Raw genomic sequence first — 61,863 nt, forward strand, 5'->3', positions numbered from 1 at the left:
CTGGGGTAAGATGGAAGAACAATCTAATATACTTGGTACCCAGGGGAACTTGGCAGTGGGAAAAGGAGTCTATCACATGTGGCACATATGAGAACCAGCACAGGCAGCATCTGGACAACACAGCTGAAAGCCTTGCCATAGGAAGCCAGCCATTCTGTCATCTCAAAGTACACACCATAGGACCCAAAGGCAGTCAGGCTGATGCCAAGCACTAGAGTAGACCACAATACAAGCTTGGTACAATATTCCCTCCACCCTACAAATAGAGCACAGCTTCAATGTATAGGCAAGTTCACAAAAAAAGACTAGAAAAATGAGCAAAAGAAAAAGAAAAGGGGCAGCTGGGTAGCTCAGTGGATTGAGAGCCAGGCCTAGAGACAGGAGGTCCTAGGTTCAAATCCGGCCTCAGACACTTCCCAGCTGTGTGACCCTGGGCAAGTCACTTGACCCCCATTGCCCACCCTTACCAATCTTCCACCTATAAGTCAATACACAGAAGTTAAGGGTTTAAAATTAAAAAAAAAGAAAAAGAAAAAAAATCTTACCTTAGAAAGTTACTTCAGTGATAGGGAAGATCAAAATACAAGCTCAGAAAAGGACAACAGTGCCAAAATGGGAACATGTGAAACCCGAAAGGGAAATGTGAAAAGGTGTCAAGTCCGAAAAGAACTCCTAGAAGAGCTTAAAAAGGAGTTTAAAATAAAATAATAAGAGAGGAAGAAAAAATTGGGAAACAAAATGAGAGTCAAAAGCTCAGTAAAAGACACATAAAAATCCACTGAAGAAAACAACTTTGTAAAAAGTAAAATTGGTCAAATGGGAAAGAAGAATCATGCTAGAGACTTAAAAGAGCTGTTTAATAATATTTTATGAACTGAATATTTAATAATATTTTATGAACTGAAATGAATGAATAAATTTAAATGTACACCATCATGCAAGTTTATTGGACTGTATAATAATTTTTTTAAATAAAACACAATTTAAAATTTAAATACATGCAACTATGGAAAGTAATATTTAAAATATTCCTATTGTATACTGTTGAGCAGCTAGGGAGTGCAGTGGAAAGAGTGCTAGAGGCTGGATTTAGAAAGACATGAATGCATTCTCCCAAGCACACCCTATACCTGGGTATACAGGTATTGCACTCAGACATTTACTAGCTTCATGACCTTGAGCATATCACTTAACCCTCTTTGCCTCAGTTTCCTCATCTATAAATGAGCTGGAGAAGGAAATGGCAAACCACTCCAGTATATTTGCCCAACCCCCCCCAAAAAAAACAAATGAGGTCATGAAGAATCAGACATAGCTGAAATAACTGAACAATAACATATATATTGTGCCCTTGGCTACTCGCTACCTTTCCCAACCCTATGTCCAGGTCCAGCAGGAAGTCTTCCTAAAAGAAAGGGCATTTTCAATCCTTTTTAAATGATGGAAGGAATATAATTCCATGGGCTCAATTGGAAAGGGCATTCCAGGTAGAGGGTGTGCCTGGGAGAATGCTTGAGGGCAAGAGGGGACAATTTTACAAAGAGGATATGGAACAATTTACCTTGAGGCAAGAAGAAGACTTGGAGGAGACAATTAGAGTGAGGCTGGAAAGGCCAGAAAGAGCATTTTATGGAGTGGCAAGAAGGGAGTTTTAAAAGTTATATGTTGACACAGGGATAGGTTGAAAGATAAATCATGATGGGTCATCTAATGAGCCCAGGAAGTCTTCCTGAAGTAGCCTCGTAGGGTCCTCTTCATTGATGGGAGAGACAGTCATTGTTGTTTTATTGTTGTTCAGTCATTTTTCAGTTGTGTCCGATTCTTCATGACCACATTTTGTGCTTTCTTGGCAAAAATACTGGAATGGTTTGTTATTTCCTTGTCCAGCTCATTATACAGATGAAGAAACTGAGGCAAATTGGATTAAATGACTTAGGCAAGGTCACACAGCTAGTAAGGTTTGAGGTCAGATTTGTATTCAGGTCTTCCTGACTCCAAACTTGGCAATCTATCCACTGTGCCACCTAGTTGCCCCTGAGACAGTCACTAAAGGAGGGTATTCCAGGCACAGTAGATAATCTGGAAGAAAACTTAAGGAAAGAAAGGGGCTAAAAACTTATATGATGGGAGTCACATGTGGAATGGGGTTGGGGGAAGGGACAAGGTGTGAAAGCTAAGATCCAAGAAATGTAAGGTCACCTGGTGTGCCCTTTGGAAGGTAGAAAACATAACACAATGAAAGGAAAAGATCTGACTTCATCCAACCCAGCTCTCATTTTACACATTATAAAACTGTGTCCAGAAGAGTAACCTGACAAGATTATATAGCTGAAAAAAAAAACCCAACAGGGTAGGAGGAAGGTTTGCCTTCTTTGAGGGTGAGGTGCCTGAAACCCAGAGCCCCTTGTGAGGCTGGATGAGTCTGTAATGAGACTCTAGCTTCACTACCAGAGCAATTGAATCCAGGCAGGCATCCCAGTGATTTTTCTCATGTTCAAGAAGGTTCAGGGGATGAGTGTCCTAGAATCTGCTTAAACTGGCTTTTGGGAACTGATTGTTAAATTTTCGGTGTATTATTTGTGCCTTGGAAATCAGCACACCACTAATCATGGCTTAATTTATTGTTTTGTTGATTAAATAGACTTAAGAAAAGTGCTGGAAAAAATAGTGATAATGCAGACTTAAACAAGTATATGTTAAGGGTATTTTTTTTAGAGAGCTGGTTGTTAAACATTTTGCAAAAGTTCTTGGCTCGGGGTCAATAATCTGTCCCTGAATAGCCCAGTCTCTCCCCTCCTTCAAAGACTCTCATATGGGAAGCTTTCCCTGATTAACAATAGTTCCTTCCAGGTGTCCCTCGATTGGGAAATGACAGAGCAATGGTGATGGAATACTATTGTGCTGTAAGGAATGAAGAACTGGATGATTTCCGGAAGAATTGGAAAGACCTACATGAGCTGATGCTTATTTCACTCTGCCATGTCACCTGTAATGATCAAGTGTGATAGACTGAGCTACTCTCAGCAAAACAAAGATCCAGGACAGTTCTAAGGGAATTAGGACAAAGAATGCTATCTACCTCCAGATAAAGAATTATAGGAGTCAGAATGCAGATGTATCTATATGTCTTATATGATTTTTCAATTGTTTATCTGGGTTTGTGTTTGAGGGTTTTGGTTTTATGAGATTAATCACTCACAAAAATGAACAATATGGAAGTGTTTTGCATGATAATACATATATAATCCAAATTGAATTGCTTTCCAGCTCTGGGATGAGGGAGGGAGAGAGGGAGACAATTTGGATCAAATAATCAGAAAACATATGTGGACATTTATTATTATATGTAATTGGTAAAAAATAAATAAAAATAAAAACAACAGTCCCTTCCTCCCCTACTTCCTCCATTCCATCCACAATGATCACCCTCAGCACAAAAGGCACTCCTTTCCTGGTATCTCTCTGGATCTAAGATCCTAGCTCTTTCATTACTTTAAGAATTTTCCAGGATAGGGACCATTTCTGTTCCTTCTTTTGGCTTCTCTAGTATACTTCCATCAAACACTCAGCACCCGGGACAGGGCTTTTCACACAGGAAGGGCAATCCAAAGAGGCAGGGCATAAGCCACCATCTTGGATTTCTCTTAGGCTGGTCTCTTTTTCAGGATTCTATTCTTAAACCCCTCTATCACCAAGGAGAGGCAGGTGTTAGGGACCAAGACTTTAAGAAAAGATAGTCACTCTTCTAAGAATAGATATCATTCACTCTTCTAAGATAAGATATTGATCATAGGCCCAGCCATGCTTGGAGACAGTAAGACGCCACCAGAGATTTTCTATGCTCCCTTTCCGCGTTCCTTTCCCCCTTAGTATCGGCCGACCCCCTTCTGCCCTCAGCGTATATATTCTTGTCATAGATCTACAATAAACGAGCCTTGCTTCCACCAACACAACTCTGTCTGTCTTGCGCGCAAGGTCTCCCCTCTTCTTCCCCTATGGGTAATTAGGTTGCCGTTTCCCCGGACCCCTCGGTTGTGTCCGGCTGGACCCGGACAGGCAGGGCTAGATTTTAGCTTTTTTTTTTTTTTAAGTTGCCCAAATGTCAAAGAAGGTGCAGAAGAGGATTGTAAGAGAAGTGTCTAAAAGGGTGTGGTTTTTATGAACTTGGGCAGCAGGAGTGAAACCTCAGGTGTCTACCATTCCCACCCCTTCTTCTCTCCCCTTCTGGGGCCACTCCTTATTTCCTGACTTCAAAGGTGCCTTAAATCCCACACCCCCAACATTGACTCTTGCTTCCTGTCCCACAGCAGTCAGTGGATAGTTTGTGCTGAGTACCAAAACATGGACCTAAGGCATAGAGAAACAATAAACTTCCTTGCCTTTTCTTTGACTGTGTCCTCCCAACACTACAATGGCATCTCTCCTCACCTCTTCCTCCTGGATTACCTAAGTTTCTTCAAGACATTTCAAATCTTAATTTCTGCAAGTGTCCTTTCTCACCTGTTCCTCCCCACTATTAGTGCCTCTCCCCCCACAAGATTACTTTACATTTACACCCCCTTGAATGTATCTAATAGTTTGTATGTTAGATTCCCCATTCGATTATAAGTTCCCTGAGGACAAGGGTTATTTTTTTCTTTTCTAAATTTATATACCCAGGATTTAGCACATAGTAAGAGTCTAATAAATGCTTATTGGTGATAATGATGATGATGGAGCAGTAACGATTATAGTGTATACTCCTTGTCATAATTGCATCCACGTAGAGTTGACATTTATATAACACTAAGATTCAAAAAACACTTTACATACATACACATGACTCTCATGTATATTATCCTCACCCCAGAGAGCACCCCCTTCCCACTTCAGTTTATCATATGCCCTGGTATCTATGTGGTACGACAAGAATAATAGACATCATGGAAAGAGTGTTATGCCGAGAGCCTTAAAGTTTGGCTTCTAATCCCAGTTCACCAACTACTTATGTGATTTTGGGTGAGTTGTTTGTCTTCTCTGGGCTTCAGTCTATCTATAAAATGTAGAAATTGGAATTGATCATCCAGATCTAAAAATGTATCTTGTCTCTACCATTTACTAGATCATGTTCTGTTTTGACATGTGTTCTTGGGCCCCATTTTCCTCTCTTATTTATGAAACATGAGGATCGAGTGTTCTTAGCTTTATTTGAGTCAAGGATCCCCTTGGCATTCTGGTGAAGCCAGTAGATCCCTTCTCACAATCATGGTTTAAAATACACAAAATAAAATAGGACTAGAAAGGAAACAAATTATTTTGAATTAATAATGTAATTTGTCCTACCCATATTCCTAGAGCCCCTAAAATCTACCCACTAGATTAGTGATGGGCAAACTTTTTAAATAGGGGGCCCAAGGAAAGGAAATGCTCATCTGTCAGTCTGTTTCTAAAGCAACTCTTTCGAAGTTTCATTGTATTGTATCCTACTCATTGTATTCGTCAGATTAGGAATAATGTCCCAGCTAGATAGAACATTACAGGGGCAGCATTTGGCCTGCAGGCTGTAGTTTGCCTATCACTGCCCATCACCCATTTTGGAGGTCCATGGATCTTAGGATAAGAACTCCTAGACTAAATGGTCTCTAATGTCTCTTTTAGCTCCAATTCCTGATTTTTTTTATTATCCCCATTTTACAGTTGCAAATGATGTAAATTATGTGTTAGATAGATGTATTATCCTCATTTTACAGATTTTACTCAGACAGGTAAAGTCACTTACCTGAAGACACACAGCAAGTACTGAGCATTAAGGGTGACCTTGAAGGGAAAAAGAGACATATTTGTTGAGGACAACATGAAGAAAGGAATGGAAGGTCAGGAAGAGGTAGTTCCATCCCTTTTGATTCTTCTAAAAGAAGGGAGATTTATGGTAAAGTCTTTCTTCCTCTTCTTCCACTAATAACTGGTATGAATTTAGCCCAGCCAACCAAAGCCCACTCCTTCTGAGAGAGAGAGAGAGAGAGAGAGAGAGAGAGAGAGAGAGAAGCCCTCAGTATAGATAAACAGAGTTCAAGAGATCCTGCTGAGGCTAGAGGAAAGGTGAATACAAATGATTAGCCAAGATAGGGATAAAGAATGAAGGAAGTTTAATTATTACTCTATTCTTAAGGTTTCTAGGGCTTTAGAAATCTTTATTGTTTCTCACTGCCTTAGGAGGAAGAGAACATATCCTCTAAGTTTCATGGAATCCTCAGTACATAGCCACAACTCAGTAAACATTAGGGCAATAACAATAATTATACTAACTGACCCAAGGACACATAAGGAGGTAGGAGGCAGTAGCAGGAGCTTTCAGAGCTTCTCCGAATAAGAAATCTAGAGTCCTTGAGGTTGGAGGGACCAAAAGAATGCCCATCTTCCCATCTTGGATGCATGAGGAATTCCTGTGTGGAGAAGAAAATGAATTTTCCATCTATCTGGCACCTTTTAGAAGAGGGGAGAACCTATAAGGGCTCTTTCTCTTTCTCAACTGGAGAAAGAAGCCCAGAACATGTCCTAACAGAGCCCAATCAACTCTTTGGTGTCCAGGGACTGGTTCTCCAACTTTTGGCTTTTCTAGACTCTTCTTTCTCCTTTTGACCTTTTCCCTGTTTCCAAGTGTCCTTATTAAGGGCAATCAAGTCTTTTGAACAGTCCAGGGAAATGGTTTGTAGGGGAAGAAATAGAAATGATTTTTTAAAATTATCTGATGATTCCCATTCTTGTGACCACAAATAATCTAGCGGAGATGGTTCGCGGTTTTACTAGGAAAGAAAGAAAAGCTAGAACCAGACCTTCTGGGCTTTAGTTTAGAGGGGACAAAAAGATTATTTACTTTGTCTTCTATTCTCTACAGGCATTGTGGGAAGCTGGGGGAATTATCAAAATGAACTCTCCAGGTCACTCTTTCAAGCACCAAAGTATAGGTCTGGTACCCTCCAGATTTTGTGCCAATTGGAACTGTGTCGAATTCAAGGATAAGGTGGAATTAATAAGAAGTTGATGGATACTGAAGGGAGGCAAGAGATAGATGTAATGACTTTTTCAGGCTTCTGGTCAGCCCTGGAAATCCAACTGCTAGAAACAACCAACATCCTCTAAGTCCCCTACAACTCATCTTCCTAGTCTGTTTAGGAGTTCAGCTCAGTCTCTGGGTGTGGGTTGGGGATACCTCACAGGGAGACTGTGTGAAAATTAATTACTTAATATATGTAAACTAGCTTTGAAGATGAAAAGTGCAAACGCACAGTGTTCCTAATAACATCTTCAATACTCTTGCATCGCCCCAGAGTCGCCTCTGAGCTCACCATTAAGATGAGTCCTTGGGGAGTTGCTGGCAACCTCCCCAAGCTAATAAACAAGATAAAATGCATTTTCACTCCTTTTATGCAGCCAACCCCACCTCTGCCCACTAATAAAAGGCCCCAGGTAGATCAGAGAGGAGAGAAGGAATCTGAGCCCCACACTCTCGCTACTGGTACCTGTCCATTCTTCCTACTCCATCACTCAGACCCTATCAGCAACATGTCTTGTCGTTCATATCGTATCAGTTCAGGATGTGGCGTAACAAGGAACTTCAGCTCCTGCTCAGCTGTAGCCCCCAAGACTGGCAACCGCTGTTGCATCAGTGCTGCCCCATATCGTGGGGTGTCCTGCTACAGGGGTCTCACTGGCTTTGGCAGCCGCAGCCTATGTAATGTGGGGTCCTGTGGCCCCCGAATCTCCGTGGGAGGATACCGTTCCTTGGGCTGTGGTCGGAGCTTTGGCTATCGGTCTGGGGGTGTTTGTGGGCCCAGCCCCCCCTGCATCACCACTGTGTCTGTCAACGAGAGCCTCCTGACTCCCCTCAACCTGGAGATCGACCCCAATGCCCAGTGTGTGAAGCATGAGGAGAAGGAGCAGATCAAGTGTCTCAACAGCAAATTTGCTGCCTTCATTGACAAGGTTAGTAATACCTCCTAGCCTCTTTGGAAGCACAGGATCCCAGAATCATAGGCTTAGAGGAGTAGAAGGGACAAAGACATCTAATCCAACCTCTTCATTTTACAGGTGCAAATATGGCAGCTCAGAAAAATTGCAAAGTAGGATTTGAACCTAGATGCTCTGGCTCCAATTCCCTGCCACATTCTGTAATTTGCTGCACCACATTGCCTCCTATCTTTCAGGCAGAGCTGAACACTAGGCAGGAATATAGAGGGAGAGAATGCAGGATTTGTGAGATCCCAGCCTGATGAGGAGAATCAGATATACCTAGGAAGAACAGGAACAGGGGCAGCTGGGTGGCTTAGTGGATAGAGTACCAGGCTTGGAAACATGAGGACCTGGGTTCAAACCTGGCCTCAGACACTTCCTTAGCTATGTGACCTTAGGCAAGTCACTTAACCCCCATTTCCTGGCCCTTACTGCTCTTCTGCCTTGGAACCAGTACACAGTATTGACTCTAAGATGGAAGGTAAAGGTTAAAAACAAAAGTATCTGCCTTGTTCAATGATGCTCTCTAAGAAAACTTTAAGGCAATAGATGGTGTTAGTCCATTGGTTTCTTTCCAAATGTGTATTCTTCACTTGGTTCCAATGTCCCAGGCAAGCAGGGAGGGTCTTCCCTAAGAAAGGGAAAATCCACCTGGAATAGAAACTGCTATTTTGAAGGTTCCTTCCCAAGGAGATGGAGGACAGCTAGGGAACAACCCTACCCTATGGCATGCCTGGCTTCCCAGGGATGAGCATGGTCTGCTCTCATGCATAGCCCTATGGACAGTGGCTGGCTATAGGCTCTCCCATGATATCTTTCTCCATGGTTCTGCAGGTCCGGTTCCTGGAGCAGCAAAACAAGCTCCTGGAGACCAAATGGAACTTCTATCAGAATCAGAGATGCTGCCAGAGCAACATGGAGCCCCTGTTCAATGGTTACATTGAGACCCTGAAGCGGGAGCTGGAGTGTGTAGAGGCTGACAGTGGGCGTCTATCCTCTGAGCTCAATCACATTCAGGAGGTGTTGGAAGGCTACAAGAAGAAGTGAGTACTTGGGGGAGAGCAAGCCAAGAAATCCTCTTAGGATGTGACCCTGAAGCTTAGCATTGTGAATAACTGGACTTAGAGGGATTGGCAAGGGACTTGGTGAAAGCTGGGAGGTTTATTATGTGGGTGATCTTGAACCATGTAGCCCTTGTGTCACAATTTCCCCACAATTGCATCAGAAAACATGGGCATTTGGTTTGTTTCCTGACAATATTGTAGTGTATGGAACCAACTTTAGCAAAGATAAGGACAGGAAGTTGAGTGAGATCTGTCTAATTTCCTAAAGGTCTAATGAGCTCTAAGGCTGTGACTTCCCCAAGACAATTTTATGAAAAAGATCTCCTGAAAAGAGGTTCCCTATGATATGGTTTGTTCCAAGCATTGAGTGACACAAAACCTTCTTCTAAATGATTCTTAAGTGTCATGGATGGCATCTTCTTTGAGAGAAGCATGAACTTCCCAATGCAACGGCACCCTCATCACTAGGTGTGTATTCATTAAACCAAGCCAGCTTTGGCTAAGAGAAATGGAGACCTCAGGACTGGCAGCGAATCCAGCCTGAAGCAGGGCAGAGAATTCTAGATTCAGAACTGGAAGGGTCCTTAGAGACCATGGAGTCCAACCTGCTCGTTTTCTACATGAGGAAACGAAGACCTTAAGAGATTAAGCAACCTTCCCAGCTAGTCATTTAACCTCTTGCTTACGCTGCTCATTAAGTGAATAACACTGATTGTGTAAATGACTTCTACAGTTAGGAAACCTCAGAGGTGGGATTTGAACCCCTGTCAACCTGAGTCTAAGTCCATTACACCACATTGTCTTTCCATATCCCTCTATCCATGCAGATTAGTATCTGTTCAACTTAGAGGAAAAGGAAGGGAAGGGAATAACATTTATTAGGTAGCTCCACTGTACCAAACACTATGCTAAGTGCTTTACAAATATCATCTCATTCAATCCTCACAACTCTTTTTGTCCTCATTTTACAGTTGAGGAAACTGAGGCAGATAGCAATTAAGAGACTTGCCTAGGGTCACACAGCTAGTGAGTGTCCGAGTTTGGATTTGAACTCTAATTTTAGGGAGTTGCTTAAGGCTCTGAAATAGTAAATAACTTGCAGAGGATCACAGGGATAGTAAGTGTTCCAGGTACAATTTGGACCCATGTTTTCCTGGTCCTCAGTGAGGAGACATGATCTCCTTCTATCATTCCAAGTTGCTTGGCCCATGAATACTGAACAGAGCAGATTTGGGGCAATGCATTAATGAGAACCAGAAGTGAGTTTTTGAATTGTGGATTCTTGGCCCTGGGTCACGGTACCCAGCTTCTCAGCTCCTGATCTCTTCTCTCTGTGTGCTCAGGTACGAAGAGGAAGTGGCCCTCCGGGCCACAGCCGAGAATGAATTTGTGGTGCTAAAGAAGGTAAGTGGGCCAGAGAAATGGCAGCTGTGTGTCCCTTCTAGCAGCTTCTGTGGAACGAATCTCTCTCACCTCTGAGCCCAAGAGGACTGGGGAGCTGGGAGGTTTCCATGGGAGGTCTGCCAACATCTGCTTACCTTCCCTCTTTCTTCCCCACTTTCAGGATGTGGACTGCGCCTACTTGAGGAAGTCTGACCTGGAAGCCAATGCAGAAGCCCTCACAGAGGAGATAAACTTTTTGAGAGCCCTGTATGAGGAGGTGAGAAAAGGAGAAGGGAACTGGGCACCCAGTCCTGGGGCAGCAAGTCAGGAGGAAGAGGAGGAGCAGGAGGAGAGAGAGAGAGAGAGAGAGAGAGAGAGAGAGAGAGAGAGAGAGAGAGAGAGAAAGTGTGTGTGTGTGTGGATGTGGATGGGAGAATGTAAGCCATAACTGACCTATGCCTGCAAGTCCATCTCTCTGGATGTTCCATGCCTGTCCATGTGTGTGAATGAGAGAAGAATGGACCAGGGATTTCAGCTGGAATCAGGGCCCATCCAAAGAGGAAATCCACTCTAGCAATGCGAGTAGTTGGCACCTTGTCTGAAACTTGGAGTCTTAGAGAGTGAGTGTCCTGCTCAGGGCTCCATGAATCCCTTTTTTGTTCATATAAACACAGGACTTAAAGCTGGGGGAGAATGTCCATGTTGTGTAGTTGTCAATGTATACATGTTTACGTGCATGATAGCATGTGTGTGAGCCACCTGCTCCTTTATCTGTTCGTGTCTATGTGAACACACGGATCTCTGGTTATGTAGCTCTGTGTGTGTGTCTGGCTGAGTGTGTACAAGTCTCTGGCTATATGTAAAGTAAGATAGGTGGGTCTGTATGCATGTGGGCACAGCTATGGCTTAAGTCCCTGCCTGGCCCCTGGGGAGGGCTTTCCTCTGCCCTCTAGAGGTGGCAGGGACTGGCCTGAATGCCAGGGACGGGATGTTGGCCCCCACAGGAGATCCGGCTCCTTCAGTCACAAATCTCCGACACTTCAGTCATTGTCAAGATGGACAATAGCCGCGACCTGAACATGGACTGCATAGTGGCTGAGATCAAGGCTCAATATGACGACATCGCTAGTCGCAGCCGGGCTGAGGCTGAATCCTGGTACCGTACCAAGGTATGTCGGGAGATTTGGTGCCTGGATCAGGGGTGCCCACAGAGGGACGGTGCTATGATAGCTCCCATTTCTACAGTGCTTTAAGGGCTAAAGAGTCTTTTTATCACAACAACCTCAGGAGTAAGGCATTATACGTGCTGGTATACCCATTTCATGGATGAAGAAACAAGAGTTCCTAAGGGCTGTTGTGACTTGCTCAGTCACACAGCTAATAAGCATGGAAGATGGGATTTGAATACACTGACCTCCTGATGGGAAATCCAATAATCTTCCCACCACACCACGTGGACCTTGTACAGAAGAGGGCATTCTGTCTTTCAGGTCCTGCTTCAAAGCTTCCTCTTCCAAGGAGGAATCTCTCCCTATGTCTCTTTCTCTACTGTTCTATAGTTTCCCTTTTCCTCTCTTATTCTTTCTCCTCTTTCTATTCTTGTCCATTCCTTGGCTTTGCCTCCAACTTTCTTCTCCTATTCATTCATGTCCTTCCATTGCAATATCATGCAATGTATTTACACACACACACACACACACACACACACACACACACACACACACACACACACAAAGTATGGCCACAGCCTTGTGCAATTGCCCAAGACAGCCAAACTACAAGGCCTGAAAGGATTTCCTCAGAAAGAGGAGAAGAACAGATAGGTAGGTGGCCCAGTAGATAGAGAGTCAGGCCTGGAGTTGGGAAGATCTGGTTTCAGATCTGGCTTCAGACATTGCCTAGCTGTGTGACCCTGAGTAAGTCACTTAACCCCATTTGCCCAGCCCGTAAACCTCTTCTGCTCTCGAACTCAGTAACAGTTCTAAGACAGAAGGTAAGGGTTTAAAAAAAAAAACAAACAGATTCTTAGAACCTTCTACAGATCTGTGAGAAGCATTTCCAAACAGAATCTCCAATTCTACCCATGGAAATGGAAGAAACTAAGTCAGGAGTGAAAGAAGCAAAGGGAAAGTTTGTAGAACTATAGTCAGGGCAGAGACAGAGATCTGTGAGGTGCCCCATCATGAAGCATTAGGTTCCTAAGTCTATGCCAGGACATATTTTTTGACTCACAAAATGGTATTCAAATGAATGTACATTAGCCAGGGAATGAAGATCATAAAACTGTCTTTTGGTAAGTACAAAACAAAGAAAACCTATTGGGAAAATTTCCATGTTTGATTCTAATCCAGGAAATGAGAAGGTTTTTTTTCCTAGACTCAGTTTTCTAATCTTAACAGATGTAGGACCCAACTTCTCAGAGCCTCAGAAAGTCTTGTCTATTATGCCATTAATGATTTTTTAAAAAACTCTTATCTTCTGTCATAGAATCACTAATAACTATGGGTTCCAAGACAGAAGGGCTAGGCATTTGGGGGTAAATGACTTGCCTAGGGTCATACAAGTTACAAGTCATACAAATCTAAGGTCAGATTTGAACCCAGGACCTCCGAACAATAGGTCTGCTTCTATTCCATAGTTTTTGATGAAGTGAAGGTCCCAAATGTAATCCATCATTGGAAAGCTCTTCTCATCTGTAAAATAAGAAAGCTAGACTAAATGACCTCTAAAGTTTCTTCTAGCTCAGACATCTCATGATTCTCCAATTCTAAATATTCATGGAAATTCATGCATTTCTGAATATCCATTCATCCACTTGCATTCCTGGCTAATTGAACCTCAGAAAGTCACTCTTCCTGTGTGCATTGGCACTCTCTGCTTCATTGGCACCTGTTTAACCCATAAAAAATAATAATAATGCTGTACGTTGAGGGAATGCCAAAAGGAAGAGGCAACCAAGTTCAAACCAGTCCAATCCAACAAGCATTTATTAGGCAACTACTATGTGCAAGGTACCGACAATTCAAAGATAAATTAAAAGGCAGTCCCTGCCCTCAAGAAACTGGTATGCTACTGGAAGGTGGCCTGCTCTGGGGATGTGCTCATTCTAATGGAAGAGAGGAAAATGGATATCTGGGACGTGTGGTATAGAGCTCCATGAAAGAGATATAGATGAAGAGACAATGATGGACCCAGGAGTAGCCAGACAGATGGCTGTACATCTACGGCCTTGATTTCCTCACCTATAAAATTAAGTAGATGAATTAGATGACTCCAATCTTATGTTTATGTTCCCATGCTTGAGCAGGGAGTAGTAGCTAAAGGATTCAAAATATGGCGGATGTATTCACTGAGAATGACTTACTAGAAAAGGAAAGTTTAGACGGAGGAAATTAGATGGAAAGGTTGAGAGAAGAAAAAGTGTGAGAAGTGAGTTGGAGGATATGGGGATGTGGGAAATAAAGGTTAAGTTTGCCTGGTTGGGTAAAAAGTGGAAGTGATGGAGAGGAGACGGCAGATGATGACAGCGGCTGGAAAGGTTCTTGAAACCCAGAATGAAGAGCGTGACCAGAAGTGGTAAGATTCATTTAGGGTTCCGAGGAGGAAGAGCCACAAGTGTCTCTGTCTCTGATAGTGTGACTGACTTCTTTAATCACTTTTATTTGTTATACCCTTGCAGTGTGAAGAAATGAAAGCCACAGTGATCCGCCATGGAGAAAGCCTTAGAAGGACCAAGGAAGAGATGAATGAACTGAATCGTATTATTCAGAGACTGACGGCTGAGATTGAGAATGCCAAGTGCCAGGTAAGAGTGATTAGGTGGAAAGATCTAGTGCAAATGCCTCTGCCACCCTTCTCCTTTCCCTCCCAAAGCCAATGACATATAGACTTTTCTAAACCCAACCTTACATCTCTGTGGGAAGCCTCAAGGATGAATTTCCTAAGGGCTCATTTTCCAAATGGGGAAACCCAGAAGGTTTGTAAGGAACTTTTATGATATCACACACTGTGAGACTCTGGATAAAAATGCGATTGTTGTCTTTTGGCTCCAATCGACCTTGGAGTCAGGAGAACAAACTTAGCTCTGATGAGACTCTGGGGGATATAGATGTTAGAGTTCTCCATCCAGTCAGATATGAAAATCCCAGGGACCTTTCTCTAATCACTCCAGAAGGAGAGATTACAGTTAATTGTGAAGAACTTTCTAATGTGAAATTATTGTCAAGAGGGATTCTGGAATATGACCCCAAAGAGCAAAAAAATGAGGTCAGTCAGCTATATAGCCTTGATCACATAAGCTCTATGAGATTTGATTTCCTTATCTTTAAGATAAAGTATTGGACTAGATAATCTCTGAAGATAGTTAAGAAGAAAAGACAACTATTCAGTAAATGACTACTATGTGCCAGGCACTGTGCTAAGCACTTTACAACTAGCATTTTATTTGATTGGCACAATAACCTTGAGAGGTAGATGCAATTGTTATCCCCATTTTACAGTTGAGGAAAGTAAGACAGAGGTTAAGTGTCTTGCCCAAGATCACAGAACTAATAAGTATCTGAGACCACATTTGAACTCAGCACTCTATCCAAGGTGTTATCTGGCAATTTTTATCTTTAAATTTATTGCCATGGGGTAGTTTTGAGAGAGATCCTTGGAAGAAAAAAAATTAGATGAAGGATAAAATTAAGTCAAGGACCGCTTTTCTCTTACTTATCATTCCCATTTCCCCCAGCCATACCCCCAGTGACCCAAATCCATCTCCTTCTCTCTCCAGAACCCCTTCCTCATCATTTGGTGCAAACAAAAAAAATGTTTTCTCATTCCTTCATTCCTTTGTATCTCTCCTCTGTAGCGTCGTAAACTGGAGGCTGCAGTGGCAGAGGCTGAACAGCAGGGTGAGGCTGCCCTCAATGATGCCAAGTGCAAGTTGGCTGAGCTGGAGGGTGCCCTACAGAAGGCAAAGCAGGACATGGCTTGTCTACTGAAGGAATACCAGGAGGTCATGAACTCCAAACTGGGGCTGGACATTGAGATCGCCACCTACAAGAGGCTGCTGGAAGGAGAGGAGCACAGGTGAGACCAGCCAGAGACATTAGGCAATGTAGACAGGCTGAAAATCCCACCGAGCCGTATCTCTCACCACTGAAGCAGGATAGTTCCAGGTTAGAGATGAAGAGTTTTCTAATGGGAGATTTTGGCATTGCCTCCCAAGAGTAACTGTGGAATATGGGGCCAGACTGGGTGGCTTTAGGGGTCATAGAGCCTACAACCAATAGACCATTCTACTGATTCTAAACACAAAAGGGCCAACTGGAAGAGAAATTTTGGATAAATTTATAGGTAGAACTTAAATTTCCTAGAGAGACTTTAGGTTTGGGGAATTCAAGAAAGATACAACCCATCACCAAAAGGTTCAGGATCCACAAGATCCACAGACCTTCCCTCCACTTCTGTGAGTGCCTACTATAGTACCAAGACCATAGTTGTCTTACCTCAAGGAAGGTGACTTGAGATGAGCAGGACTAACCTTATTCCTTTTTCCTTTTCCCATAGGCTGTGTGAAGGTGTGGGCTCTGTAAATGTCTGTAAGTATCCTTCACCCAAACCTTTTGATGAAATGACTTCTTGGGCAAAGTTGGTGGTTCCAATTTAGCCATCTGAGTCCATAACCTAGAGAATCCAGTGGGTCTCCAATCAAGTGTCCAGAAGCATTCTTGGGAAGTTCCAGGGGAGAGGGTGGAATGCTGGGACTAAAGCTACAACAAATAGCTTTCTGATGTTGGCAATAATATAGACTATGGGAATTGAGGAAGACAGTCTTCTAAGATCAATCAGTTTTGGGACAATGAGAGGGCTCAGTAGATAGAGGGCCAGGCCTGGAGACGGGAGGTCCTGAGTTCAAATTTGGCCTCAGTCACTTGCTAGCTGTGTGACCCTGGGCTAGTCACTTAACCCTAATTGCCTAGATCTTACCACTATTCTGCCTGGGAATCAATACTTAGTACTAATTCTAAGTTTTCTTAATTAATTTCTTAATTCTACTAATAACTTAGTGCTAAGTACTAAGAATTCTAAGGGTTAAAAAAGAAAAAAAAATCAATTTTTTGTTGGAGAATTAGAGCAGTTTTAGGGCACTGGATCCCTGAGTGAGAAGTCCTAAATTCTAGTTTCATGTTTGCTAGTGCCAGTAACTACCTTTGTAATATTGTGAAAGTCACCTTATTTGTTTGGGTCTCAGTTCTCCCATCTCAAAAATGAGGCAATGGTAGAAGATGATCCCCAAGGTTCCATCTAACTCTCAAATTTCATGACCTACACACCATTTGACATCTACTTGGTAATAGCTGATCCTATGACATGCCCAGAAGGCTAGAGAGGAGACAGTAATATGTGAGATCAGTCCATTTATTCCCTTCACACATTTATGTCTCATTTCACAGGTGTAAGCAGTTCCCGGGGTGGGGTGACCTGTGGGGGTCTCATCTGTAGCACCACCCCAGGACTCCAGATTGCCTCAGGTCCTTCTGCCACTGGAGGTAGCTACACAGTGATGGCACCTGATTCCTGTGGTCCCTGCCAGCCCCGATCTTTGGGCTTCAGCTGTGGGAGCAGTCGATCAGTCCGCTTTGCATAGCTGGGATGTCATGCCAAAACACTCCTGCCCTCCCAGCTTCCTGCCGCAGAACTGATGATGAATGGAATGTCTGTGTGGTTGCTTCCTTGAGACTGAATTCCTGAAGACTAAGCCTTCCCCTCTCTCCTCTAAATTATACTCCATGATATCTGCCTTTCCACCCCACTACCTGGCTCCCATTTTAGGGAGCTAATTGCCAGGTCTCTGTTTAACTTCCATTTAAGGGCTCATTTCTAACTCCCTTAGCTATTTAGTTAAATCCCACTCGTCATCATATTGTCATCTTTGTATTACTCATCTCACTTCTACTGTCACTCTCTAGGATAACACCAATAATCCCCTAATGGCAGTGCAACCTGGGAAATGTACTCATCCCTCTGGGTAGAGCCTACAAACATGACTTCCATAGCCCGGAAAGCCAACAGAAAATAGAAACCCAATCCCCAACGCCTCTTTTCTCCTGGCCAGAAAACTAGGGTGTCAGATGTCCAGGGGTATCTCTTTCAGGAAGCAATTGATTTTTTATGTGGTTTTTGTCTCTGATTATCTTCTTTCTTCTGGGTTAACCTGTTCTGGCTAACCTCCTGATGTGGTTTTGCAGTTGAGAGGCTGGTTATAGCATAGAATTCCTTCTACCTGTAACCTTTTGAGGTAAGAAGATTTCACATAAGTCTTACACCTTTAAACATTTCAAAGAAAACGGAATGGAAATAGTGATTGCTTCAGATCTCCTCCCACTGTGCACAAAAGGTGTTTTACTAATGGAACCAAATAGGGTGGAGAAGAAGGTTAGGCCACTTCTTGTGTATCCCTCTTTGTTGTAAATGTCTGTGGGTGCCTTGCCTTCTGGTTGTCTCATTCTGTATTTCAATAAACTGTTGCAGCGTCTCAGAGGTGTGTATTTGAACAAATGGGGTGGGTACTCCAGGGGGCACAGAACATGTCAAGACTGAGTCTGACATGCCTACGGCCCCTCCTGCTGGGAAGACTAGGGCTGCTTGAATTCAGGAGCTCTGAGCTGCAGGAAGGCTAAAGTTGGCTGGATATGGTGAGCCTCCAGGAGGTAGGACCATCGGATTGACTAAGGAAGGGCAAAACAACCCAAAGAAGAAAAGCAGGGCAGGTTAAAGGTTCTGTGCTAAGCAGTATTGGGATTAGCCCTACTGCCTTCACAACCTAGGCAACATAGGGACATCCAATTTCTATTTTTTTTTCTCCTTTACCGTCTGTCTTATAATCAATACTAAGTGTCAGGTAAGGGCTAGGCAATTGGGGTTAAGTGACTTGCTCAGGGTTATACAGCCAGGAGATGTCTGAGGCCAAATCTGAATCCAGGACCTCCTGTCTCCCTAGCCCAGTTTCAAAAAAGAAAAAGAAAAAGCAAGAAGCATGCCAAGTCTGAGCTCACCATTTCCCTACCACTAGGTTATCAATAACAATCTACCTCCATGCCTCCAACTTAATATTGTTCAGTTCTCCCTTCATCCTCCATATCCCTTTCTTTGCAATATATATTTCTTTTTTGTCTTCCCCCCCTTTTTTATTTAGAATATTTTTCCATGGTTACATGATTCATGATCCCCTCCACCCCTCCCAAATCCGACAAGCAATTCCTCTGGGTTATACAGGTATCATGTAATGTTTATTTCTTCACTTCATTCTTTCCTGTACATCTCTATAATGCTCAGCCTAGCCTAGGCCTTTATCAACTCACTGCTGGAGGAGGATAAAAGCCTCACCACCATCTTCCCTTCCCTAGTGTTTTCTCCCTGCCCACCATCCACAGAGCACTGGTATGCCGTGAGAACTAGCTGGGCAAACATTCTCTCTTTGCCTTTGTGTTATTTAGAATTTCTAGAGTTCTCTTTAGAAGTATTAAGCCTAAAGATATGTAGATATATGACAAACTTCCTGTGGACATGTGAGGGACTTTGAGACTACATTTTCCGTGATCCAATGGGAACCAACATAGAGCGTGACTTAAAATTAGGGGTGGAGCTTGGACTCGCTCTCTTCCTACAAAGCAGGCAAAGGAAATAGAAGGTATGGACTAGCAGGCAGTTTGAAGAGATCTTATCTAGGCACGTGGTCGGATTTTATTCTATCAACATGGGCCTAAATAAAATATTATTTTTCCTCATAATATCGGCCTTTATCATTTTTAGTCATTACACCTTCTCACAACAAAGTCACACTTCCCTGCCAAAGCTTTAAGACCTCTCCAAATAGGGTTCTCCCCCTACCCTGACAATTCCTCACTCCCATTTAATCCTTCTTATCGGTACAGATTCCCTGATTCTAGAAACTACTCCATCCAGGGAAAACTAGCTCTCATGGCTCTGAGACTTTCCATTGGTCATTCTTCCTGCTAGAAAACCTTCCCCTTCCTTCCCTTCTGCTAAGACTTGGTCCTACTTCTCTGCTCGACTTCACGTTCCCCTTTCCTTGATTAGAATGCTCCTGTTCTGTTCTCCCTTGCTTCCCTCAACACCAGTATCTGTCCAGGTGCCCCCAGTTCTATTCTTATCTTTCCATCTCTCACTAGGTCTAGATTGAGACAGTACCCAGTACATGGGTGTGGTTGGTTCAACTAGGTGGCAGAGTATATAGAGCAGAAGCCTGGAACTAAGACAATTTGAGTTCAAAATCCAACTCAGGGGGGCAGCTGAGTAGCTCAGTGGATTGAGAGCCAGGCCTAGAGACGGGAGGTCCTAGGTTCAAATCCGGCCTCAGACACTTCCCGGATGTGTGATCCTGGGCAAGTCACTTGACCGCCATTGCCCACCCTTACCACTCTTCCACCTAGGAGCCAATACACAGAAGTTAAAGGTTTAAAAAATTAAAAAAAAAATCCAACTCAGATACTTACTAGCCGTGTAACTCTGGGAAAGTCAATCCCTCTGCTTCAGTTTCCTCATCTGAAAACTTGGGACAATAATAGCATCTAGCTCCAGGGTTCATGTGAGGATTAAATGAGATGATATTTGTAAAGTGCTTAGTACAGTACCTGGCACAGAGTAAGTCTTATTATTATTATTCAATCCAAAGAAAGTCAAACAGGAAGAAGTCAAGAGAAGGTGGGCAGACATGTAAGAGACCTGCCCTGCTCTACAGTTTCCTACTACAATTATTGCATTCCTCAATAATATTAACATTTCCCAGGTGAGTTTCTCTCTGCTACTGTCTTTTTCTGGTGTCTTTAGTCAAGACTAAATTCAGGCAACACTTTCTGCAAGAGATCTTTCCAGATCCCCTCAGAAGCTAGTTAGTGCCTTCCCCTCTGACACTACCCTCCATCTACTTTGATCGTATTTTGTTTATACTCATATATGTCCATGAATCCTCTAATAGATTGCAAACCTTTTGAGGGAAGGAACTAATTTTGCTTTTTTTTGCATTGTCTGAACTCTTTTATTTATTGAATTTCATTTTTTCAATTACACGTAGAAACAATTTTTATAATTGTTTTCTGACATTTTGTGATTCAGATTCTCTTCCCTCCCTAAATAGACTGATATCGTTTATAGCAGTGCTTTCTTGCAGTGCATATTTCCATATTCCCCATGTCATGACTGAAGACACATATCACACTTACAATAAAAAAACAAACTCCTGAAGGAAATAAAGTGAAGGATAGAGAGTTTGGGTCTGCAACCAAATTGCATCAGTTCCATCTTTTACTGCCCAGACTCTTTACAGTGACTGGCATATAGAAAAGTGTTTAACAAGTCCCAAGGCCTCAGCTACATCCCAGCTTACTTTGCCTGGGAGAAAGAAGGTGAAACCCATCCTGGTGTACCCTAGTCCCAAGGGTTTGGCAGCCACTTGGGTGGTTACCTGGTCTGAGAGAATTTAAAACCTGACACTAAATAATAATCATTCCATCCTCTTGAACCCTATTTCTTTAAAAGATAGAGAGGAAAAGAATGTTGGATTGAGTGAGCAAGGGACCTGGATTCTAGTCCTTGCTTTGCTGCTCACATGCTCTATGAAAATAGTCAAATCGATGGAGTGTGATTACAGATGGATGCATACAGGCTTTCATTATTTTTTGTTGTTGTTTTTTTGGCCTTTGTTTTCTTTCACAACATAACTAATATGGAAATGTGTTTTGCACGATTGTACATGTGTAACCTATATGAAATTGCTTATTGTCTCAGGGAGGGGTTTTGGGAGGGAGAGGAGAGAAATTGGGACTCAAAATTCAAAAATATATTGTTTTTATATGTAATTGGAAAATGAAATTTTATTTAAAAAAGGATAAACTGACTCAGTTTTTTCATCTTTAAAATTGTTATTGGATTAGGTGATCTCTGTAGGCCCTTTCAGCTCAAAGATTCTAGTATTATAGCATGATATGGCAGACTGTGTGCTGAGATTCAAGTCAGGATGCCCAGAGTTTGAATTCTGTCTCTGATCCCCACTAGCTATATTATTAGGAGATCACTTAATCTCTTTAAGCCTCAGTTTCTTTTTCCATAAAATGAGGTCGTTAGACTAACTGATCTTTAAAAATCTATTCTAGTTTGAAATCTACGACTTAATGATTTTACAGTCACTGCCAAATCTACCAAGTTTGCTCACTCTCCTCATCTTTTCTAGTTTTAAAAGCTCCAATGATCTAATAAACTTCAGTGACAATACTATCAACTTTCAACCCTGGCAAGTTTCTCATTTCAAGCTCCCATTTTCCTGTGATATTACAAAATTTTACTCAGAATGGAATGAATGCCAGTGAATTATAGGGGAAAAATAGTAGGCTAAGAATAAGAAGGTTGAGATCCTAGTCCTAGCTCTGAAGTTCAGGTGACTGTGTTACTCGGGGCAAGATAATTGACCTCCGTAGACCTCAGTTTCACCAGTAAAATGAAGGATTTAGATTAAATAGACCTTTCAGATCCATGATTATAGATTTCTTAATAATAGCTCAGATATATAGAACTTTAAGATTGACATTCATCCTCATAACAACTCTAGAAAGTTATTGTTATTCAATAGTGTCTGATTCTTCATGACTTCATTTGAGGTTTTCTTGGCAAAGATACTGGAGTGATCTGCCATTTCCTTCTCCAGCTCATTTACAGATGAGGCAAACTGAGGCAAACAAAGTTAAGTGACTTGCCCAGGGTCACTCACCTGGTAAGTCTGAGGCTAAGATTTGAACTCAGGAAGAATAATTCTTCTGACTCTATATTGGGCACAATACCACTGTGTCAATTAGTTGAATTTTACAGATGAAGAAACTGAGGCTGAGTTAGATTAAGAATTTCCCAAGGTCATTGAGCTAATAAGTATCTGAGGCAGGATTCACACTCAAGTCTGTCTAACTCAAGTCCATTGTTTTATCTACTATGCCAACTAGCTACCAGTAAATCTGGCATAAGAAGTTAGCATGAATCTGCCTTAGTCAAGCACAGGTAAATTTGATTGGAAAGCATGGTGTTTCTTTATTCAAAAGCCCAAAAGGCAGGATGGGGGGCTATGTTCTATTTGAATTGTTGATGTTGCTTTTCAACCCATCCTTTGTTGCCAAGATGTGGCCACTATGTGTCTTAAGTTGTTTTCCAATAAGTGCGTCTGGCTGGGAATGAGTCATTTCCACTCTTTCAGCCAGGTTCCATCATGCCAGGCAACTGGCATCTCTGTGGTGCTTCCTTTCTTCCAAGTTAATTTCTCATGGCAACAGCATTTTCCTTTGATGAGAAGTGGGTGGTTTTAAATGCAAAGAGCCCAGGCTAACCAAAAGACAAGAGTTTTTTTTTTATTGAGAAGTATTTACAAAAGAGAAACACAGGATTTTGAAAAGCAGTTAGCAAACACTCAAGGAGTAACAGCCCCAAACAATAAGTTGTTCAGGTAAGTGGTCCCCCCAAATACAGGCGAACAAAGCAGAGGTACACCTCATTTGAACAAAGCCCCCATTATAGGATAAACAATTCTCTGCTTTATTTCTAATTCTTTTTCCTCTGAAGCCCCAATAACCAAGCCCTAGTAGCTGAGACAACCTCCACAGAGACTGAAAGAGTTGCCCTCCCCAACCTTATTTAAATATCAAGCCTTGATTTATGGTCTGGAGGAAGAAGGTAGTCATGATATTGGTCATCTTTTTAAATTCCAGGATGCCATAGACTTTAACCATCATAGCTCCTTCCTCAGTCTCTCTGGATATTTTAAACTCAGAATGAGACCGATAAAGACCACCTTGAATATGACTTTTTGGAGAGGTCTCCCTGGGACTTCTACTTTGGGGTGCCATGTTGCTGTGCAACATGGGAAGCAGGTGATTAGGCAGTGAAAGAGGAAGAAGGAGGAGGCTTTAGATAGCTAGAAATAATTAACAAGGAAAAAATTCCCCAAACAAAGAAACTTGAGTATTCATTGATATGATCAGCTGGTAACTACCAGTTTCCTTTCCGCTGTCATCACCAACCTGTGAGAAACATCTGTGTGAAGTGAAGCAAGTCATTTCCCATCTTTGAGTATCTTTTTCTACATTTCTTAAATGAGGAGCCTGAACTAGATATGGCTGATAAAAACCACGCTGTGGAAAGAGCCCTGAATTTGGAATCTTTATGCCTTATTATAATCCCAGCTCAGTTGCTAATTAACTTGATGAGCTAGGGCAAAGTCACTTCATCAATTGGGGCTTCAGTGACCTCATCTATCAAGTAAAGAGGCTAGACTTGACTTTAGGGATGTTACATAAATATAAGGTAAAAACTCAAGATCAAATTACTTTTTTTTTTTTACTATTTTAGTAATGTTGGAATAAGGTCCTCTGTAGCTCAAAAGCTCTGTAATTTATTTCTAGGATAACTTCTCCCTCCTTTTACATACACATAAGCCAAATTTTTAACTACTTCTTTTCTTATTAGCTCTCTTTTCATTCATTTAAATTTAATTTCACTTGCTTAATCCTATTGATGGGGGAGAGAGATACACCATTCTTTTCTCCACAGGAGGGATGGGGATGCTCTATGACCTAAGGACAATCTTTCAAATGACAGTTTACACTCACTGCAGCAAGTGAATCAGAAACACAAACACTGCAATGTCCTGCATCATGCAACACAAACCCCTCTCCCAGGTATGGTGGCTGAGAGATACCATTTAGAAGCATCAGTCCTACACACTGGGTATTCCTAATGACTCTTCCCTCTAGAGGAAATGATGCCAGGGAAGGAAATCAGCAAGATATCAGGAAAAAACAAGGGGAAGTTATATGTAGATATACATCTCCAATTTCCCCTCATTCTTGAAAAAGATTTCTGTTCACCCTCAAGTTTCAGTAGCCATGGTGTTCAGACTGACATTTTCAAATGAGACTCCTGCTGACTGTAACAGCATCTCAACCTTCTGTGACAATTCAATACCTGAGTACCAGATGTAGAACTAACAGAGATTCCACCTCCTTCCTAGGACTACGAGATGTTGGTGCTGTGGAATGAGAGAGGTCTGTAGCAAAGATGAATTCCAGAGAACCTAGCTAATGGCTTCTGAGAGCTGTATGAGCCGGTGAAGAGGTGGGAAGGACAAACTAACTCCCTCTTCTCAAGTTTCCTCCTCATCCCCCTCGATTCAGGTCCCTGTTTCCTGAAAAGGAATTTAAACATGTAACATCTGCCCCAGATGTTACCGCCTAGGGAAAGCAGGAGGATGTCATAGTTTCAGAAATCAAAGACAGTGTAACCAGTTTGTTCTGCACATTGTTGTTGCATTGTAGATTGCTTGTGTAAAGGGATAATACAGAATAAGGCTGATAGATGGATAATACACAAGTGTGGGGTGGGAGCTTGAGAACAGAGATGATTTTTTTTACTATTTTAATAATGTTGGCAGTGGAGTGAGAGTCAGGCCTAGAGACAGGAGGTCCTGGGTTCAAACCCGGCCTCAGCCACTTCCCAGCTGTGTGACCCTGGGCAAGTCACTTGACCCCCATTGCCCACCCTTACCACTCTTCCACCTATGCGACAATATACCGAAATTAAGGGTTTAAAAAAAATAATGTTGGAATTCTTCTGAGGTGTATACCTAGATCTATACTGAGTCCAGAGCCTTTGCCATCCCACAATTCCTGGAAGTCCTGGCAGGCAAGGGCAGTGGTAGTCAGACTGAAGCCCTCTGCTGGACAGCAAAGAAACTACTGCCTTTGGGAAAGCCTGAACCTTCTGAGGAAATTATTTGGCTGGACTCAAGGTAGAACCACATGGTGGCAAAATTATGTGCTACATCCCCTTGTTAGTTAATTAACTAGTTGATTATGTGGCAGCTTACTTCCCTGTACTTTACAGAAAGCAGGGAAAGGAGCCAGGCGTGGGCAGCTGCTGCTATTGCAGCAGAACCTTGCCATTGCCCCATTTGTCTATGGTTAAAAGGAAAGTATACTTAGGGCTGGATGGCTTCCATTCTGTCAGTAGTGGTGAAGAAGGAAAGAGTGAATCATTTTTCTTTCTTTCTTTTTCTTTCTGCTCCTTCCCTTCCTCTCTTTCTTCTTTTCTTTGTTTCTTTTCTTTATTTATTTTATTGGAGTATTTTGTTATTTTCTTTTCCAACTCACTTTACAGATGAAGAAAATGAGGCGAACAGAGTCAAGGAATTTGCTCGGGGTCACAGAGCTAGTCAGTGTTTGAAGTCAGATTGGAACCCATGAAGATGCCTTCCTGATTCCAAGCCCAGCACTCTATTCACTATGCCACATAGCTGCTTCTGGTCAATCATTTTTAAAACCTTAGATTCCCAATTGAGTGTTTATAAGATGATCATAAAGGCTTCTAGGTATAAATAAATAAAAATACAATGGCCAGAAACTGTTTCTAAATATATCTTCTCCCTGGTGTGGTGGGATGAATATTAGACATGGAGACACAGACTGAAATGATTCCTAGTTGTGATATTTCCTGACCATGGACCATGAGAAAACCCCTTAATATCTCAGAGCCTCAGTTTCCTCGACTCTTTGTCCCTCAGGATCCTCCATATCTCCCCATCTGTAAATGGACCTATTGGTACTGCTTTGCTTCACAAGGTATGCTAGATGGCCTCTGAGTCCCTTTCATTTCCGGATTCATGATCCTATGAAGGATTGTAGAGAGAGAAAAGTGAATACTGAGTTTAGCAAAGCTGATATCAGGGTGGCACTTCTTCTGCCCAAAGGGCTATTCTGATACTTTAAGTGAAAGGATTCGACTTCTAGGGCTGGAGCATCTGAATGATAACGTCATTAGGGACTGGAATTAGGAATGGGACTACTCAAAAGTTAGCTACTACTCTCTTTTCACCAAAACTGGCAAATACCCAACCACCTAAGTCTTAGAGTCTAAACAGAGACCAACACTTAAATTCTAGGCTCTCTAAGCAAAAATTCCCAAAAAGGTCTGCTCTGTCTTTGTTAGCTAACTGCTTAATAAATTCGATCTCCAAAGAACTGTGCCCCACTCCTTCCACATGCACAATTCTTTAAAGTGTTTGTGATGCATCTTCCCTACTACCTATAGCAGGGGTCAGCAATGTATGGCTCTCAAGCCATATCTGGCTCTTTTGAGGGCCAGACATGGCTCTTTCTGCAGGAGCCATAAAGTCAATAGTTTTTCAGGTGCCGTTACAGGAGCCACACTGTGAGCACTGTACGGCTCTCACGAAATTACATTTTAAAAAACGTGGCGTTTATGGCTTTCACGGCCAAAAAGGTTGCTGACCCCTGACCTATAGGATGATCTCTGTTTGCTCATTGTCTTATTCCTCATCATAAGTATCTGCCACTTAGTCAAAGGCAAATGATTTGGATCCCCCAACCCAAGATCTATTAACTCTTCGGACCTGAATGGCTGAGTTGATGGATATTTAGCTTGGAAGCATAATTTTGCATGATTCACAACCTCCAAATGGCTAGAAAACAAAATTTAGAGATGGTGTTCTAGTCAAGGTGTTCCTTTCCAGGTCCCTATGTGTGTGTGTGTGTGTGTGTGTGGGTCAACCAAGATGATGATAATACAGATAAACAAGAGTAAATAGAATCAATAGAGAGGAAGAAAGATCAGATATCCATAAAATTCCTCAAAGACCACTGAGTCCCACTCCTCCCTTTTACAGATGAGGAAACTGATACCCAGGGAGGTTAAGTAACCTAACTTTTAGCTATAAACAACTTTCCCAAGTCCTCACTGGGGGAGTTTGAAGATAGACCCTCTATCTCCAAAGCCAGGGTTCTTTCCACAGGACTTGACATTGGAGAGATAACTGAGAGTCCTTGGCTGGGTGCTTTATGAAACTTGAAAGGATCAAGTTCACCTTTTCTTCAAGCCACTTCTGTTCCAATCAGGCTCCTCTTTATGCAAACCTAACGGACCTTGCACTGGAACAGCCAACTCCCCCTGAGGGAGAGCAGATCCCACCACTGCTGGTGCTGACCCCCACAGACCCTGTCCCTCGAGAGACAACAGTGGGGTAGAGATCTCCACAGACCACGCCCCCCTGGGAACGGCTCACACCTGTGGACAAAGACATGGCATCAGATTTCTCAGTCCTTTTTCTCTCAGAACAGATTTGGACTCAATATGGTTTATAGTCAGTGATCAATTCTCTTCCCAAGGGGCTGGAAACATTAATGAGTCAAAGCATCAAATGGTCCAATAGTAACTTCTAATCAACTTTGGAGGGGGATAAGTTCTTTAATTTGGGGGACAGTAAATTGAGCTTCCCCTAAATTCACATGATGACAACATTTCCATTGGGCACACTCTGATATTAGATAGAGAGAGGTAGGCAAACAGGTGTGGTAGGCAAAGCCTGAGACCCCATATCTGTGCTATGGGGACGTGGAAGGCACAATTTAAGGCTTATCGAACTCTGGGCCATAATACAGCTGAAGTTAGTCATGTATCTCACCTTTTCACCCTGAGGCATTTAGCCTCAAGCTCCCCCTCTTTCTCAAACCCCTGCACAATATGCCTCATACAAAATCACTGATTAATGCATTCTTTGGAGCACTGAGCATAGGTTGTTTCACATAACAATTTACCTTCCTATAGAAATCATTGTCTAAGAGTTGATGAGGTCAACAGACTGCACTGTAATGGAACTGTAAATTAACTTTACTGTGTATGAGAAAAAGCTTGTGCAAAATCCCCTGCTTGTTTTGCTCTCTCTATAAAATAGTAGCTATTCACAATAAACCTCGTCCCTGATAGCTATCAGCTTCAGTGGTCCTGCTTCGTTTTTGTCATTTTCCTTACTGCCTTTTGAAGACCCCTGATTGATTTGCCAAGCTGGGCTTGACAGGTAGATAGGAAGAAGGTAGGCAGACTGACAGACAGACAGACAGACAGATAGATAGATACATAGATAGATAGATAGGTAGATAGATAGACAGACAGATAGATATAGTGATATATAAAATAACATTTTAAAATAAGGATTGGCCCTGGATTTCATTGACTTGGGAAACTCCTAGATGGAGAAACTCTCTCTACCAGCACAAGTTGACACCTTTTCACCAACTTTCAGTCTTAATTGTTGCCCAGAACACTAAGCAGCTAGGGTCACATAGCCCAGATATCCATGGCTGAATTTGAATCTGGCTCTAAGGACAATATTTTATCCATTAAATAACAGTTGTCTCTGATATTAATATGTGATAACATCATATCATATCAATATCATCATATATCATAACAATGTACTCATTGACAGATCTTAATGGCTATCAGGGAAAGAGGTGGAGATAGAGGCAAAGGGACTATGGCTAGAGAGGTCAGCCAAAACAAAATGACAAAGTTGATAAGGATCTAGATTTGAAGTCAGGAAGACCTGGGTTCGAATCTTGCCACTAACTCTGTGATGATGGGCAAGTTATTTAGCCTCTGAACTTCAATTATCTCATTTCTAAAATGAGCATCATAGCACTTGTAGTTCCTACCTCATAGGTTCTTTTGAGATTCAAATAAGAGAACATGTGAAAATACTTTATAAACTTAAAAGCACTAGATAAGTACAAATTATTCAGTAGAAACAAAGCATTTCTATGGGCCACAGTGTATGTTCCCTATAACCAGAAGTTGATGTCAGAAACCCAAAGTGCCTGGGCCTGAAGTCTAAATTAAGCAACTCCTCTTTCAAAAATATGCTGCAGATTAAGCCTCATATGCATCCTTGTCTATCCTGCCTGGGTCCCAGCACTGAGTGGATGAATAGAGTTTGATTAAAATGAGTCCTTCAACTCTGAACCTGGAATAAATTAGATTGTACAGAATCAAGGTAACTAAAGATTCTTCTTCAGCTCATCCTTCCTTTTCCTTCCTTTTCCCCACATTGTACCAGAGAGATGAGACTTGGATATCAACTATAGACTGGGCTCCATTAAGAATATTACCACAACTAAGAAGGCATACTTACATATGTTGACTGAGCCAACACCTTCACACAACCTGTCCAAAAGAGGAGAAAGTAAAAGGTTAGAAACAGAATCCCCCATGTTTTAGTGCCTAGGAGGTCTTTCTCTATAGCTCCTCTAAAGCTCTGAAATTAATTTTGGGCAGGAGAGAAAGAGAGGAAGTGGGGTATTCAACTCCTAGGAAGTAGTTGTACTCTCTGAGGTCCTTTTCAACTTTTTGTTCTAGGATTTCATCCCTGAAAAGAATTGTGTGATCTTGGGTAAATTACTTCCTTCACTGAGGTCTCTTCTAGGCTTATGATTCCATTTCTGAGAAGAATTATGTGACCATGGGCAAGTTACTCACACCTCTGAGGTCCAGCTCTGACATTTTGGAATTCCATCTATGAGAAGAATTGTGTAACCCTGAGCAAGTCACACAATTCTATCCCGGAATACCCTTCTAGCTCTGACATGGTAGAATCCCATCCCTGAGAAGAACTGTCTGATGGCCCTTGCCCTTGACTCTACCTGCTCTCCTCTCCTTCCAATAACTTCCTGTAGGTGGCGATTTCCACATCCAGCCCCAGTTTGACATTCATCAGCTCCTGGTATTCCCGCAGCTGGCAGGCCATGTCCTGCTTGGCCTTCTGAAGGGCATCTTCCAGCTCTGCCAGCTTGCATTTGGCATCATTCAGAGCTGCCTCGCCCTGCTGCTCCGACTCAGACACCGCATCCTCCAGCTTGCAGCGCTATGAGAGGGAGGGAGAGGAATGCTTAAGAGATCATGGGTTTGGGGTTTTTTTTGAGCATGCCCTGACCCCAAGGGGTAGTGGGGACAAAGCACTGTATTGGGGCCAGCTTTGACCACACATTGGCACTGCAGATTCACTGACTGACCTGAATATAGATCAGATATACAGGGCCAGAGCTGAAGGGGGAGACCTTGCCACCCTTGTCCCCTGTCCTCTGACCTGCTGCTTGGCATTCTGCACTTCTGCTGTCAGCCTCTGAATCAGGCGGTTCAGCTCATTGATCTCCTCTTTGGTTCTCCGGAGATTCTCTCCCTGCTGGGTCACAGTGGCCTTCATCTCCTCACACTGCAGGTGCAAAGAGAATTGCAGATTTCTAGAGATGCGAGGGCCTCTTTAGAGTTCCTCTCATCCACCTGCCCCCCAAATTATAGAGTTGAAAATGAGGTCGAGGAAAAGTGGCAACCCCAACATCACACTCTAAGTGACAGAGCCAAGATGGCAATTTAGGTCATCAGACCTAGGCTTTCATATCCTGGGGCCCTTGCCTACTGAAGCCACCAAAGATCTTGGCTGTGTCTACTTGACCTAGTTCTTTGCAAGGGAAATGAAAAGCTTGAACCTAATGGTAGGTTTTATGCTAAACTGGGTGGTAACCTCCTCTCCAATGGCATGGAGAATCAAGAAGACACATGTTGGATCTCTTTCCTCTCCTTCCTCCCACCCAGAAATAAGTGAACTTCAAAGGCTGTGCATCTGAATATGCAAACTTTTTCCTTTCTCAGAGTATTCATGACATTGCACCTAACTAGCCCTGATTCTGGGAAGACTGATACTACATGTAGATTTGATTATAATCCAGGAAATGTCCCACCCCATCCCACCTAGCTCACTTGCTCAAAATCTACCCTGGAGGCAGCTAGGCTGCTCAGTGGATCAAGACCCAGACCCAGAGATAGGAGGTCATGGGATCAATTCTGGCCTTGGGCACTTCCTGGCTGAATGATCCTGGGCAAGTCTCAGTCCCCATTGTCCAACCCTTACTGCTCTTCTGCCTTGGAACCAATACATAGTATTGATCCTAAGACAGAAGGTAAGGTTTTTTGTTTTTTTTTAATCTATCCTGAATCCTTCCTGCTACATTTTCCTGGAAACGAGAGCCAGACCCTCTAACCTTGCTGCGGTACCAAGACTCAGCCTCAGCCCGGCTACGACTAGCGATGTCATCATATTGAGCCTTGATCTCAGCAACAACTGCATCCATGTTGAGCTCCCGGCTATTGTCCATCTTCACCACGACAGAGGTGTCTGATATTTGTGACTGGAGCAGCCGAATCTCCTACAAGAGTGTATGGCCATCACCTTCAGTTTACAGCCTCCTTCCCACCCCCTTCTCAACTGCTAAACTCTCAAAGAAGGAGAAGTTCCACATCCTGAATTATAGGCTGAAGACAATAGACAATCTTGGGAAGAGCTGGCTACAAAGGGACTTGGATCATATTCCCATGGTCAAGAGCTAAGTGCAGATTAGGCAAGAATCTGGTTTTCTAGTTCAACTAGGCAATTCAAATTGAAGCATCCTCCTCTGGAGCTTGGATTATTCCAATTGGCAGCCTGTGGTCAGTCCACTGATCCAGCTGTTGACTAGATTTGGGCTCTGAAATTTGTTATTTTACCTATCTCTACTTCAAGAATCAATAAGATAATTGCCAAAAATCCACATTCTTCAGTTATGGGTACACATTGTGCTGTGTAGAGGTAACCTTAAAGCCAGCATTCAGGATTCACCTACAGATCAAAGGACAAGCCATTTTACATATGTCTGAAGAAACAAACAAGAAAAACATGCTGTGGATGTAGCAGGAGAAATTAAAATGAGACCTAGAGAAGAACTTACTATCATCAAGGAACATTAAGACCTTGGATAATTTCAAATCTGTTACTGTTATAAAAAGGGCCCCAAAATCTTATTACGCCTTCATTGTTCTCCTCTTTCATGTCCCTCTTAATACAAGGCTGGTCTGGAGGGAGGTAGTTTTACCTCCTCATACAGGGCTTGCAGGAAGTTAATCTCTTCCATCAGGGCTTCAACATTTGCTTCTAGGTCTGCCTTCCGTAGGTAAGCACAGTCTACATCCTTCGGAGGAAAAAGATAGAGGGAGTCGTTAGTCTTTCTCATCCATGACTTTTATTCTGCCGCTCAGAGCCACTCTAGTCCTACTGGGCCTCTTGATTTGTGATTCTTTCTCCCCTCATATATCTTATACTCAGCAACTAGTGTCATCTTCCATCAATAGTGTTCTTCCTCTGCCCAAAAACAGAGACTCCTTCTTCTCTAAAATTTCTTATTCAAACTCCTGAGTTCTGTCTTCAAGGTCTTTCTACCCACTGGTCCTATCTCACTGCCTTTATTGTTTATGACACAGTGAAAGTGAAGTGAGAAAGAATTCAGAGAACCATTGAATAGTGGAAAACCACTGGTCTTGGAGGTAGGAATCCTGTGCTCTAGCTCCAGCTCTTCTACTTATTACCAGCCTGATCTTGAGTCAGTTAATTAGTAGTCTTAATTTTCTCCTCTGCCAAATGAGAGGATTGACCTCTCTAAGGTCCCTTTAAGCTCTGAAGTCAATGGTCTTTATAGAGTTGATGAAGTCTAATCTTCTCACTTCATAGATTGGAAACCTGAAGCCTTTCAAAGGGGAAATTAATTAACCAAGGAAAGTGCCAGAACTGAAACAAGATGTCAGATCAGTGCTCTAGCCATTTCACCAGGTTGCCTCTATCCCAACATGGATTATCTGCTCAGTAATCCCTTTGAATCAAATTGAACCCAGTTTTCAGGAATACTCACTGTAGCTCCTTTAATAGGTGGAACCACTGATGGTGGGAGGTGAGACCTTACTACATTACCTTGCTGGCTAATGGAAGGCATTTTTTTTCATGTCTTAGAGAAGTATAGCTACTTCACTATGCATGAAATAATGCACAAAACTCACAGATGAAGCTGCCAGAATTTGGCTCCCTAGAAAATCTGGTCAGTAGCTCATTTGTTGTTCAAGAATGAACTGTGAATCCATGCTGTTGTGGAGACCATCATCTCATTATGATCAAGTAGAAGTTTCTGACCAAACTAACTCTCTGTTTAGATTCGACTGTTTTTTCTGCCTCTCTGTCTATATATTTCATGACAATATCTTAAAGGAGGTTGCTAATTTTGACTAAATTTAGTGTATCATTGCACAAAATGAGGATGGACTCTAATTGACTTATTGACTGGTCTGCCATTTTGGAATGGTAACCATTATAAGAGACACACTTCAGATGGCAACTAATCCGGGGTACAGGTCACAGAGGCTAAAGGAGAATGCAGTCTATGATGGTCCATAGCTAAATAAACTCAAAATAAAGAACAAGAAAATTAGTGATTCACCCAGTTGTCTACAAGATGGCAAAGCTACTTGGAATAAAACCGTTGATTTTCAATACTCAATAAATAGAGGGTACCAGCAATCCTAAATGCTGACATGAAAGCCAGGGGAGAGATGAAATAACCTCCTATTTTATTCATTTTTTTCCTGAATCAAACTGAATAATAGTAACCAGTGAATCTACTGTCTACTAATAGCCCTATAGGATGACAGACTAAACCATACCTCTGAGCTCTGGTTTCTCTTTGTGATGAAATTTAATTCTTCTAAATGGAGGAATCACTCACCTTCTTCAGGATCACAAACTCATTTTCAGCTGTAGCTCTGAGTGCTACCTCTTCTTCATACCTATGTAGAGAGAGAGAAAGGGGGATAGAAATGTCATTGAAGCTGAAAATCCAAGACTATTTATGCTGGCTTGCCTCTAAAACTCAAAGAACAAGGTCAGTCTGTCTTGGCTTCCATTTTCTCAAATTCAAAATGGCAAGAATTAAGTGAAAAGGTCAGTTTGAGAGACAGGACCTTTAAGTCTCTCACTGTCCACTTCTGTAAAATGAAAGGAATGATGATGCCTTTCAATTCTAAAAAGTCTCAGAAACTCTAATCCAAAAAATGCTATTCTCTCTCAATTCCTTTCTACCCAATTCTATCACTACTGGCTTGAATCCATGTGCTCTGATATGGCAGAAATGGGTCCAAGCTGTTCTGCAGAGATTTTCTCACCTAAAGTGTGCTGCCTTTTCCTAAAGACCATGGAGGTGAATTTAACTCTGCCCCAATTGACATAGAAACACACAGATTCCTCAGTTTGGTGGTACCACTACAGTTAAAATATGGAACATAAAACATCTTGGGCAATTCTGGTGACTGGCGACTGCTAAAAAACACTTTCTTTATAATCTCAGTCATCTGGGGTCAGGGATTAAAAAATGACACCTGCTAAATGAGGATCTGTTTTCTTTTTCTGACAACCCAAATGAGACTAGAGCAAAGATTCATGTCTTTGGTTCCACCTAGAGGACCTGCTAGTTCACAACCAAATTTCCACATTGGGCTTCTATGGGAAAAGGTTATGAAAGAGGGATCAGGAGAAAATAAGGTGAAAAATAATGAGGAGATTAAGTAGGTGATTTGGAGCAGTTTTGACTAGTAAACTATGTCAGGGGTTTCTTTTGTAAAGGAAAACTTGAGTGAAATTGGGAAGAACTTGAAAAAATTTGAAGAACAAATTCACAGATAGTGTCCAGATTCTACTTCGTTGTGAAAAGATCAAGCACCATCAAGGAGGATATAAAAAAATTAAGGAGAATCCAGAAGGATTAGGACTAGAAATTAAGAGGGTAGACTGAAAAAGAATAAGGAAAAGGTAGTTGTCAAGACAAGACACAATTAAGATTCTTTCTGAAAAAGAGAGATTCTGAGAGAGGAGAAGCTGTTTGTCCTTCAAAGACTGATATAACAGGGTCATAGATGTTGACAGATAAGAGATCATCCAGCAAAGGTTAGGGGAAGAAGAGGTGTGGTAGTTAATGACTCTGCTTACCGCTATTTGATGTATTGATTCCATGACAGAAAAGTGGCAAGTGCTAGCCAATGGAGGTTAAATGACTTGCCCAGGGTTACAGAGCTAGGAAGTGTCTGAGGCCAGATTTGAGTCTAGGATCTTCCATCTCTAGGCCTGGTTCTCAATCCACTGAGCCACCTACCTGTCCCTGTTCCCATCCTTCATTACACAAGGCATCACATATGTGATAGATGAGAACATTAAAAGCCCTTCCCAAAATAGGCCATTTATGTGTTATTTACTCTATATAAAGCATTCACAGATACAAAGCTAGTATCATTTAAGCATATCTCTCTTCTCTCTCTCTCTCTCTCTCTCTCTCTCTCTCTCTCTCTCTCTGTCTCTGTCTCTCTCTGTCTCTCTCTCTCTGCCTCTCTCTCTGCGAAAGGTTAATTTGTTATCTGAGAAGCAAAAAGAGGTGTGCCCCAAAGCCCCAAGAGTGAGTGTCTAAATAACAATTTATTCTTTACAGTTCTCAGTAATTATTGAATACCCGCCCAAAGGCAACATTTATGCTCTTTGTTAATTATCGCAAACCTCTGGCTTTATTCCACACTAATGACTTATTCATGGAGTATATAAAATAGGTTTAAGCAGAGTGAGAATTCTAGAGTAGTTGATAGCCACATGGAAAACTGTGTTCTATTTAAAACATGCCACCAATACAATAATGTCAAGATCAAATTATGGATTTCACATATACATGTGAAACATCTATATAAGCATGTTTATATGTATGTATCATTTATATATACATACACACATATGTGTACAGACATGGATAATTTGGGAATTTGTTTTCCTGGCTATACATGTTTTTAAAGGGTTTTGTTTTATTTTATTGGGTTTTGTTTTCTTGATTTGGGGGGACAGGAAATGGATAGGAAAAATGCAGACCTGGAACAAAATAAAATTTAATTTAATAAAAGCAATAATGTCAAGAACCATTCAATTAAGACATAACTTTTTTTTAGAAACCCACTTAAGTCCATTGTGGTTTTGTATGACCCTGGGCAAGTCACTTAACCCTGTTTGCCTCAGTTTTCTCATCTGTAAAATAGTCTGGAGAAGGAAATGGCAAACCATTCCAATATATTTCCCAAGAAAACCCTAAGTTGGTTCATGAAATGTCAGACATGATGGAAACAACTAAATGGCAAACACCAAAATGTCTTATTAATGAATAGATGTGCATGAATGGCATCAAGTTACATGGCTCCACTGCAAAACACATTAAACAGTCACTTCATCTCATGGAAACTTTCTTCAATGATAGCAAAATGTCATTTGGAGTCAATAAGTGGAAAATTTTTAATATAAGACAAGGAAATATATATTCCAAAGCCTTTGAGATTGAATACAGAGATCCCATAAAACTAATAGAGAAAGATAATATCTGTGGATACAATGTTCTCCTCTAGGCAGGACACATAAAATACAAAGTTAATAAGGAAAAGTTCAATATGTTAAGAGACTTATTGGCACCCTGAAAGCAAAGCTCAATTTAAAAAAACAAACACCTTGAAAGCAATTAACACATACATAATACTAGAAATAAAAAATAACGTATCTGAAAAGTATCTTCTCAAAAAACTACCTAATTGGGCTCTACTAAGTGGCTCAGTGGATTGAGAGCCAGATCCAGAGACAGGACGTCCTTGATTCAAATCTGACCTCAGACACTTCCTAGATGTGTAACCCTGGGCAAGTCACTTAATCCCCATTGCCTAGCCCTTACTGTTCTTCTACCTTGGAACCAATACACAGTATTGATTCTAAGATGGAAGGTAAAAGTTATTTAAAAAAACGATGACAAAGAAATAAACCTATATAATATTAATGAAACATGGACCCATTATCCCAAGATGGCCATACAAAGATTAATACTACCCTACAAAAAAGAGAGTGAATTGGTAGACATTCTCAGAAGACATGATAAATAGGTCAAAAATTGCAGAAATGTTTTTGGAACAAGTAGGCATTATTTCATCGAAAAATCATAAAGACTGATAGCAGATACTCACTGTTGAATTTGTCTAATGTGACTGAATGAATTTTACCTCTGGATGAAATCTACTAAGATTCAAAAATGGAATTAAAAGACCCTCCATGAGTGACATCTCCATAAACTCAGTGATAATAAAACAAAATATTGAGAAAGAAGCATAGAATACATGGCTAAATCATGCAGAGTTTTATGTGGAAGTGGAAGGCTTTTTAATAGCAATAATTCAAGGATAGATTGTCACATCCAAAAATTATATAAAGGTTATCTTTAATGAGCCTGGACTTACTGATTAATGTCCATTATGCAAGAGCATGGTAGAAACTATGTAATACATTACTGTAGACCAGTGATTTCATAGTGGGCGCTACCACCCCCTGGTGGGTGCTGCAGTGATCCAGGAAGGCGGTGATGGCCACAGATGCATTTATCTTTCCTATTAATTGCTATTAAAATTTAAAAAAATTAATTTCTAGGGGGCTAAGTAATATTTTTTCTGGAAAGGGGGCGGTAGGCCAAAAAAGTTTGGGAACCACAGCTATAGACTGAAAAAAATAGCAGCTCCCAAATGACCTGATAGCAAGAATTATGCTTTATAAGCTTGTTGTCTTTTGTGAAATAACAAATCCCCATACTAATCTCAAAATATCATGGAGAATGAAAACAATAAACTGCAATAGAACCAGGATCCCATCACAAATTAGACTATTGTCTACAATATCCCAGTCATAACATTAACCCACAAAATGTTAAGAATACTGTTTTAAACAGATACAATACCAAATTAGCCTCTAAGCTACCTGAAGAATCCAAATGACATTATGGATAGAGTGCTAAGCTTGATGTCAAGAAGACATGAGCTTATATCTGACTTTGGACACTCACAAAAGTGTGTGATACTAGGCAAGTTGTTTAACTTCTGTCTGCCTCAATTTCTTGAAGTTTAAATGATAACAACAGCACCTACTTCCAGAATTACTGTGAGCAGTGGTGTCACACTCAGATAACATAGGGATTTTATAAGCAGCTATTAACTTAGAAAAGCACATGCTGGGGGCAGCTGGTTGGTTCAGTGGATTGAAAACCAGACCTAGAGATGGGAGGACCTGGATTCAAATCTAGCCTCAGACTCTTCTCAGCTCTGTGACCCTGGGAAAGTCACTTGACCTCCCTTTGCCTAGCTCCTACCACTCTTCTGTCTTGGAACCAATACATAGTATTGATTCTAAGACAGAAGGTAAGGGTTTAAAAAAAAAGAAAAGAAAAGCATATGCTAATATCCATATTCTAATGAATTTCTATTTTTATTAAATATTAAATAAATAAATAAATGTTTTAATAAATATTTTATATTTGTTAAATATAAAATATTAAACATTTTAATCAGCTTCAGACCATAGTCAAGGGCTATAGTCAACATGATTTGAGATCTCTGGTTGTAAGGATTGAATGAGATACTAATTTAAAAGCACTTAACATGGTGGCTGGCACATGGTAGGCACATGGTAGGCACTTAAATGTTATTGCCCTTACTCTTCACATTTGGAACAAAATATTTCAAAAATCTAGATACTTATCATAGGAAATCCAAATCATGTGGGAGAATGTTGAGGTATTTTTTATTCTTATTGACCTATTTGCTGCTGAAGTTGTACAGAGGACTGTTCCTATCTGAACTCCATCAAAGAGGAAAGAAAATGATGGTGATGACAATTATGAGTATTAATGATAAGAATAACAACAACAATAATGACTACCTCAATTATTCCAGAGGAGCCTTCAGTGATCCCTCAGAAAATGAGTTTATTTCTCAAAACTTATAGTCCAAAAATGAGTTAATCTATCCACTTGCATAATGGACCATAGATAATTAAATGTAAGCAAATAATAGCAAGATATCAATATACCCCAACACCATTTCTATCTGAACTCCATCAAAAACAAAACAAAATAAAAAAGTTTCAGCAGAATGATAACATTCACTTATGAGAAAGAACGTTATCCACATCCAGAGAAAGAACTGTGGGAGTAGAAACCCAGAAGAAAAACATTTGCTTGATCACATTTGATGGAGGATGTAGACTCTAAACCAGGGGTCGGCAACCTTTTTGGCCGGGAAAGCCATAAACACCACATTTTTAAAATGTAATTTCGTGAGAGCCGTACAGTGCTCACAGTGCGCTCCTGTAACAGTGCCTGAAAAAAAAAATGGACTTTATGGCTCCTGCAGAAAGAGCCATACGTTGCCGACCCCTGCTCTAAACGATCACCCAAGTGCAAATATTGATAATATGGAAATAGGTCTTGATTATTGCTCATTGGCTACTGGAGAGGGGAGGGAAAGAAAATGAATCATGTAACCATGGAAAAATATTCTAAATTAAGTAATTAAATAAATAAAAAAGAATGATAGCATTCATATGATGCTTTAACAAGGCCCTTTACTTAGTATCTCATTTAATCTTCACAATTGCACTGTGGAAAAGGTAGGATAGATATTATTACACCCATTTTTAAAGATGAAAAACTAAGTTTCAGAGAAGGAAGGAAGGAAGGAAGAGAGGGAGAGAGGGAGAAAGGAAAAATATATGCTTCCTTCCTTCTTTTTATATACTGTATATAGGGGAATCACAGTGGTCAACATACATTCAGAATTACAGGATTTAGATGTCCTATAAACAGCTAGATAGGATAGGTATTTAGATGGGACTATTGGGACTTTAGATATCATCTTGTTAGAACCCTTTATTTTGCAGATGAGGAAAGTGAGGGAAAACCTTCTATAGTTCAGTATTAAGTACCTTTCAGCACTAATATGTGCAATTCCCAGTGCTAAACATTTGCCTTTCTTTCTGTTAGTCTCTGTGGTATTGATCTATATTGTTTGTAGTTGGAAGTGCCATATCTGTCTGAAGAGGAAATCCCCAAAGACAAGGATCATGTATCCTTCTTCTGGAATTCCCCCAAACACTCTGAACACAGCTCTGTGAATAATGGAGCATAGGGTGGGCAGTGGTTATCCTGGTGGATCCTCCTTTGTCTTATGTAAATTCAAGCTAAACAACATGGGAATCAGAAAGTTCTCATTTGGAGTCAATGATATAGATCTTCACATTCCCCTTGTATTATGGATCTAGCCTGATTGGTGCCTCATGAAGGCCTCTTGGATCCTTCTCTACCCAAGACTCACTTCTTCTTGTAGCCCTCCAACACTTCTTGCATGTGGTTAAGCTCAGAAGACAGACGCCCACTATCGATCTCCACACACTCTAGCTCCCGCTTCAGGGTCTCAATGTAGCCGCTGAAGAGGGGCTCCATGTTGCTCTGGCAGCATCTCTGATTCTGGTAGAAGTTCCATTTGGTCTCCAGCAGCTTGTTCTGCTGTTCCAAGAACCGGACCTGCAGTATCAGGGAGAAAGGCATCATGGGAGAACTTGACTTTCTATTTTTGTATTAAATGGGAGGTTTTGGTAAGAAGGGTCCTTAGAGACCATCTACACTCTAGATGGTCTCTAAGGACCCTTCTTACTATAAACAGATTGCTAGAAGCTGGTCAACTCCCTGGACTCTTGCTCTGCTGCTGCTCTGAGGATGGATAAACCTTGATTCAGCAATAGTTCTTTTGAGTACAATGATACAATGGATACAAACTATGATCCTTCTTCTAACTGAAAGGCTACAAGAATTCTGGGTTCTCACCTGTATGCCACTATGGCTTTAATTATATCAATTAATGAACACAAGAATATGCCACTTCCATTATGATGCCTTTTCTCTTTGCACTTGCATTGGAATTGAATTTTCTTAAGATAGTCCTGACACTTCCTTTCTTTTCCCTCACCAAATATTCATTGGTAAGGAATGGAAAACTCTCATTTTTAGCCTCAAATCAATAGGATGGGAAGGTTAAGCTGATGCCTTCAACTGCCAAATCACAAAAGGTTCTCCTAAGCTGAGAAGGTTAATGGGTCATTTATTTAAAATTAGAAGGGACTCTAGAAGTCATCTAGTCTGATTCCTTTATTTTACAGCTGCAGAAACTGAGACCCAGAAGAGTTAAGTGACCTGTCCAAGGGAAGTGGCACATAGCATGTACAGAATCCAAACCTAAAGCCTGACTCCATATCCAGTGCTCAGCATTTAGTGCCTGGCACATAGTAGGGTGTTTAATAAATACTTGATGCCTTTCCTGCTTTACTCAAGGGTTCATGGTTCTATGACTTGATAATTCTATAGATTGATATCTATAGCATGCTGTCAAATTAGCATGATGCAAGGTAGAGTATGCTGGGAGGAAGAAGAAATCTAGGCAAAGTACTCTAGAAAATTTGAGGAGAGAGGGGCAGCTAGGTAGCATAATGGTCAGAGTACCAAGCCTGCAGTCTGAAGGATCTGGGTTCAAATCTGACCTCAGATACTTTCTAGCTGTGTGACCCTAGGCAAGTCACTTAACCTTAATTGCTTAGCCTTTGTTTCTTTTCATTCTTATAATTCATACTAGGACCAAAGGTAAGGGTTTTTTGTTGGGAGGGACCTTTGTGTCTTTGGGCAAGTCATATAATCTCTGTGAAATTCATTTTCTCATGTGTACAATGAGGCTTCAGAAATCCCTTTTAGTACTAAACCCATTCTCCTAAGGATTGGGGAAGACTTAGTGCCATCTAAGGTAAGCCTTGAAGAAAGAGATGGATTTCAACAGATGGAAATGAGTAAGGGATGCATTACAGGATCAGAAAAAAAATCCTGTAAGAAAAATCCTTTTGAGAAACAAAGAAAAGGGAAAGCTAGTCTTGGATTCAACCTGATAATAATCCCCCAAAAGAAGATGGATCTTTAACTGTATAGGACTAACTGTTCATACTCTAGTTGAGAAGGGAGGGTGGCATAGGTATTAGGGAAAGAGTACTAGAGTGCCCAGAGGACCCGAGTTTGAAATCTTTTTCTTAAACTGACTGTGTGACCTTATATAAAACATTTTCTCTCTCTGAGTCTTGATTTTCTCATCTGCAAAATGAGATGGAGTTAGACTAGAGGACCTCTAACTTCTCTCCAACTCTAAAATAGCTGATACAGTAGATTGAGGACCCCTACCAGTGTCCAGTATGATTAGGATATAGCTTCTCTACAAGTCAGCTTCTTCCCCAAGTCTTTCTCTTCTTCCAGGGACCCCTTCCTGAAAAAGGTCCCGAACCAGGTGTGTTCTTTCTTAAAAATAGAAGCTAGAAGACCTTGGACCACTCCTTTCATTGAGCTCTTGTCTCTCAAGGCAGCAGGGAGCAACAAGTAATCATTTTCTACCAATGAGGAGAGCCTTATATGAATGGTTACAGTTACAGAAGAAAGTCACTGGTGAAGATGATAAAAATGTATTTGGATCATTACAAGATCACAGATCTACCATCTAGCCCAATCCCTTCATTTTTATAAATGGGAAAATTGAGACAACACAGGAGAGTTTAGTGACTTGTCTAAGGTCACTCTGGCATTAAGGAATAGAGGTAGAATTTGAACCCTGACAGGCCTCTGACCCCAAACCCAGTGCTCTTTCCTTGGTATCATGCCTATGAATGGGTTTTTGGAAATCTTTGATCATTGCAGGAGCTCTTTTCATCTGTCCCTGTGGTAAATGCAGACAGAATAATCCCCTTCCCTCCAGCTCTGTGAGGGCATGAATCTTCATGTAGATGTAGGCTCTATGCCAAGGGCATAGACCAGCACATATCCTGGCAAAGTAAGCCCTCCCTCAGCAATATGGTGCAGTAGGAAGGACACTAGACTGGAAGCCAGAAGGCTTGATGGGTCGTATATTTTTTAATCATCTAGACTTTAGAAAAGTCCTCTTTTCTAATACTAAATGCTAAATAATGCCCAATTATTAGTGCGAATAATGCTCAATAAAATGTTAATAATATAGAATAATTTCAAATTTTGTTGCACATCAGCCCATCCCTACAGTTCCCCCATTTCCTCCAGCTGTGAAATTGAAAGATTGACCAGCGCCCACAAGTGCACATCCCACGACAGAACAGGTCGGGCACCCCAGCTCTCAAAGCAAGCAGCAACGTAATCCACGTGTGGAATGCAGGTCACAACAGATACGTGACTGGCAACAAATGCCAAGGCAGCCTCCTCAGGACTCTGCTCAGGAGGCCATGGAAAGCCACCGCTCCTCCCTGTTCTCTCTAAGCACATTTTTCACACCTCTCACGTTCTGCTTTGTATTATAGCTCTTGTATTATAGCATGCCTGCTCTCCCTTACTAGCCGGTAGGCCTATTAGTGCCTAAGGACAGCCCAGATTCCAGATCGTTCTCAGAAGAGTATTATACACAGTAGACTGCTTAACAAATATTCGTTGAATAAATGAATGTATGAAAGCTTAAATTTATAGCATCATTTCTTCAAGGGATGGTACCAGTCTAAGCAGAGTCATCTCTCTCCCCCTTCTCCAGGAAAAATCTTAGGGCACAGGGATAGATGAAGAAAGGAATTGTGGCTTTGCATTAAAGATCTTTCTCTCCTGATGCTCCTATGTTTCTTTTAAGAGGGTTCATGGGGAGAGTGATGAACTCCCTAGAGAAATCAAGTGGGAAGAGACAGCAGTGTCCAATGAGAAGGGGAAACCAATGTTCTTCACCACAGCAAAGCCACACTGTGGGTAATGGAGTATAAAGAGAACTGATGTGTCAGCTTCTGGCCAGCCTTCTGAACTCCCAGGTGATCCCAGACCCCACACTCACCTTATCAATGAAGGCAGCAAATTTGTTGTTAAGACACTTGATCTGCTCCTTCTCCTCGTGCTTCACACACTGGGCGTTGGGGTCGATCTCCAGGTTGAGGGGGGTCAGGAGGCTCTCATTGATAGTAACAGTTGTGATACAGGGGGGGCTGGGCCCACATAGGCCTCCGACTCGGTAGCCAAAGCTACCCCCACTTCGTAGAGAGCGTCCACATCCTATAGAGATTTGAGGGGACCCCACAACGCACAGGCTCCGGCTGCTAAAGCCCCCAAGTTTCCTATAGCCCAGGCCTCCAGGGCTTCCTCCTCGGTAGGAGAGGGTGGTAACACCTGTCCGAGCCCCAGGCCTGGGTACCACAGCGGAACAAGAACTGAAGTTCTTGGTACCACTGTTACAAGTGATGCGAGAAGACCGGCCAGCCATGCTATCTATCTCCTTAGGAGAAAGTCTGAGAAAAATGAAATCAGGAGAGGAGGCAATCCGACTTGTGACTGGCCTCATAACCGTCCCTTCCTTTTATGTGTTCTGGGAGGGGGCTCAGACAACATAAAAGGGAAGAGAAAGTCGTTTCATGCAATTTATGAGCGTGGGATTCTCCTAACTCTCCAGGCCACGGGCAAAGCTGAAACTTGCCCCTTTTTATTGGCCCATCTGAAAGACCCTACATCACAATAATCATCACCCCTACCTTTTCAACCCCACATGCCCCGACATATCTATTGACCCATTAAGACACCATCATCCCCTGTGAGTGGGCAGAGGGTTATTTTCCCACATAAGCAAGTATAGGCCTGGCCTAGGAAATAGAGAATTGGCAAGAGTTGAAGGGTCCCTTGCCCCATTCTAGCAGAGACCTTGTGCCCATTGATGTTAGAATACAAGGTTTTCAGTCATGCCTGACTTTCTGACCCTCTTTGGGGTTTTCTCAGCAAAGATACTAGAGTGGTTTGCCGTATCCTTCTCCAGATCATTTTACAGATGAGGAAACTGAGGCCGATAGGGTTCAGTGACTTGCCCAGTAAATATCTGAGACTGGATTTGAACTCAGGTCTTCCTGGCTCTAGGCCCAGCGCTCTATCCACTCACATCACCTAGTTGCCCAAAGGCTAAGGTAAGTAGGTAACAAGTGCCTTGGGTGTTTGGAAGAGGTTTGGCCAAGAAAGACTTCACAAAAGAGGGAAGGTTTGAGCTTGGTCCTTAAAAGTAAGTAGAATCTGGATAGGTAGAGGGAGAGAACTCTGGTGTCAGTTCCCAGAAATAAACTGACTATCAAATTACCGAGGAGAATGTGCTTTGCATTCACCTTAAAGACACATGACAAAAAGACCCCCAGACTTGAACTGAGAAGATCGGGGAGTCCTGGCTTCTCTTAATAGACATATGCAAGATTTAAAATTAATATCCAATAACTCCAAGTATTATATTTTATACAATTTTTTAATAATCACTTGAAGTAGAAGAAATAAAAGGACAAAAGTAAAAGCCTGAGTAAAGAAAAGTTTTCCCAGTCATGCGAGGGGAAAAAAACAAGAGAGGGGCGGGGTTCCACACAAACTTTATCTCCAAAATGTAAGGATATAAAGTGAGAAGTAAAGTGGGATGCTGGCATTCAGAGTCCTGGGGAGCAGATTCTAATTATGCACATATGTCCCTGTGAGGTCACCTCCCATCTCTTGGTCCGTTTCCCTATCCTTGTTGCATATCCTTGCTGGAATCAGCAGGATTGTTGGAGCTGGAGCCAGAACTGGGTTGTTAGACATTTACCATCACATCTCTGAGGTTAGGGCAAAGTCACCCTCCTTTTGTTAAGGGTTCAATGCTCTTTATTTTGACCCAAAATAAAACCTGGGCTAAGAGAGTGCTGATGTCAGAGCACTTGTCTTCTTAGCCTCACAGGACTTTTGTGAGGGAAGCACTTTTATCTTAATACGCTAGAGAAATGTGAACTATCAATCATCTGTTGACAACAGGACAATTTAACCCCATGATGAAAAAAAAAATCAGGGAATGCACTGGAGGATTAATATTACAAAGGGCTTTTAACTACCCAACCCATAGCTCACAGCTTTTCCCCCCTTCTGATTCTTTTCAATTTCTTTCTTTCTTTTTTTTTTTTTTTAGTACCCTGGAAGTCAAGTAGCTTGGTTACATAGTGGGTAATGGAAGAGTGGGATTAAAACCTGAGATTCTACTGGGAATTTCTTTTTCAAATGTCTTGCTGGGGTAAGTAGTGGAACCGTGGAGAAAGAGCCAGATGTGGAGTTGGGAGGATCTGGGTTCCAATCCAGACTCAGACTCTTCCCAACTATGTGCCCCCCGGGAAGTCACTTAATCCCCATTGCCTAGCCCTTACTGCTCTTTGGTCTTAGAGTTGTTACTAATACAGTAAGGGAAATAAAGGGTGACACCACAAACAAATGAGAGGAACATGGAAAAGCTTACCTGTCAGACTTACCAATAAGGGAAGAATTTATGACCAAACAAAATGCAGAGAACATTATGAAAAATGAAATGGATAATTTTGATGAAATTAAATTTAAAACAGTTTTGTATAAATGAAACTAAAATAACCAAGATCAGAAGGGAAACACCAAATTTTATAGCAAGTATCTCTGACAAAGGCTTCATTTCTCAACTATATGGAGAACTGAGTCAGAACCGAGTAAGACTACAAAGCATTCCCAAATTGAAAAATGGTACAAGCAATTCTCAGAGAAAGGAATCAAAACTATTCAGTCACATGAAAAGAAATTTTTTTCCAAATCACTATTGATTAGAGAAATGCAAATTCAAACAACTCTGAGATACCATCTCACACCTATCAGATTGGCTAAAATGACCAAAAAGGAAAATGATGAATGTTGGAGGGGATGTGGGAAAGTTTGGACACTGTTGGTGGAGCTGTGAACTGGTGCAGCCATTCTGGGGAGCAATATGGAACCAGGTCAAAGGGCCATAAAACTACACATACCTTTTGATTCAGCAATACCACTACTGGATCTGTATCCCAAAGAGATCAAAGTAAGGGAGAGACACCTAAATGTGCCAAAATATTTTTAGCAACTCTTTCTGTAGTGACAAAGAATTGAAAACGGAGGGGTTGTTCACCACTTGGGGAATAGATGAAGAAGTTTGGGAATATGGCTGTAATGGAATACAACCATAAGAAATGATGGACAGGATAAGTTCAGAAAAATCTGGAAAGACTTATATCAACTGACACAAAGTGAAGTGAGCAGAACCAGAACAGTGCAGGCAGTAACCGAAATAGACAATAATTAGCTGTGAAGGAGCAAGTTTCCAAGAAAACCACAAGGGATCCCTGATGAAAAAGCTCTCCACAGCCAAAGAAGGAACTGTTGGAGTCTAAGTGCAGATCAAAGCATGCCATCTTGCACTTTATTTCTTTCATGAGTTTTTAGTGTATGTGTGATATGTGTCTCCTATCACTACATGAACAAAATGGAAATAAGGATTTCGTGAACTCACTGGTATAATCTATATCAGGTTATTTGTCTTTGTGGAGAGTGGAGAAAAGGAGGGAGGGAGAAAATCTGAATCCTAAAATGTAAAAAAAAAAAAAAAACAATTGTCAGAAATGGCTTCTACATATAACTGGAAATTTTAATTATTTATTTTTAAAAAACAATAAGGGTTCCCCCACTCCCGCTCCCAAATTCTTACTGATACTCTATTTTTACATCATTGTCACCCTTCTGTAGGCAGCTAGGTGTGATATTTAGAGGATTAGACCTGGAGTCAGGATGACCTGGCTTCAAATCCTGCCTCTGACACTTAACTAGCTGTGTGACTCTAGGCAAGTCATTTAACTTCTATGAGTCTTAGTTTCCTCATCTGTAAAATGGGGATAATATATTATTCATTAGAATTACAGAAACATATCACAGAATCCCACCTGCCTCCCAGGGTTGTTGTGAGACCCAAATGAGCTAGCATAAGTAAAATGTTTTGCAAACAAACCTTAAAGCACCATGTAAATTGCAGCTATTGTTATTCTCAGTGACTCATCCCCCATCCTGATAGAATTCTCCTTTGTAATAAAAAATATGCCATATCGTTAAATAAAAACATTGATGCATTATCCATATCTGACAAAGCTTGCCTCATTTCACACCACCATACTCTGTGCCAATAGGCGAGAGATAAACGTTATCAGTGCCCTGGTCAGTGAGTGAGTGTGTCTGTTTTTCCACAGTCCCTCCAATGTTTGTTTCCAGCCCATATTAGACAGCTATGATTTCAGCACGTACAAGGTCAGTTAGCCTGGGAAAGGGTTTTGGTTGGGGAGGCGGCTTTCTTTTTGATGTGGTTCTAATTCGTCCCAGGGCTATAATTATGTTTACTTCCAGTGTCTACTGGACCCCCAGGCTCTTAGAGAAAAGAGCTCATTAAAGTGGTTCTTTGTATGAGAAAGGGGTCTGTGTCAGAGACCCAGAATGGGGAAATGCCCAGCCACTGCCAGCTCAGGAGAACTCAGACAAGAGAAGAAGCCAGACACTACCCAGGCTTGGAGACACAAACTTTTTTTTTTTTTTTTTGCCTCTTTTCCCCCCAACACACAAAGGGGGTGGAGAAGTGATCCTGCTGTTTACCATCACTGGCACTTAGTCTCACCCATGTGTCTCTAGAGTTCTGTCTTGGTAGCTGGGAGTTGGAGAAAGAAAAAGAAAGCCAAGAATAACAGAACTGAGCTCTAGTAGAAACTTAAGAGATGATTTATCCAACTCGCATATTTTACAAAAGAATAATTCAGGAGAGCCTATTGCCCAACGTCACTCAGGACTACTAAATGTCTGATCCTATCGCCTGACTCCAAAGGCCATATTCTTTCCACTATAACACACCAGAGCTCCTCTAGTGTGGCACAGGGACCATTCATTAGAATCACAGAAACATATCACAGAATCCCACTTAGAAGAAACCTTATGGGGGGCAGCTGGGTAGCTCAGTGGATTGAGAGTCAAGCATAGAGACAGGAGGTCCTGGGTTCAAATCTGACCTCAGACACTTCCCAGCTGTGTGACCCCCATTGCCTAGCCCTTACCACTCTTCTGCCTTGAAGTCAATACACAGTATTGACTCCAAGACGGAAGGCAAGAGTTTAAAAAGAAGAAGAAGAAACCATATAGGCTGCCTAGTTCAATCTATACCTTAGCAGAAGCCCCCTCTAAAACATCCTCAAGAATTGGTCATCTAGTCTCCTCTTAAAAACATCTAAGTGATGGCAAACTCACTCCCTTTCTCTCTCTTTTTAACCATTACCTTATGTCTTAATATTACTTATTTTTTAATCTATAGCTCTCATCTTTGAATCAATATTAAATATTAGTTCCAAGGCAAAAGAGCAATAAGAGCTAGGCAATTAGAGTTAAGTGACTTCCCCAGGATTGCACAGCTAGGAAGCATCTGAGGTCAAATTTGAACCCAGGACCTCCCATTTCTAGACCTGGTTCTCAGTCCACTAAGTTGTCTAGCTGTCCTTCTTAGTGTCAATTCTAAGACAGAGGAGTGGCAAGAACTAGCAATTCGGGTTAAGTGACTTGCCCAAGGTTACATAGCTAGGAAGATTTGAGACCAGTTTTGAACTCAGGTCCCCAAAATTTCAGATCTGGTGTGTTAATTTGCTGCCCCTGGAACCTTTTAAAACAGTCCATTTAATTTTAGGACAATTCCATTATTAAGAAGCAATAGCACTTAGTTCCAAGGATCTGTGATCCATAGGATCACAGATACGGAGTTGATAGGGACCTTGGAATTGCCTCACATGACAAATGAAGAAACTGAGGCACAGAGAGATGAAGGTGGCTGCCCCAAATTAGTCAATTAATGATATTAATGGGACTTTCTTTCTCTGCATGCTACAGAGCCAGTTAGTGAAACAAAAGAAATAGGCATATTCTTGAGCTCCAAGAACCTATTCCCCAAGAGGTAAGCTCACCACTTGACTCTACCCCTAGCTGAGGCAAATTATTTCATCTCTTTGAGCTGCAGTTTTCATATTTGTAAATGGAGATGATGATACTTCTTACACACTTACTGTCCTTGTATGGTTATTATAAGGCAAGTGTCCTACCGATCATGAGGCAAAATAGATACCATGTTTTAGGACTCAACTCATGGTATCAAGAAAGGATCGTCAGAGTCTTCAAAGACACTAGAGTCTCCAAAGTGGGAGTCCTTACCTCCTGGGGAACAAGGCATTTCCACAAGATAGTGAGAGCCGACCCCAGGGGGGTGTGTATGATCAACCATATGATCAGTCATAATCCAAAGAAACAAAGACATGCTACATCTCAACCATTCCCCTTCTGAGCTGAGCTGAACCCCTCAGGGATGTTGTCGTTTGGTCATTTCATTCATGTCTGATTCTTCATCACCCCATCTGGGGTTTTCTTTGCCCAGATACTGTGGCGGCTTGCCATTTCCTTCTCCAGCCCATTTTATAGATGAGGAAACGAAGGCAAGCAGGGTTAAGTGACTTGCCCAGGATCACACAGCTAGTAATTTCTGAGGCTGGGTTTAAGCTCAGGTCTTTCTGACTCCAGGCTCAGCATCCTATCTACTACATTCTCAGGGTAGTTAAAATCAAAAACTAAGACTACCCACAGCAACCACTTGAGCACTCCTAGGAAAATTCTGTATCCCGTGTCATGTCATGATTATGGCTGGTGTCACTAGGAGAGTAAATTCTGAGTGGGGTGGGGAGGGGGAATGACTAGTGAGAAAGCCCTCTCCCCATAGGGTGGGACACAGGATGATGAAGTACTAATGGATTGTGAATGGATCAAAGATATCATTATGTTATTTTCTCTTTCCCATCTCCCAAATCCACTCATCTTCCAAACTGCCTTATTATTATCAGGCAAACCACCATCTTTCTGGTCACCCTTTACTGCTCACCTTCCCTTATCCTTCCTTTACCTCTGCTTATCCGGTCATTTGTCATTTCCCCCTCCATGACATCTCTCCTAGGTGTCTTCTCTCTAGTCACTCACACGGCCACTACCCTTGTGCAGGGATCCTCAGCTCTTGCTTCAACTATTACAATGGCTCTCCAATTATCCTCCCTGTATTAAGGCTTTGCCGAATTTAATCTATCCTCCATATCATTGCCAAAGTGATTTCTCTGACAATGCCATTCCTGACATGATAAAAGCCAGAGGATTTCTATTGAAATATTATTCTCATTCTTTTCTGAATTCTACTTTTGCTTAAGTATTATAATCTATAACATAGTTCATGGCAAGCATGTACCAATAAATTATAAATGAGCCATTTTTTCACACATCTAGCCTTATTTTTCAAATAGACTTATCAGTTGCAGTAGAAAAGAAAAAAATGAAATCAGGAAACATGGGTTCAAACATCATTTCTGTTCTAATATTTGAATCATTTAACCCTATCAAAATGTTTTTCCTAATCAATATTCTGTCCATAGTGCTTATCTCAGATATGTGGTCTTTGGTGTTTAATTTAACCTCTTTGGGCCTCAAGGTTCTCATTTGTAAATTGAAATGGTTGGATTAAATCAGACGTGTCAGATTTGCAGCTACAAAACTCAAGTGTGACCAAAACGGTTTAAAATATAATTAGGAAATGTTTAAAAATAAATAAAAATACAATTAGGATTTAACTAAAAATTATAAATGAAAATTATGAATTCATAAATAATGCACATATATATGGGAATGCATAGTATAAAAGTTTGGAGATGACTATCCTAGAGGAAGCCTGATTTGCATTGATCTTTAATGGTTTCATTCAAAGTCTTGCCTCAGCGATGTGTTCCCTGTGTGACATTTGCCAGTCACTCCCTCCAACCATGCCTCAGTTTCCTCTCCTATAAAACGAGAAGGTTGGAGTTCATCATTTTAAGGTCCCATCTAGCTCTCCATCATGTACTCCTATGTCTCTCCACCAGAAGGCGAGCAAGAGCAAGGCCAGATGTCAAGCTTGAGACCAGGAAAGTGCCAGCTATTGGCAAAAGGGGACTCCTGTGTTAAAGGTGCTGTCCAGTCATCCGTCCTCTGGGGACTAGGCTAACGTGCAAGGCGACTGAGGGGAAGCCTGCCTCCTCTGTGGTGCCCTGGGGGTAAAAGCCAGAAGAACTGCTTTTCTTAGCAGCCAAGAGAGACTAAGAGAAAAGCAGGAAACAAAGTTGGCTGGTGAATGATGGGGCTTCTCCTTAGGAAGCCAAAGTGGGAGCGGAGAGATAAAAGCAGTGTTGTTCATTGGAGTGATGTTTCTGCCTGGTCCCTGACTAGACACCCAGCCGACAAGCATTAGTGCCAGGCACTGTGTTAAATCCTGAAAATAGAAACAATAGAAATAGAAATAAATAGGGAAAAAAGGGCAAAAGTCCAGTCCCTGACCTCAAGGAGCTCACAATCTAACGGGGAGGCCACACGCAAGTGACTGTGTATCTAGAAGATATAGATAGAATAAGTTGATGAGAGAGATTACAAAATCCAACCTCCTACTTTTATAGAAGAGGAAATTGGGACACATGGAAAGAGTGGCCTGGATAAGGCTTCTTGCAGAAGATGGACTTGAGCTGAGTCTTGAAAGAAGCCAGGGAAACCAGGAGGTGGAGATGAGGATGGGAAAGATTCCAGGCATGGGGAGAGGCTGGTGAGTGGACCAGTAAGGAGATGGATTGTCGTGCTGGGAACAGCAATGAGGCCAGTGACATCGGATCCAGGGGTGGGGTAGGGTGTAAGAAGCCTGGAAAAGGAGGAAGGAGACAGGCTAGCTTTATAAGGCAAACCGAGGATTTTAAATTTGATCCTGGAAATAAGTGGTCACCATTTCCTTCATCCAGACTTATGCCAGGTTAGCAACTCTGGTCCAGACTTGTCCTTAGTTCTCCTCCATCTAGTCACCTCTCCAGTCACCCCTCCCCACCCTTGAACTGCTGCTTCCTTGGCTTCTTCCCAGAAGTCAATCGAAGAGCAAGTCTACAGGGAACCATAGGAACTAACTGAGTAATCTGTTCAGCTTGTGAACAAATTCACTGATCCTCTTCCATGCCAATGATGGTGTAGGCTACATTCCCAACAGGAGACATTTGTAGGAAAAGGTTTGGTCTTGGAGTCAGGTACTGAGTTTGAATTTTGACCTAGATACTTAGGATCACTATGATTTTGAGAAGGTCAAGAAATCTCTCTAAGGTTTGATTTCTTCCTCTAAAAATGGGCTCAAGGGGGCAGTTGGGTGGCTCAGTGGATTGAGAGCGAGGCCTAGAGATGGGAGGTCCTAGGTTCAAATCTGACCTCAGACACTTCCCAGCTGTGTGACCCTGGGCAAGTCACTTAACCCCTATTGCCTAGCCCTTACAACTCTTCTGCCTTGGAGCCAATACACAGTATTGACTCCAAGACAGAAAGTAAGGGTTTTTAAAAAATAAAATAATATAAAAAGGGACTCAATATTTGTCTTCCTGCCTCAAGATCAAACAAGTTTGTAAATGTAAAATGTCTTTAAATAGTTCAATGATGGCTCAATGGATTGAGAGCCAGGTCTAGAGATGGGAGGTCCTAGGTTCAAGTATGACCTCAGACACTTCCTAACTCTGTGACCTTGGGCAAATTCCTTAGCCCCAATTACCCAGCCCTTACCACTTTTCTGCCTTGGAACTGATACTTAGTCATTGATTCTAAGACAGAAAGTAAGGGATACCTGGAGGAGTTGTTCTCCTAAAAAACGTTTCCAGACTAAAAACCTCAGAGAAAGAAAAGAAGCCATCTTGTTTCTTTTGTATCCCACACATAGTTAGTGTTTGGACACAAAGTAATTATCATACTAGCTGACATTTATATAGTACTTAAATATTCAATCAATCAACCTGCATTTATAAGTCCTTACTATGTATCAGCCATTGTGCCAAGTGCTGGCAACACAAAAACAACGAAATAGTCCCTCAACACAGGGAGCTTATATTCTCTTGGGGGAGACATAAATGCAAAATTAATACAAAGTAAATTTGGGGAAATATTAGACAAATGGGGAGGGATCCGGAATGGCTTCATGTACAAGGTATGAGAAGAATTTTGAAGGAAATTTGGGATTCTAAGAAGCAAAGTAAGGTGGGAATGAATTTTAGGGAACCAGTGATACAAAGATCCAGAGGTAGAAGATAAAATATTAGTAGCAATTAAGAACAAGAAGCATAATTTGACTGAGTGTGGGAAAGGAGTAATCAAATAAGACTAGAAAGGTAAATTGAGGATAGGTGGTGAAGTCAAATAAAGGAGTTAATATTTGGACCCAGAGGCTGTAGGGAGCCATTGTGGTTTATTGAGCAGGAGAATGGCATGATCAGACCTGTACTTTAGGAAAATCACTTTATTAGCTATGTAGATGGACTAGAGAGACAGGAGACAGTAGGAGGCTATGTCAATAAACCAGGCAAAAGGTGATGAGAGCTCTAAGGTGAGTACCTTGTAAGTAAAGAGATTAACAAAGTGCTTTTTATATGTCAGAGCTGCTTGTAGCTAAGGAAATGGGTATGTACTTCTAAAACTAATAGCTCACAAGCCCCCACTAGTGTACTTTCCTAAAATAGTCAGCCAATAAACACAATTGATTCAAAGCAAAAGAATATCCTGAGGTGGCAATATAAGAACATTAATAACAAAACATTTCAACACTATGCCCCCCAAATCTAAACCTGGGGCATACTTACATAACTACATACAGCTCCTGTGTTAAGTAGATACACACAATTAAAGAACATATAAGGCCAAGGTAATTCACACTTCTAGTACTACTATTAGGCACCATATCCTTTCTCTGCTCATGATGTTTTTATGTTGCTATTCCTGGGCTCGTTGTGTTACTGGGTAATTTATTCAGCTATGCTCTCTGGAATTGTTCTGTCTCTATCTCTGTCTCTATCTGTGTCTGTGTCTGTCTGTCTGTCTCCTCTCTCTCTCTCTCTCTCTCTCTCTCTCTCTCTCTCTCTCTCTCTCTCCAACTCTCTGTCGCTTTCTCTGTTTCTTTCTCTCTTCTGGTTTCATGTTTCTACTGACTGTGCCTGCCCCCGTTGATCAGGGTTGACTACTGGATGAGTGACTGCTGCAAGATGTCATGATAGATGGAGGAAGAGAAATCTCTTCTTTTGACCCCAAAAGGGAAAACAATTCTTTCTCAGGGATTGCTTTCTTCCATAGCAAGCTTTCTTTTCTGATGCCATAAGTAGCATACCTCAGAGTTATCAACCCACAAAATTGCCTCCTAGTATCTTCTTGCTTATTTGGTGTCTTCTCTTTGCTTGCCTTCCAGTTCTGCTACCTATGGCCCCTTTACAAAATATTTTTGAGGGGAAGACTGGATGTAGAAGTCTATTCAACCACATTGGAGAGCAGCATGGATACTTGCCACCCAGTACCTTGAACCATTGTCATGCATGAACATGACCAAAGGTCAGTTACAAACATATAAATAGATGACATACATGAATACATGCATGTGTATATATGTTTAAATACAAGATAATTGGTGGAAAGGCACTAACAGCAAGGAGAGAGCTCAGGAAAAACCTCAGACGTGGGATAATGCTCAAGCTTAGCTTTGAAAAAAGCTAGAGATTCTAGGTAGCAGAAAGGAAGGGCACAGAAAAAACCCATACGAAAGCAGATAAGCAAGAGATTGAATGTCACATGAGAGAACCAGAAAGTTGGCTGCTTTACATGCACCTCTGGGCAAATGCTAGGCTGGACCATAGAGAGGGAATGATGTGAAGTCTGGAAAGGTGAAGACAGATGGTGAAGGAATTTAAATGGCAGAAGCAAAAGGGAACACTTGGAGTTCCTTGAGCTGAAGAGTGACCTGTTCATACAGGGAGAGACCTGAGGCTAGTAGGCCAAGCATTAGTGGGCTTTTGTAATCATCCAGGTGAGAGATGAGGATCAGAACAAGGGTAGAGGCCACTGATGAAAGGGGAAAGGTTGGGAGATTACTGAAGAGATAACAAGCGTTAGCAACTGAGGAGGTATGGGAGAAAGTGGGGAAGAGAAGGGAAGAGGAAAGGAGCACATCTAGTTTGTGAACCTGAGAAACTGGGAAGTAAGGGCAACAGCTAAGTTTGGGGGGAAAGATAATTTCTGATTTGGACACGGAAGGAGCAGGGGATGAAGGACTTTAATGGGAAGGGTGGAGTTGGACAAAGACTCCAGAAGAGTGGAGCTGATATAAACGAGGAGAAGGAACCAAGCAGTTTTCCCCTAGGAAGCTTTCAACCAATAATCACGAGAATTTGCAAAGTTTTCAAGCCACAAGATAGGAATTGTCCACAGATAAATAAAGACAGCAGAAGTTTGAGAAGGACAAGGCACTAATAATCCCTGGTGATTCAGGACAGGTTTTCTGTAAGAAGTAGTACCTGATGGAAGCTGGGCATTCCCAGAGATAGAAGTGAGGAAAGAATGCTTTGTAGGCATGGAAAAGGGAATGGGAAAATGCACACAGGTGGTCAATAGAATGGTGAATTCAGGGAACAGATGGTAAGTAGGTCCCATAGAAAGCAAAACTTAAGGAAAGCAAAACTGAGAATAAGTATGGAAAAGTAGGATGGAGCAAGATTATGCAGGATTTTAAATGCCAGGTGGAAGTTTGTATTTTACCCTAGAAGCAATAGGCAACCTCTCTCTCTCCCTTTTCTTCTCCCTTCTTTTTTCCCTCTCATTTTCCTTCTCACCTACATACTTTTCTCTCCTTCATCTTCTCCTTTTCTCTCTCACTTTTCTCCTCTCTCCCCCCTCTCTTTTTTCTCCCTCTTCTCCTCCTTTCTCTTCTTCTCCACCACTCTCTCACCTCTCACTCTTTTGCTCTCTTTCCTCCTCTCCCTCTTCTTCTACCCTTCTTTCTTGCTTTTTTCTCCTCTTTCACTCTTTTTCTCTTCCCTTCCTCTCCTCTTCTTCTCCCCCTTCTCTCTAACTCTTCTTCTAATGAGTTCTACTCTAGATATGTTAAGTTTGAGATCCTTATTGGCCCTCCAAGCGGAGATGTCTAGGCAGCAATGGCTGATGCAAGACTAGAGCTCAGGAGAGAGACGAGGGTTCGTTATCTAAGGGAAAACACTAGACTCCTTTATGAGGAGTATGGGGGTATGGGAAGGGAGGAGAATGAGAATAAGCATTTACATAGCACCTGCTATGTGCCAGGTAGTAAGCTAAGTGTTTTTACAAATATTATATCATTGTATCCTTACAACAACCTTTCAAGATAGGTATTATCCCCATCTTACAGCTGAGGTAATTGAGGAAAACAGAAGTTAAGTGACTTGCCCAGGGTCACAAATGTAGTATGTGTCTGAGGCCATACAGAACTCATTTCTTAATAATAGTGAGAGAGTGACTGCTGTTGGAGGAGGAAGACATAGAACAACAATTTGGAGTCATTCAGCATTAGGACAAAACAGCTCTACACAATTCAATAGCTAATAGTTGTTCCTGGCTTGAGCCTGGAGGAATCACAGAAAGTTAAAGCTAAAAAAAAAAAAAAAAAAAAGGGCAGCTGGGTAGCTCAGTGGATTGAGAGTCAGGCCTAGAGATAGGAGGTCCTAGGTTCAAATCCGGCCTCAGACACTTCCCAGCTGTGTGACCCTGGGCAAGTCACTTGACCCCCATTGCCCACCCTTACCACTCTTCCACCTATGAGACAATACACCGAAGTTAAGGGTTTAAAAAAAAAAGTTAAAGCTAGAAAGAACCTTAAAGATAATTTGGTTCACCCTTCTCATTTTATAGAGGAATCGGGGACCCATCAGAGGTGCTATGACTTACCTATAGATGTCTTCACTCTGACAGATCCAATCGTCTTTGTTCCTTCCTGCACTGCAACATTAATTCCTGAAAATTACCAAGGGGTAGGGCATTGTGCCCACTCTCTCTTTTTAGGAGACTCACTCAACTATGGGTACATGCACTTAGTGACTGAGTTCAGACTTGTGTGAGAAACTGGCCACTAATAAGAGGTATTATACGGTCCCTTTTCACATCTATTTTGGACCACTTTGGTTCACCAGAGGAAAACTGCTAAGAGAATTTGCTCATATCTAGGAGGCAGGTGGCTCAGTGGATAGAGCTGAAATCAGAAAGCCCTAATTTCAAATCTGATCTCTCAGGCTCTTACAGGCTGTGTGACCTTGGGAAAGTCACTTAACCTCATTTGCCACAGTTAATTCATCTGTAAAATGAGGATAATAATAGCATCTACCTTCCGAAGTTTTTGTGAGGATCAAATAAGATAATATTTGTAAAGTACTTAGCATAGCGTCTGGCATATAGTAGGCACTATATAAATGTCAATTATTATCATCTAGGGTCTTCTGTCTGGCTCAGTGATCCATAAAAACATGTTCTTATCCAGTTTCCTAACATCAGTGGAAAACATTCCCATTTCACAGACCAGCAGACCAGAACTCATTCAATAGTCGGAGAGTCATTAAACCTTCCCATCCACAATACTTCAGAAGGAAAAAAAAAAAAATCACTGGAAACTAGACAGATTATACTATATCCACTAGAGGGCACCCCCGTCTGGCATCAGGAGGCACCAAATGTCACCACTCTTCCAATGGCTCCTGAAATTCCCCTTCTTCCAGGAAGCTTTCTCAGGTTGATCAAAGGGGAGTTGTTATCTCCCTTGGCCCCAGAAATTCTCCTCTCCAGCCTTAATTTGTTTGCCCCGACACAAGGCTGATGTCTCTTAAATCCATCCCCTACTTTTTCATTCCCACTGCCAGCATCCTAGCTCATGGTCTTGTTACCTCTCTCTGGACAAACTTTGACTCTCTCACTTCATTCCTAAGCAAAGCCATTCTTCTGCTTAACAGCCTTTCCTTGGCAATCCATTGCTTACAGAATAAAATACTCCTTAGCCCAGCATTCTAAACCTTTCCTGGGTGAATGACCTGGGCAAGTCAATTATCCTCTTAAACTGTTTCAGTTTCCTCATCTGTAAAATGGGATTAACAGTAATACCCCTCTCCTAGGCTTGTTCTGAGGAACAAATGAGATAATAATTGTAAAGTGCTTAGCACCTTTTGTTGTTCAGTGGTTTTCAATCAAGTCTGATTTTTCATGACCCCTTTTGGGGTTTTCTTGGCAAAGATACTAGAATGGTTTGCCATTTCCTTTTCCAGCTCATTTTACAGATGAGGAAACTGAGGCAAATGGGGTTAAGTGACTTGCCCAGGGCCACACAGTGCTAGGAAATTTTTGAGGCTAGATCTGATCTCAGGTCTTCCTGACTCCAGGCATGGCACTTTCCTTTCTAGTTTCAATTCCCATGACTTCCCTTCAGACACCTTCCACTCTAGACTGCTTTGAATTTTTCCCATTCTTCCTTCCTGAAATACTGCTCCCCACCCCCCCACCCCACACACACTCACTCTACCTTTTCTCTTCCCCCATCCAAATTTCTATCTGTCCTTTAAGGCCCAACATTAAGTCCCACCACTTCTAGGAAGCCTCTCACTTTTTTTTTTAATCCACTCTATCCAATAGCGTTTTCTTCCTCTCCTAATTTTATAATGCAGTCTTGGTGTCACTTGTGCCTTATGGCATCTTTGTTTTATATTAGTTGGTCACTTTTAATATGTGATAAATCCTTCACGTTGCTGCCCAAGTAATCTTGCTAATGCATTATTACGAACCTGAGACTCTTCTCCAAAAAGAAAAGAGATAATCTCTCAGCAAATATTCATGGGAAAGAGTCTATGCCAGAAGCATCAATTAGGTTAATGGCTAAACAACTTATGAATTTAATGGAAGAAACAATGAATGTGATGAATTCAGAGAATAATTCAGGGATGACTGATAAATGAATGAAAAGAGAAGTAAATGGAACCAAGAAGATAATGGCATAAACAGAAAGAACAGAAGCAACAAAATAATAGAAACTGAAGCTTTGTCACTCCAAAAAAGAGTTATGAAAATGAACATTCCCACCTAGTTGGGGGACTATGGGTTCAGACTTAGTTAATATGTTGGTTTGTTTTTTCCTAAACTTTTTTTAATTCTTTGTTTTAAAAGTTCTTTCTCTGGGAGAGTGTGGGAAGAGGCACATAGAGGGCAAAGCGAGTGATATAAAAACCAAAAAAAAAAAAAAAGACATTAATAAAAACACTTTTTAAACCCCTGTCTCCTATCTAGAACCTGAGCTGACTGATGGCCAGAATCAAGAATTCTCCTCTGTTTCCCTCCCCAGAGCATTTAGAATTTGTGCTCTAGATGGTAAGGGCTTAACAAATAGTTATTGATTAAATAATTATCTTTGTTGTCCAATTCTACCTAGAACTTGTTGGTTCTAGGAGCAGTTCTCTTCAAGGGATCCAATGAGAATTATACGGTCATGGATCGTGACCCTGAAGGAACCTTAGAGTTCATTTAACCCAACCTTTTATTTTCTAAATAATGAAGATAAGAGACAGAGAAGTTATATGACTTGCCTTGGTAAATATGGTTGGTAAGTTATAAATGTCTGAGGCAAAATTTGAACCCACATTTTCCTGACTCTGAGTCCAAATCCCTATTTCCTAGACTATACTGCCTCTCTGAAGCTTGAACTGGGCAAGCCAGAACATGGCCAAAGGATCTAGGTAGAGGATAGATAGAGTCTGGAATGGTTTGTGCCCAGGGGAATACCTAGAAGCCATGGGTCAAGGTATAAAAGGGAATTGGTAGCCAGGAGAACTAAACACAAGCCACCCAGGATAAAATCATTGGCCAAAATAAAAGAGGTATCGGACCTTAAGGGAATGTATTCAGGCGCAACAGACGATATTGTTTATGTGACTATAGCTTGTAAAAGGCCATGAGTGGGTTTGGAGTATAATATATAGGTGTAAGAGACAGATAGGTGACAGACTGAATAGAGTCCTGGGTCTGGAGTCAGTGGCCTCACACGCTTATTAGCTGTGTAACTCTAGGCAAGTCATTTCATCGCTGCTTGCCTCAGTCTCCTCATCTGTAAAATGGGGACAAAAAATAGCACCTACTGCTCAAAGTAATTTTGAGGACCAGTTTGGATTATATGTGTAAAGTGCTCGACAGTGCCTAGAACATATAATTTAAAATATACTACAATTCGATACTGTACAAAGATACAATACAATTTTTTGGCTGTTCAGTTGTATAATGGGGAAATGGGATTTAAGAGTAGGAAAAGAAAATTTAGCCAGGAGAGCTGGCAGGAGCTAAAAATTCCAACCTGGAACACAGCAAGAGACTGAACACAGAGGACTCTCTCTAAGGCAGTTGGGTTTTGAAGGAGTTGGAGAAGTCATAGCCGCTGACCAGAGATGTGGATTTGGGTATCTCTGTGCTTTGAGCATCATCTGCAAGAGCAACATCTCAGCTAGCAAGATCTCGAAGAGCAGGTTGAGAACAGCTGTCTTGTTTGGTGGACAAGCAAGATCAGTCTCCCTGATTTCTCTGAAGATTTATTTGGCTGCTACCTGTGCTTGGACTACATTTGAGCTACTGATCAAGAACATCTGCATGAGATTCCATTATTCTGTGTCCTGGCTGCCTGCCATAGCGTTAGTGTAGAGATTACCCAGACCTCTAACCCTGAATTGATCCCACAGGGGTTATCTGTGGTGTGTCTATAGTTATTTAGGGTAGTGTGACCTCTCCCCACATCTTTTACCCTTAAATTAGCTATTAAACTGTGTTTTTATAACTTCCTCTTCTTTCATTCCACAACCCAAAGGGCTCACTGTCATTTAATAGGAAATCCCTGGCTGAGTTGCTCTAAAGTGACAGTTTGCTACCCAACTGTTACCATTCATCCCAAGTCCTGTATTTGTGAGTTTGGTGAGATTTCTAGTGTGTTACCGTGTGGCAAGCAATCACCCTTCACTCCTCCTTTATCCTTTGTCCCCCTAGAAACCTCTGTGTTACCTACT

At 41.6% G+C, this 61,863-nt stretch overlaps 2 protein-coding genes across 3 annotated transcripts; one reads left to right on the forward strand and one right to left on the reverse strand.

Moving 5' to 3' along the window:
• Positions 1-7,542: 7,542 nt before the first annotated feature.
• On the forward strand, positions 7,543-17,073 carry LOC123250539 (keratin, type II cuticular Hb5). Of its 2 annotated transcripts, none has more exons than XM_044679665.1 (9): positions 7,543-7,962; positions 8,824-9,032; positions 10,397-10,457; positions 10,618-10,713; positions 11,441-11,605; positions 14,116-14,241; positions 15,292-15,512; positions 15,993-16,028; positions 16,887-17,073. In XM_044679665.1, the coding sequence occupies exons 1-9, from the start codon at positions 7,543-7,545 to the stop codon at positions 17,071-17,073; spliced, it is 1,521 nt and encodes a 506-aa protein (XP_044535600.1). The 2 variants fall into 2 exon arrangements, with proteins under 2 accessions (XP_044535600.1, XP_044535599.1); XM_044679664.1 differs by having other exon boundaries at positions 15,993-16,024; positions 16,880-17,073.
• Positions 17,074-29,967: 12,894 nt separating this feature from the next.
• LOC123250594 (keratin, type II cuticular Hb5-like) lies at positions 29,968-44,351 on the reverse strand. Its single transcript, XM_044679738.1, has 7 exons — positions 43,929-44,351; positions 40,380-40,588; positions 33,908-33,968; positions 32,234-32,329; positions 31,367-31,531; positions 30,415-30,540; positions 29,968-30,192 (listed from the first exon to the last, which is right to left on the reverse strand). The coding sequence occupies exons 1-7, from the start codon at positions 44,349-44,351 to the stop codon at positions 29,968-29,970; spliced, it is 1,305 nt and encodes a 434-aa protein (XP_044535673.1).
• Between the last annotated feature and the right edge of the window lie 17,512 nt (positions 44,352-61,863).

The sequence above is a fragment of the Gracilinanus agilis genome, chromosome 5, assembly GCF_016433145.1.
Source record: "Gracilinanus agilis isolate LMUSP501 chromosome 5, AgileGrace, whole genome shotgun sequence".
NCBI lineage: Eukaryota > Metazoa > Chordata > Mammalia > Didelphimorphia > Didelphidae > Gracilinanus > Gracilinanus agilis.

Bases quoted from the DNA above. Each gene is read 5' to 3' on its own strand.
- LOC123250539 (XM_044679664.1), top strand. From the start codon at position 7,543: ATGTCTTGTCGTTCATATCGTATCAGTTCAGGATGTGGCGTAACAAGG. The intron at 10,714-11,440 runs GTGAGAAAAGGA...TGGCCCCCACAG, and splicing joins TGAGAGCCCTGTATGAGGAG to GAGATCCGGCTCCTTCAGTC. The intron at 14,242-15,291 runs GTAAGAGTGATT...TCTCCTCTGTAG, and splicing joins TTGAGAATGCCAAGTGCCAG to CGTCGTAAACTGGAGGCTGC.
- LOC123250594 (XM_044679738.1), bottom strand. From the start codon at position 44,351: ATGGCTGGCCGGTCTTCTCGCATCACTTGTAACAGTGGTACCAAGAAC. The intron at 30,541-31,366 runs GTTAGAGGGTCT...TTGCACCTGCAG, and splicing joins AGTCTTGGTACCGCAGCAAG to TGTGAGGAGATGAAGGCCAC. The intron at 30,193-30,414 runs GTCAGAGGACAG...TCCCTCTCATAG, and splicing joins TGCAGAATGCCAAGCAGCAG to CGCTGCAAGCTGGAGGATGC.